At 37.7% G+C, this 72,089-nt stretch overlaps 1 long non-coding RNA gene across 1 annotated transcript; it reads right to left on the reverse strand.

The window, feature by feature from the left end:
- Window positions 1-21,953: 21,953 nt before the first annotated feature.
- On the reverse strand, window positions 21,954-35,494 carry LOC122189793. Its single transcript, XR_006181972.1, has 3 exons — window positions 35,402-35,494; window positions 27,556-27,640; window positions 21,954-24,486 (listed from the first exon to the last, which is right to left on the reverse strand). It is a non-coding gene; the product is annotated as an uncharacterized LOC122189793 (long non-coding RNA).
- Window positions 35,495-72,089: the final 36,595 nt, after the last annotated feature.

Consider the following 72,089-nt stretch of genomic DNA (forward strand, 5'->3'; position numbering starts at 1 on the left):
ATTCAAGTCCTTAAGTCTCAGCTGGTGGTATTTGTTGCTGTTCCTTGTATGTAAATGTATTTTAGAAAGCCAAAATAGCTCTTTCCCTCTTTTCCTGCCTTTTTCCTATAATTCTCCTTCATGTTTAGAATAGTTTCTAGAGGAGAAAAAAAAAATCAATTCAAGGAGAATATATTTTAATTGGAAATTGATTGTAAATCAATTAGATATTACTCCAAATTTACAAATTCTCAGTCAAATTGAACATTTACTTTTTTATTTGAAGAGAATATGAGCTTTGTCTCTTTTCAGTGCTTGTGATGATGACAAAAAACATCAGATATGAAAACAGGAATGAGAAAATGTCATATTTGCAAAGAGGAATGAAAGACAACTGGGTGTAATTATACTTGGTGCCTTGCTGGCAATATTTAATAAGTAGTTTTGTGAAATATTCTCTCATAAATTGGCTATATTTTCTTACTGTGTGTTTCAGCTGTAAACATTTTACATATTCCCCTCCACTAATGAAAAAGACTGCACAAGCAGAGAGGCAGATTTTGGCTGATGCTTGGTGATGAGTGAATAGAAATCAAAAATAAAAATACTGTACTCAACATCTGGATTGGCCTCAGCATAGCTGAAAGGAATCCAAAATGTTTCCAATCTTGTGTGCTGAGTAAAAAATTACATGGAAGTAATCTCGCAAGTGAATACTCTAAGGGGAAAGTATTTTTGGCATTCATATACCTTTGTTTCTTCAACAGAACATTACTTTGAAGCTGTGGAAGATAAGGATTTTTTAGAACTTTCTATCTTCTTCTAATGAATGCTTAATATTTTTAAATACAGTTTTAGGAAAGAAAAAAATGATAAAGGGTATTAAAAATCTCTCAAAATAAATTATTCAAGAGACCTGCCATGAATTATCCATTGGTAAGAACATAAAGAAATATCTATATGTCAGCTGTATAAGCCAGGTGAAAACTGCTAGGCCAGCTACAGAGCATTTCATTTTCCATCCATAACTATGTGAAGTATATTGCCTTCTTTAACTCCACTTGTCTGCATATTTATTGTGCCTCCCTTGTTCTGTGATCATGTTATTTGTTTTGATCGTACAGTGCAATAGCATTGTAACACCGTGTTCATCATAGAATCATAGAGTAATAGAGTCACAGAATCAAAGAATGGCTTGGGTTGGCAGAGACATCGAGGATCATCAAAGTCCAATCCCTGTGCCACAGGCAGGGTCACCAACTACTAGATCAAATACTAGATCAGGTTTCCCAGGGCCCCATCCAATCTGGTTTTGAACACTTCCAGGGAAAGAACATCCACAACTTCTCTGGGTAGCATTTTCCAGCACCTCACCACTTTCTCAGTGAATTGTTCTGATATCTTATCTACATCTTCCATTCTTTAGTTTAAATCAATTCCCCCTTGTCCTATTGCTATCTATCCATCTGAAAGTTGATTTCCCTCATGTTTATAAACTTCCTTTAAATACTGGAAGGCAGTTGTGAAGTCTTCTTGCAGTGTTCAGTTCCTTCAGTCTGTCTCGAGACAGACCTGGACACAACACACCAAGTGGGACCTCATGAGGGCAGAGTGGAAAGAAACAATTGACTTCCTTGCCATGTTGGCCACCCCTCTTCTGATGTAGCTCAGGATACGTTTCAGGCTGCAATAGCATGCTGCTTGGTCATGTTAGGTTTTTCATCTACCGGGACCCCTGAGTTCTTCTCAGTAGTGCTATTCTCAAGGAGCTTTTATCCTGGTCTTTGAGCATACCTGGGATTACTCTGTTTCAAGGGCAAAGCCTTGTACTTTGCTTTGTTGAACCTCATTGTGTTCACATGGGCTCACCCTTCAAGCTTATCAAGGTCCCTCTAGATTGCATCCCTTCCTTCTGCCACATTAATTGCATCATGCAGCTTGGTGTCAACAGCAAACATGCTGAAGGTGCACTCAATCCCACCTTTATATCATTTACAAAGATGTTAAAGAATACAAGTCCTTAGACAGACCCTTGGGGAGTACTGCTCATCACCAGCCTCCACCTGGACATACAGTTATTGACCACAGCTTTCTGGCTGTGACCTTCCAACCAATTTCTTATCCACCAAATAGTCCACCCTTCAAATCCATGTATCTCCAATGGTCCAAGTAGGAGAACCATGTCAAAGGCCTTGCACAAGTCCAGGTAGATTAGATTAATTGCTTTCCCTTCGTCCACTGATGCTGTCACTCCATAATAGAAAGCCACTAGATTGGTTTATTAAGGCAAGTGTTCCATCTGCAAGATATTGACCAAATAAAAGTTACTAATGGAATAATGGAAAAATGGAAATGTTCTTTTTTTTTTCTTTTTTCTTCCTTTTCAGTATGCACCCCTTTTCATTAGTAAGCAATAACTTGAGGGGGATCTAAATCTTCAGTATGGAGTTTGAAACCTGTATAAATTGGGACACCTCTCAAAAGAGCAGAGAAAGGAATAGTACAAAGGCAACTGCTCCTACTCGAGTGCTGTAGTCTTTAACTGAGTTTTCCTTGGTGTTAGAAAGTGCAGGCGCCCTATAATTTACCAAACTGTGTGTCTAGTCACCACCAGTAATGGCAAAAAGTTAAATAAAACTGCCAGCATGCAGTTATCCCACTTTGTTCCCTTGAATGGATGACTTTTGTCTGTGAGTTAAAATTTGGTGAAACAGGTATGCTTAAGGATGCAATATGTAATGCATCTCAGCGTTAATATTTTCCCATGTTTTGATGGCAGTAACAAATAAAATCTTCAGTGCTATTTGGGATTTCTATGTGGAACAATATTTGTATTCACATAAAACTTTACCACTTCTAAGTTTTGGGACAACTGTACTGAAATCTCTGTTTTCTCTGCCTCAGAGGTACTTAAGAATCATAAGCATTATGATAATCTCTTTTCTGGGAGTAGATGAGAGAGACTGACTGAAGTTGAATAAAATGTTAGGGAATTATATGAAGCAAACAGGTGTTGCCACAAATCCAAGAATCAACTGAACGATTTGTGGGGAATCCAAAGATCATAAGCAATACATACCCAACCTCACAAAATGAGTTATATTTGACACAGAAGAATAGGAAAGATTAGAATTTCCTCCTTTTGATCTACTGCCATTACTAAAACCTCTGGTCTTATTTGTGTTTCCCACGGCCAGGACAGGTCCTCCTCTAACCTCTAATAGAAGGTGTTTCTATAGGCACCTATTTATTGACCTGATGCTATTCACACAGGTTACAGACAAAGGAGAGTTTACTCTCTCCATGTCCTTTGTAGAATGTATAGGCTTCAATAGCAGTTGTTTTACTATCACTGTGCAGACTGGGCAGACACCCTTAGGAGATCTTCCCCGTGTTGATTTCATATGGATCCCCTGCAGTCTTGAGTTCAGACAGTAATGTCCTTGTGAAGCCTCATTACTGATTCTTCTCTGTTTGGCTGTCCTCACAAGCAGTCATTGTCTTGATACTCTGGAAAGCACTAGTATAGTAAGGGTAAAAATTAAATGTTATGTTTATCTCACAGTTTGCTCTCTATATTTTGAGGAGTTTTTTTTTTTTCCTTTCCATTTTTCTCTCTCCAAAGTAAGTCCAATAATTATCATCTGCTTTTTATTTGAATCTCGGTACTGAAAAGGATGAGCTGAAGCTAAGGTTGTATGATTAGTATGAGGTAGTAAAAATAAACTGTATCTACTTTAAAAAATTTTTGTTCTTTGAAAGTATTTTGGGGGGAAATTGACTGGAGAGAGAATGAATACGTATTTCCGTATTTACTGTAGCACTGTAACTCTTCAATTTTTTTTAATGTTTGCATCTTTTGAGATGTATAAATATATTTGTATACCCACATTTACTACATACAGACTCATGAACTTTTAACAGTATTGGTTCAGCCAGTGATGAAGTGTGTGGGGGTATGTGAATGTGTGCACATACTGAGATGTGTTGAGGCACTGGGAATGTGCTAGCTGTTCTACTTGCCTGAAGCATGACTGACAGCACTGTTGTTTTTCTCACTGGTAGAAAGGTCAGTGGGCTGCATGACCAAATTAAATATACTTCGTGGGAACTGCAGCAGTTCACTTTGCAGTGAGCTGTGAGCTGAGCAGAATTTGCCCGGAACATCCAAGGCCAGAATATCACCCTTTGTTTTCAAGTACTGCTGGCTGTGTCCTCCTCTTCTCCAGCCCTGAAAATGAAAAACAGTAAAAAAAAAAAAAAACATAATTTGCCCTGCTCTCACTTTATTTCTGTGTATTATGTAGTAAATTGGCTAACTGTGGCACAAAGCTACAGAGCTTGGCTCCCAGTGGAATTGCCTGCTAGAATATACCTTACTGTAACATTTAATTGGAACATCTTCAATATTGGTAAAGCAACAACCATGTATATACATTATGTATACATCTGGTAACATCAGTATTCTGGTGTTAAGTATCTCCTGTCCATTCACAAGCCTCCAGGAAGCTAGACTGAGTAACACCTCAAAACATCCAATGATTCAATGCATTTACTGATTCTCAGTAGAGAACATGGGAAGAAGTTTTTGGAGGTGAGTTTGAAACTTGCAAGTTTTGTCTTGGAGAAAGAACTAATTCAATAAGAGTCAATACAAAATCTCTTGAACTGGATAGGAAGGATCCCTCAAGTTTAGTACTACCTGGTTGCAGTGTCTCTTAAATATCTCCAAAATTATTACAGAGCCTAATTACAAATCTCAAATACTATGATTAAGTTTGTTCTCTTAGGCAGCTGGCAAATTTTAAAGGGTGACCATGCATATGGTTCTATTTATAAATAAAGAGATAAATAAAAAGATTTACTGATCCAAATTACATTTCCCCCCCCCTCCCCTCCCCCTCCCTCCCCGCCTCCCCCCGAATATCTACTTAATCTGTTTTATAAGACTCTGCAAAGGCAAAGTATCAAGATCAGCTGTCTTGATAAGAACAGCAGAGAGGTTGCTTCTATCAGTGTCTTGCAACATTTTAAAACATATAAAAAACTATTCCTTGCAATTTCCAAAGAAGGTACACCTGAGAGTTAAATGTAGCAAACAGTGGCACTTACATCCCTTATGCCTCCATACTTGTTTAATGCTCATTTTCTGACATCTCCTTTCATGGAGAGACTCTGCTTGTAATAACTTTATAAAAGGGTTATCTCTAGAAGCCTTTTATCAGTAATTAAATGACAAATGAAGTGAAAACATGATGAATGCTTTATTTATCAGACTGAAAACACATCTTCAACAAAGACCTCTTCAGTAACAGCAATACAGCTGGCTACTATCAGTGACTATGCTCTGCAAAACATCTGGACAAAGCTTGCTAAAGTTACTTATTGTATTAATTTTCCTTCCAGTTTTGTGTCAGCTGTCCCTCTTTCAGTACTATCGTGGAAGAAAAGCTTGGATACACTCTTCTGACAAGAGCTCAGTCATTTGGTTTTCAGAAGAAACTTCTCTGAATTTACTCATCATGAGATCATTCAGCTAACACCGTAAAGTGATTGCCATCAGTCATTTCTGACACCTTCATCAGAAAGAACTGTCTACCAATGCTGCCTGCATTAATTGATTTTCTTCTTCCTTCAGGTTTCTTCTTGTTAGGAGAGTTGTGAAGCTTACAGTGTGCTTGTGAAGTTTCTTAAGATTAATGGATTAAACAGGCTCTCTATAATAGCATAAAATGTTCTTTCTAGTAAATATTCTGTCATCATTGTCCAGAAGTCTCTATACCACTGTATACTAGGCAAATGAAGCGAGTAACAGGCAGGTGACTTGGGATGATTAGGTACACACTTACATGGAAAAGTATTTTTACACTGTTTATTTATTTAAAACTTTAAGTTTTAACCAATCAAACTTATAAAGATTTTATGCACAAATTACAAATATTTTATTTCCATGTATTTTGGGATGACAGGTGTAGTAGTCAAATCTTAGTTTGAACTACAGGAGAATGCATTTTGAAATCAATAAATAATAGGTGGCTCTGTGCAAGCTCTACATAGCACAGACCCATTGAGCAAGCTGTGAGATATTTGCCTTAGCACACAGAGTCCTTACATAGTCACATGAAAAGAAAATATAGTCAGGCCCATAAAACTAAATGGGAACTAAATGGGAACTCGATGAATCACACCTAAAAGATTGTTCCCAAATTGGCTGCAAGAAATGGCTTAATTTTTTTTTTTTTTTCAGTGTAACTTGTGCTTAATGAATGTGAAACTCCAGCCAGGTCATGTACACATTCCTTGGTTACATGTGCAAATTGTCACTGCACACACATAAGCTTGATAAGATCAGCAATATGGCCACAACAATGCTCAACAATGGGATAGGAGATGAGACAAGTTGACATGGAAGTGTGGGGAAAGTTTCCACAGCTGTTGTACCACTCCTTTAAATAGGGAACATTGGTTTTTGTTTGCACACAGACCTATCAGATTAGAGTGAGTGTGCCTTGAGTGGCAGTGTCTAATACATTATGAATAACAGTTTTCCAATAATATCCAATTTATTGGGATATATCTGATTAGGTATATCACAAAATATGGAAGGATTCCCCCCAAAAACACCCATAAGCATTGTTAAAAAAATAAGAGATATTCCATGAAAGCATGGTTATTATGGCTGTGAAAAAAAATTAAGTTTTTGCATGTGCAAACAGCCTATTTGTGACCTAACTGATCACTTGTCCATGTGGTTATTTCCACACACATCTGTAGCAACTGCATGGAAAAAATTATATTCAGTGTGGTGTCCCATCTTGGTGATTCTGATCTTGAGGCAACAGGAGAAGTCAGAAGTTCAGTAGGCTTCAAAAAACCTTTAGACTTTCTTGTGGATGATGAACTCATTCACACTGACATTAACAAAAATTAAAAAGCCTTTTTAGTGTGGCAGTGTAAGTCCTGCCCTGGGGGCAATAAAACTCTATCACTGTACTGATGAAAAAAAAAATTTTTAAACAATATATCATATTGTTGTACAGTACAGATTTATCTAGACCATTTTTGATCATTCCTTAGAGAAGAAAATACAGACTAAATGGATTCCTGGCCCAAGATTATTGGCAGCTGCATTTAAAGAAAAAAAGACAATTGTTGTACTGTTTCATTAAATAGGGCAATGGTGCACAGTGATTGTGAAATATTCTTCCTTCCTTGCCTTTGGTTAGGCCTCAGGTGGAGCAAAATTTCCCATCTCAAACTTTAAAAAAGACATGGAGTATTCAGAGTCCCTGGAGCAAACAATGATCAGGGAGTTACAAAACTTGACTGTGAGGGAAATTTAAGTATAATAGCTGTGTTCAGTCTAAGAAGAGCTTTTCAAGGACTGAGGAGGAATATACAATAAAGTATAAATAAATGAAAGATGTCAGTGACCTAGAAGACAACTGCAAAATGATGTACAAGACAACTATAGGAACCTCATAATGAGAGTGGTGAAGAGTTAGAATGGGTTACTTAAAGAGGTTATAGAGTTGCAGTTTGTGTATGTATTAGGTAGAGAGAGAAATGAGATAATATTTCTGGTTTTATTTGACCTGCAGCAGATGGAACAGGTGATCATTCAGTGCTCATTTCCTCTCCTGTAATTCTTGGGTTTACCAATATGTTGGCATATATTGCTCTGTCAACTTAGGGCAATGCTGATTTAGGTGACAGATTGAATCATACTTCTAGTAAGAACATTAATTCTTACTTAGTAGAGTAATAGTAATTACTCTACTCAGTAGAGTAAGTAAAAGAACATATGTCTGGTGGTTTTTCCATAAGAAATTGCACCTTAACTAACTTGATAAATAAAGCAAATATGGGAATAGGAAAGCTGATTTTATTTCACTCTTTTATCTCTTTTTTTTTTTTTCCTATAATGCTGATGTTTACTTGTTGATTAGAACAAGAAACATCTTGTTCATATTTTAACATTTTAAGATAACATTATAACAGTATGGTCATGCTCTTACCTACGTGCAAGACAGATTGACCACCAGTCTCTTGGAAAATTGAATGACCACATGAGACAAATTTGAGAACGTGTTTAAGCTGCATTTTATTTTGCATATTCCCACTGCAAAGTCATCATCATCATCCCTAATGGGACTCTTGCTGTCTGAGCCCCTCATCTTCAGCTGTCAGTCTCCATGGCTGTCAGACTTGACATCTGTATCTGAAGAAGGAAGACTAGTGCACAAAATGGTACTGGGACAGGATGACTCCGAGTTCACCTTTAGGAATGTCAGTTGTTTTTACATTCATAGCATTTGGGCATGCTCAGAAGTCAGCAACATTTGCAGAAGTGAGAAAGTGCAATCTGAATAATAAAAAAAAAGAGAGTAGAAGAAAGTGTGGTTATTTTTGCTACTGCTACTGGTAGGCCAACTTTAGCTTTTCACTATAGCCAGGAATGAAACTAACTTCTACTTCACATGTTCCTTTGTCTTTTTAACTGGAGTCAACTTAAGGGAAACTGGAGTTTCGGGTTATCTTCTATGCTCAGTTGTGATGACAATGATTTCAACCTATTCCTTACAAGATTAGCAAATTTTTTACTCATCAAAAGTATTCCCAACAACTGAAAATCACTGGTCACCTTGACACATATAGGTGGGCTTTCCAGAGAGGATACAAGTACCTGGTTTCTTCTTACTCACAAAGCTTGATAAGTTATGTATTGACTTCTCCTTAGTAAGCAGCAATGATAACTTGTACTGAAAATAATAGGACCTCTAATAATTAATATAGCCTTTGAATGCACGTAATTTCACTCTAATAGCTCCTGCAACAAGTCAAGAGAATTCAATGATAGTATATTTCTGTTTCGTATGCTGAAAAATTACTCCATGACAGATAAAGTCCTTTTGTAGCAAATGAGTCAGATGTCACTTTTTTCAAAGAGACAGTCTTGGCAGGTCTTTACCTGATGCCTCAAGGCAGAAAGCTACAAGAAGATTCTTACCATTGCAAGTGTACGCTGTGGGATCAATTCTTTTCAGCAAAATGCTGCTTCCTGATGCCTTATGGTAAGAGTCCTTACTTCATATTTCTTAGTTTCAATATATTAGTTCTCAAAAGAGCATTTTAAAAACTCCACTAGTGCACAGTAATTCCACAGTGAATTCTGACGCTGGTGGGTGTCTGGAGCTTTCTCTAATTGGCCTTAGCACTCTGACAGGAGAGCACACAGGTCTGTCTTTGATTTGAATTGGAACTGAACACTTGTATCAGTGAAAACATTTGACAAGTACAGCTGTCCTTGTTTGGGATTAGGGAACTGTTATGTGACAACAGTAAAAAAAATCATTCAGAGAGTCACTTTTTTTTCCTGACTGTGTGTGATTAGACTTCACAGAAGAATGAAAACATTATCTTAAACTTTAAATTTATTCTATCCTATTCAGTAAAGATCTCATTTGTTAAATGGCCATTCTCCCTAGCTGCCAAATAATAATCCAAACAAACCACAGAAGAATTGCATATTACTACTTTGGATCACAGTTTCCTTGCTGGCAGATATGTTTTTATGGCAGAAAACCTTAAGTAAGTAAAAGAAGACATTTGAAGAATTGGACGTTCAAAAGCTGTTCTGATGTCTCTGGAATATTTTTGCATTTTAGAAACGGTTTGTTTTCAAGTATTAATACTGGAATTCATGGCTAAAATGTAAAGTAGCAAGACATGATGTGTAACTGCCTAGGGACCGATAATAATATCAAAACAGAATTACCTCTGTATAGTAAAATAAACAGTATCATTGCCTTCCTTCTGATCCTGTGTCCCATTGGCCTGTTTTGGCAGCAAACATGTGATTTAATTTTGTTAGTTTCCAAAGTAAGAAAGAGTTTGACTACATGTAACTGCCTACCTGGAATAGTTTGTGTTAACTTCTGGATCACAGGAAGGAATCACTTAGGAGAGTGCTAAGTGATATGGGCAAAAAGTAGGACAGAGACCATTCTCACCATTTAGCAGCATAGGGGATAAGCTTTAGCAAAACAACCCTGAGCTTTGTGATGTATTTATCTAAGTTAAATTTTGAGGGAAATAGACAGAAGAGTGGTATTAGCAGTCTGAATGAAAGAATAGTGATTCCTACCAGCCTATAGCAAAACCCTTCACTTTTTGGTTACACACACTGCAGTACCCAACTTATTCTGAATCCTACTTTTCTCTTTCCTTAGCAATCTGAGGTATCATAGATATTATAGGTAATTAACTTCTACAATATAGGTCTGCAGTGAATGTCATAAAGTAGCAACACCTTTGCTAATGTAGCATAAATTTAATGCTGTGAGGAACTCTCACTGAGACTAGAATTGTATAGACATTCAGGAGTAAGGTCTTCTTTCATCTCTTGTTGTCTGAGCTCATAAAGCTGACACAATATTTGGGCATATAAGAAAAACAGTGCAGTTTTTTCTTTCACAACTGTTTTTAATTTTGGAAGATCATTCCATCTCTGCTTTCCTTTGGAAATTTCATGAAGCAGATTAGCCTCACTTCCAGCTTGTTCCAGACTGACACATAATTATCTCTGCCACAGATTTTCTGTGTGGCATCGAGCTAGTCATATATCATATATCCATAGTCATCCTGACTTTGGTACAGTGTTGTGATGTAGCAGTGCCATTTTTGAGGTGTGCTACTATATCTTTAGGGAGCTGTGCTGCGTAGTGCTTTCAGGGCAAAACCAGCTTATTTGGAGCTAATCTAGGATTTTTAGTGTACACTGTACTATGCAATATTAGCATACCTTTGATTGGTGTGTGTCTCATTTGTTTATTTTTTATTAGGACTTCCCTCCTATTACTTCTTGATTGTAATCTCTGTTTGGATATTAAGGTGTCAGAAAAGTCTAAATTTTCTTATATGGAACTAAGGTCTCCAGCAGTACATTAAAAAACAATGTTAGATAATTAAATATTACCATTAGGATGACTTTGATTGAATTTTAGAGCTGGCATGTCAGTATTAAGATGCCAATTCTATTGTATAGGCATATAGTTTTGCAGAACAATTTACTATCTGCAAATTCAGGATGTAATTTTTCTTTAAAGCAAAATTTAGTATATTGATAGCTTACTGTTCCTAACCTAATTATTTTCCTTCCTTTGTTCATTCATTTGTTTGTTCATTTCTTCCTTTCTTTTTTCTTTCTTTTCTTCCTGATTAGCAACAGATCAGCCTTGCAAACCCTTTTAATTTCTGAATTTCCAAAATGTTCAGGGAAGTAAGGGCTCCTGAAGAAGTTTCTGACATCTAAGTTGTTGTGTGGCACATGAAAAAATCTATTTTTGGACATCACTCATGGACCTTCTTGGAGCATACTATTGATTCCAAAGAACCCATGGGTCAAAACCTGAAAAACATTGACACAGGCAATTACTATAAATGTTGATGGTTGTGATGTCTACATTTTTTGGTGAAAATCAAGTTTTAAGTCTGTGTATGTGTGTATATAAATGTATTACTGTGGTCTGTGAGCTTTATCACTTACATCTGCACTTTCAAAGGATTTCAGCATCTTTAGGATTTTGTTGTAACCCTTTACATCTGGTACATCCAGATATTATTCAGATACTAACTGGATAATTTATAAGAATTTACAAGTCCTTATACAAGAACTGCTTATGGCTTAGATTTTTAATCCCAGTCACTAGATTCAGAGCATGACTTGTTATAAAATAAGTAATAGCAACCTCTGAAAACTTTTCTGATGGATGACTGGGAACTGAAATAAAAACTCTCCTGTTACCAGAACTTTGAGACATCTCACAATGTCATCTTTAACTGTTCTACCTTTAGATGGGAGAGGTGGAAAGAGATTTGATTGAATGACAGTGCAAATCTCATTATCTTCCCACATTATGTCATGTTTTTCCGGTCACTTATCAAATATATCCACTGGTGAAAAAATGCATTTAAATTCCACTTGAAAAAGTCTGGAAGAATTCTGTCAGATGCCTCATCTACTCAGTTAGCACAAATCAAATGGAACTATACAGTATTGTTAAGATCTCCATTTGAAGAAGTCTGTTACAAATGTACTGACTCAAATTACCTCTGGAGTTCCCTTGTTAGGTGAATGTGTAGGTGCTAAACTTTTCTTTCTGTAACCTGAATGAAAACAGTATTTAATATATTTAATTTCTCCCTTTTGTTAGAACAGTAGAGCTGGGGTATAGCTTCTTTGTCTGACCTCTCTTCCATGGGAATAGTAACTATAATGGGTTTAATTAACTATGTGGTATTGACGTAATTAGTTATCCCAGTGATTATGCTTCTTTAATAAAAGTGCTTCATTTGGGATGCATTTCTTTTGCATATGCAGAGCTCTACACATATATTTCATAACTGTCTAGACATCAGAACTATGTGCACATTTTAGCATCAGCCTTAGAGAGAGGTTATCTTGCATGGCTTAAAATAATAGGGAAGTAATGATTTTGCCCCTTGGTTTCAGACTCGCTTGCCTACTGAGAGTAAAGGAGATGGGGGAAGAGAAAGCAACTCAATCTGAGGAAACCAAAACCAGCACAGGGGAAGGGCCGTTAGGAAATCACATGTTCAGGCACTGGGTCTTTTTAACTTTTGGAGACCAGAGATGGTAACCTGTGGGCAAAGAAGATGGACATCTGGTTTATTTAAGTATATTTGTGTGCACAGAACTATTACTGAAGATGTTTATGACATAAACCTGCATCTATTGTGTTATATTTATATATATCAAGACTTCATAATCCTGTTACTTTTATCACAGAGTCAGATTAATTATAAGGATTGTATTTTAGTTGACAATTTGTTTCTTTTTCTTTTTTTGGTGAATTTTTTTGGTTTGTTTGTATGTTTGTTTTCGGTTGTTTGTGTTGTTTTTCTGTGAAGGCACTGTTCATTATGTTTCATCCCTCTGGCTAATCTTGAAGAGCAGCACAAAAAGGAGGAGAGATTACCATATGAAAATGTCATTTTATAACATATGAATTCCTCAAGAAAAAAAAAAAAGAACAAAGGTAAAAGGTCTGAGAGAGATTAACTCACTGCTTATGAATCAATTTACTACAAAGCACCCTACACAAACTCCTTTGGCTTACCTCTCAGTTCATAGCTGGTAGGAGGGATTCCTAGCTGATAAAATATACTAGGACATTAATGTATTTTGTACACAGCCTACTTTACAGGTAGGAGGTTTTATCCCTGTTCCTGTTGTGGTGTTTTATCTAGCATTTTAATGTTCTTTTCCCCTTAACCCCCCCTTTCACCCCCCTCTTTTCCCTATCTTCTCTTCTTCATCAGAACTGTGCCGCAATCCTTTTAGTCTTTCTTTCTTTCCCTGTTGAGAGAGACAGACTGAAATCACTGCAGGCATTTGAATGCTTCATGCAGCACAGTAGTGAACGCTGTGGGTGATTGTAACAGTCAAATATATAAACAAGTTCCCAAGAAATGGGGAAAGCCAACCAAATGGGTAAGGAGTGGTTGTGGGACCTGTGGACATGCTCTCAAAACATAGAGGATGCTCCATTAAAGCCCTCAGCCCTCATTAAATCAATAAAATCAAGCATCCTTTATTTTAATTCTGTGTTTCAAAAGCAAGGAAAGAGTCTGAGGCTTTTCATTTCATTGTTTCTAACTAATCACTGAGAAGATATTGACAAAGGTTGATTCCTCTACCTAAGTGCTAGAGAAAATGTCAGTATGGAGGCAGGTGCTGTGCATTCAGCCACTTTTTTTGAAAAACAAAAAGGAGATCTGTGACAGCCTAGTTGCAAATACTGTAGCTTTCTGAGACATTTTGTTTGGTTTGATGTTGTGATGCAGTGAGGAACGATCTGTTATGTACAGCTGCATGAATCTCTGGATTGAAGTTTTTACAGCCTTAGATCCTCTTTTATACAGTAAAGGAGAGATGAAAGCAAATAACTCACATGCCATGAAACAGAGGTACAATGGGATTCTGAAAGGCTTAGCATTCCTGCTAAGTATTTGATGGAAATTCAGACAGGGGAACTTTGCACTGTCATTTGATGGAGTGACAAACATGGTAAAAATACCTCTAAAATCTTCTTGTTATTTTGTCAGCTTCAACTTGATTGAATTAGCAAAGAATGAGTCACAGTTAAAAAGAGCTGTTCTCCCCTGAAATTTATTAAAGTTTGGGTGGTAAAAAAGCACATGTTTATTTTCTGTGTGAAATGCAGGAAGAATATGTAACAGGCCAAATAAACAGAAGTTCCACTTTCTTATGCAAGGAATGTTCAAAAATTATCTTTTGATGAGTTAATCAAGTGGCTCCAAATTTCAGCATGAATGGGGCTTCTGTTCCCTCCCGATAGTTATCCAGTGTCAGATCTTGTATATCTTTTGTGAAAAAATTGCCTGGGTGAAAATGATGAAAATGGTAAACATGGGCTGTGTCTTTACTGGGCAGTGTTAAATTTCAAGGAGAGTTGTTTTGATTTGAAAAGTATAGTGTGAATTTCTTTTCTGAAAGACACTGCTAACAATATCTCTCAGGTCACTTTAGATAGAATCTAACTAGTGCATGTGCTAGTCATAAAAATGATATAACATGCACTGTTACTTGCAACTTCAAGCACTAACCTATTTAATGGATTACCCTAGTTAACTAGGTTACTGACCTACTCTGTTGTTTACTTACCTTCTAAAAAAGTTAAATGGTGATAAATTTGAAAAGAAAGAGCAAACCTCGCTGAGTGAATCTATGGATCCCTGAGTAATGCTAGATAATAGCATTGACAGCAACAACAAAAATAGTAGGAATAATATAAGAGCCCTTAGAATAATGTGGATCACTCTCACCTTAAAAGAACATAAGCCACCACATATCCTTTCACTTGATCAAAGTGTATTTTGGAGTGGTAAGTTTGGAGTCAATAAGACCCAAGCAAAAATCCTTGAAATATTGTAGATGTATCTATCATGTTCATGACTGCAGGCGTACAGGCACTTTAATAATTAAAAAAAAAAAAAAGTAATATCAAATAGCAGGGTGCCTGGCCCACAGTTTAAATTAGTAATTTTTCTCCAAGAATTGTCTTTAAAAATGTGTTTTAGACTTATTATTTAGGGTAGAATCTAGCTCATTCACTCAAAGCTTAACTGTTGCAGTACTCTGTAGGGCTAATGTGTAGAACATAAGCCCAATTGTTTTACCAGTTGTTAGAACTGATACCTACAGTGCAATCTGTCGCGAGGAGGAGAAATATTTGATGTGGTTTAGAAGGAGCTAGTTTCATCTCTGGACTTCAGAGAATGGGAACAAAGATAAATCAGAATTTCTGCATATCACTGTGGTTTTGTAGTCAGGGCTGGATTTAGGACTTGTTCATAACCTGTACTTTTGTCTGACTCATCTTGGAGTCACTAATATCTAATTCAACTTTTTCAGATAGGAGCATTCATTACATGAGGTCTTACTACCTACCTATTACAAAAGAAATTTTTCTCTGCCAATGGCACATTGAGTTGCATTAGGATCAGCATTGCCAGTAGACTAGGGGAGGTAATTCCTCCCCTTTACTCGACGCAAGTGTGACATAACCTGGAGTGCTGCATCCAGTTAAGGGCTCTGTAGTAAAACAAAGATAAGGACATAAGGGGAAGAGTCCAGTACAGAGTCACAAAGATGATTAAGGGATTGGAGATTCATCCATACGAAGAGAGGCTAAAAAAACAGGAACTGTTCATCTTCTTCTGTCAAGAGAATGGTCAGGAAGATCTTACTAATATGTTTCATGTGAGGTGTAATGGAAATGTTAAGTCAGGACTTGAAACAGTGATTGAATACCTGGTAGGAAGGCAGAGCCAACCGAGGGGAGCTCAGTTGCATGCAACGCGCCCGAGTGACTGAAAGGGGTGGAGCCAGGATCCACCCCTTCCCAGAACTTATTTTCATAAGTTGTCAGTGGAGACAAGAGTGTTTCTCTGGAAACTTCTGTGTACCTGAGGTCTTCTGAAGGTAGGCAGTTTCTTTCTTTTATTACTGTGCTCATTGTGGTGGTGTTTGAGTAAATTCTCACTTGTGTAGCCTGGGATTTTTGTTCCTCTGCTGTCATCCTTGTGCTTTCCATTGCAATACAGGAAGCAATCAACAAGAGGGAGCCAGGTTCTTCTCAGTGGTGCTCTGCCCAAGAATGGATGGTGATGTGCACAAATTAAAACACAAGAAATTTCACCTGGACATAGCAAAACTTTTTTTGCTATTATCATTTTGTGATGTTGGTGGAAGAGCATTACACAGAAGCATATAGTGTATAAACATATGAAGATGGTAAAAAATTAACATCTTAACTATTGGGAGGAACAATGTGTTTATAGTATGCTTACTGATTATGTTTTTTAGCTAAGACTTCATCTAAAGCACTAAGCACCACTTCAGAAAGTAGTCATGAACTCTAGCAGCTGCTTTGCAATACTCTTAGGTAGAGTAGATGAAAATGGAACCATCAAGAGATACTTGTCTTTACAGACTCTAAGAGAGTGTTAGATAACCATACATCAATTTGATGTGGAACTCAGAAATAGGTTTTTTTAAAGGAAGTGGTGTATATTCTGATTTGTCTGAAATGCAAAGAATATTTTAGTCAATGATGGTGAACAATATTTTTCTTTATTTTCCAATTTCCTTCAAAATCCTCTAAGGACTGGAAATGCTCTTCCCCAGAGAGCAACAGAAAATTTTCTATATGCTTGAATCAAGTCCTCTGGCAAATAATTTTAATAAACAAGGCTTTTTTTCTGATGCAAGTGGCACTTTGGCTGTGAAAGATACAGTGGAGTCTGACATGTTTCAGAATGTACAAGAAGTGAATATGAATAATGTGAAAGATGACACAAAACAGGAAAGTTAATACAAGTAATGAAAGACTGTGGGCATTCCTACATAATTCAGTTCTAAAGCATGGATTGACACGGGTATCTACTGGGTCAGGCTTTACCTATTAATAGTCATATATTTAACCTAAGTATAATCTATCTTCCATTGAAGATTCTGGAAGAAGAATATCATAAAACATAACATTGATTAAACTGTGGACTTCATCTGTCCAACACTTTACTAATAACACTCACAGTGATGTGAAAATAAGTACTGCAGTAGGATAGAGATTGGAAATCATTACTATCAACCTCATTTCTTTGCTTTTGGTTAAATGTTATGGGAACACATTCCATTCTGGAAAATTTCAAGAGCTATTTTATAGTTTAAATGCATTTTCCTGTTCTGCCCATCTGAATTTATTATTTCAAATTTACTCAAATTAGTAACATAAACTTGTTTTTTTATTTCCTCATGTTAGCAGTAACAACGCAACTGTGGCTGACTTTTTCCTGCTATCCTTATGAAAAGAAACACTATCACAATTAGAAAGGATTTCATGCAAATGTAAGAGATCAAAACTTTGCTGCAGACTCATACAATATACTGTGAGGCAATGCTCCAAAAGGACAGTCAGAACTATGGCTAAGTTTGGAGACCTGGCTGTTTAAAAACATGTATTTTAGTATCATGAGAAAACAAGTATGACTTGGAAGTTCAGAGGCCTTGATAAAACAGCAACAGATTGCTTATGGTCTAGTATAGATAGAATCATATTTTGAATATTTGAAAATTTTTGAATAATATATTTTAATATGAGGAAATTTGTAATACGGCAAAAAGAGCTCAGTATTTCAACAGATGATGAAGGATTTTATAACCAAGATATCTCATGTCAAATGTCAAAATCTCAAAGCAAACGTGTCTGGAATCATGAAAATAGCAAAAAGGAAAACAAATCCAAAGTAGCCTACAGAATGATGATACTCACACATACTTTGAGAAAATAATTTAATGTTGGAGACCTTCCTCCATATCATCTTTGAAATGCATTAACATCTTTCAACTACCTTCAATATGCTCTCAATTTTAAGTTTGCTGAAGAGCATTAAGAATGTAAAGCAGCATAATTCTAGTCTGTAAATCAGATTTGTTATATCAAGCAGGGAGGACAAATCAACACATACTCAGAATAGACATAGATTCACAGGTCTTAGGGAATGTGGAGATCATTATGTCTTCTAGTTTTATCACAGGCTTTTGAATTTTGCCTTTTACTTTCTGAACTGAGTCTGTGAAACTCAATGTTATCTCTCCCTGACTTGAGCAATTAGCCAGAAAACCAGATTCTGTTAAATCAGAAGGAAAGAGAAACTGATGCTAAAATTTTATTTATTATTAAGAAAAAAAATGTACAAAGGTTTCTTTTCTTCAGTACAACAAATATCAAATGAAGAGAGATGTTATCTTTCCTTGAAGCTCTGAGCTCTTTTCTAATCAGCACTTATCCCAACAGCTCTCTCTTGGCTTGGCTGTGGGCTGTGTTCTCAGCTCTCCTTCTGGCTTTGTCTGCTTCTCTCTAAGTCTGTAGTTGTTTGTTTTTTTTTAAATTTTTTTAAAGACACGTACAAATTAATAGACAACATTCAGCCACACCAAACTATCAGAGATAAATTTAGCCAATTTTAATAATTTATTTTTCCAAGGTTGTATATTTCAGAAAGATTGATAGATGTTACATAAAGGTATATTAATTTGAAAACATTAATAGACTGAGTCCTCTTCTCCCATTGACTGGTTCGTCATATGGCTACTCACCCTACAATCAAATCTCTGTGCTTTATTTCTCATTTGAATTTTCTTGGCATTTTTTGTTTTGAAATTCTGATTTATTTTCTTTTATTTCTCTACTACATATGAAGTCCTTCAGTACTTGGTGATTCCTCCTTATAAAAGTACTTGTATGCTGTGATCAATTAATCCCTTGTACTCTCACGGAAAAATAGAGTGAGGTCTATAACTCTCACTGCAATGTATTTTCTTCAGTCCTCATTTATATGTCTCTATACTGAACCTTTGCAGGATGTCAACACTGTAAAATGTAAGCATCAGAAGTGGAAGATAAACATCAGTCCTGACAGTATCCTATGTTAAATTGAACTACTTGCCTCTGTTCTGCTCTTCTGCTTCACTCTTCTACTTATAGAACAAATAGATGAACTAATTGTTTTGCTGAAGCTTTGGCATTCATATGGAGCTTTTTATCCAGTAGACCTCACAATCACTATCTTCAGGGTTGTAGCCCCAGTTTTAGAGTAGTGAACTTCTAAAAATTGAGTAGCTTACTGAATGATCAAGCAAGTAAAAGTCCCACCAAAAACAAGTCTGACAGTTAGTTTAAATTAGGAGTGGATAAAGGTGCTGCAAATGAGAAAATACACAACTTTGTATTTAAGTTTATTACTACATATTTGCAATGAGACGATATATATTGAAATGCCTGTGATTTGTACTGTATAAAAAACTGGAAAACTTGGCTGCATACAGAAAGACTATGCAAATGCCCATAGCTTTGAATTCTGATCCAGGAAAAAAATTATTCCATTGCAAAGACTTAAAAGAAATCATAGTGAAAAATCATTCTGTCCATTTCCTTGTTAGAGGGGAATATAGGGTCATGACCTAATTTTGAACAAGTATTTTAGACCAGATGAAGAAAAAAGAGGAGACATCTTCAGTGTCACTGATGAAAGTGTACAGCACTTCACAAAAGTGGTCAAGGGATATCTGAAATTAGAAAACTAGAAGGCAGTCCACTAGGACATCAGGACATCTTATTCTTTCTTTTTCTTTTTTTTCTTTTTTTTTTTTTCCTTGTGTGTTTCTGTAGTAAAGAAGAGTTGATTTGTTTCTTTTAAATGTACAGTAAGCATGCAGAAGAGTAGTCAAGTAATGAAAGCTATGATGTTAAAATGGGAGAAGGAAGGTGGGGTCCCAGAGTTTGCGTTACGAAGTCCATTGTGCTAGATGGAAAAATCAAGTCCTCATGTCTGGAAACATGATTTTGCCATTTTAAATAATCTCTTCCACTTTCTTTTCCTTACTTATCTACATGATTTCTTAGTTCATAGAATTACATTGGCTGGACTGTCTCATGTGCAAAAATAGGATCAGATAAATAAACTATGCCAAGATTTGATTTCAAGACAGGATCACTTGGGTAATTTCTATTTTGTCACATTTTTCCATATGTGGTCCAGGACGTGCAACTGGTCCTTTCAGTAGAAAGTCAGGAAAATTCTAATATATTATTAATGAATATTAATTTGAAGAGGAAATCCTCTAGAGGATTGCAAGCTTGACTGTATTGATATTTTAACAGAAGTAATGATTCTGTCTCTGATTCTGTGATGAAATACATGCAAGATCTTTTTTTTTTTTTTCTTCATAGGAATGGATAGGAGATATATATAAAGTTAAGTGCTCTAAACAAAGTTAAGTATATGGTTCTTTGTCAGAGAGCTGCTTTATATATGTTTTCAATCCCAATTTTTATTTCTGACAAAGCCTCTCTGAAATCCATAGCTTTGACAGAATTGAAGGGGACCATTAAAGCTCAGTTTGAGGTACGTATTTGGCCAATCTTTACTTAAAAAAGAAGTGATGCTTGATGTACTACATTTTGTAAAATGTACTTCGGAAAACAAGATGATTTAATATAATTTGAAGTGGAGGTTCATGAGATTTACAGACTACACATACTGATTAATACTTGAGCTTATTTAATGTGATTCCATGGGCTTTGTCAGGATCACTTTGAAAGCAATGTACAATAGTACATAAAGTACTATTATTAATACCTTACATTTCTTTTTGAAAGTACATTAAAATTTAGAACTAGAATTAGAAGTAGAGTTGATCCATCTTGAACTTCAAACAGGTAAATCTATCTTGCCCATAACCAATTTCAGAACCTGAGTGGGGAGGGTAGGATTCAATAAGCTAACATCAAACATAGCAAAGAGAAAATATTAAACTATGATATTAGTATAAATGGGTGAGTTTTTTCCTTTTATTCTTTTGTCATATAACATGGATGTGTGTGTAAAAATATTCTCACATTCTGATAATTCAAAATGTTACTTTGGCTGAAAAATTGTCTAGAAAGGAAAAAAAAAAAAAAAATTACTTTTGAAATGGTTTGATCTTGGTTTCTCTCAACAGGGATGATCCTGACTCCACTGAAGGGCTGATATCCTGGTTTGGCCTTGGCCATACCCATCAACAGGAAGGTGCCTGAGGTCCAGGGCTGGAGCTATCCCAGTGCTCAGGCTGTCCTGTTGCTGGCTGCAAGCCAGATCAGGCAGATCTGTCTTCCAGATCTGGCCCTGCCCAGAGTGAATCCCTGATGCTTCCTGAACCTAGCCACTGGCACTAAGCCACTGGCCATCACGGTGCCTTGACATTGATCAAGAAGAATTTGGTGATGCAATTCTTCAGACAACTGGAAAAGCCTTATGTATGTAAGGCAGTAGTGGCTCATACAGCTTCTCTTGATTTTTAGTGTGGTTTTCAAGATTGTCTCATGTGACACCTCAATTGACTTTTGACAATTTCTCCTATAAGGATCTCATTGAAAAGCAGATGAAGTATGGGCTAGGTAAGTGGTTGGTAAGAAGGACTTAAAGCTTTCTAAGTTGATAGACTCATAGGATTGTGAGCAGCAGCACAAATTCTGCCTATAGGCCAGTTGCTAGCGGTGCATTCCATGAGCAAATATTGTTTTACGTGTTTCATGAATGACCCGGATGATGTTCCACAGTTCACATTCAGTAACTCTGCAGACAATAGGGTGGGTTGATAGTTAAGATGAGCATGCTGCCATTCAAAGGAACACCCACAGACTGCAGAAATGACCCAACAGATTTTATTATAATTTTAATGTGTATTTTTGTGAGGAAGACCATATTTTTACAGAAATATATAATAGAAAATGTTGAAGGATTCTTTTTATAACATACCTTTAAAGTACACAATGATATGGGAGATGGGTAAAATAGAATCTAATACATTTTTCATATTACTTCATAACAAAATTAGCCCTGGACAGCAGACATTCAAATAGAAATATTTAAAATGATTATCGTCATGCTATGGGCCTTAAGGTTTATCTATCTTGCTCTAAACCACTTGCCATGTGCAGGGATGTCTTCCACTAGACCAATGTACTCAAATTCCCAACCAATGTGGCCTCAAACTTCCAAGGATAGGACATCCACATCTTCTCTGGGGCAACCTCACCACCCCCACAGTGAAGTATTTCTTCCTTATATCTAAATTAAATCTGCTTTCTCTCAGTTTAAAGTCAATACCCCTTCTCCTATCATGTGTTCTTATAAAAAGTCCCTCTCCAGCTTTCTTGTAGCTCCCCATTAGGTACTATAATCAAGTCTTCTCAAAGCCTTCTCTTCTCCTGGCTAAACAAAACAGATCCCTCCATCTATCTACTAGTAGATAGAACTATTTCAGCCCCATGATAATCTTTGTGGCTCTCTTCCATTCCAACAGGTCCATGTCCTCTTATATTGGGGGACATAAAGCTGAATGCAGTATTCCAGGTGAGGTCTCACAAGAGCACAGTATACAGGGAGAATCACCTCCCTTCACCTGCTGGCCATGCTGCTTTTGATGTAGTCCAGGATATAATTGGCTTTCTGATCTGTGAAGGAACATTTCTGGGTCAGGCTGAGTTTTTCATCAGCCTGCGTATGTGCTTGGGATTGCCCTGACCCAGATGCAGAACCTTGCACTAGGCCTTGAACTTCATGAGGCTTATGCATATCATCAGGTGAATTTGACAATAGAAAATACTGATGTGCTTTTAATAATAATAATAATATAGTATTTCTTTGCTCTTAGCAAAAATTGACGGTCATTTTTGTAGATGCAGTATAAATCCTTGCTTCAAGATGTGATGGTTATGGTGTGCATGTTCAAGTTATTTTTATTTGAAGAAATTTCTTTCTGTGATTCCTGGAGTAACTGAAGCTCATGCCTTTGTTGCAACATACTATACATTTTTGTCTTAGAGGGTTAACATTGAATGACATTATCTGTGATTCTACAAAATATGCTCATTTCAAAAGAGTGGTCTTTTGTATGTGAATAGTTAGTCTGTACCATGCTCAGAGAACAGATGCTTCTTCACACTTGCACAAAACTACAAGAGTGTGAATATTGCTTGGGATTGTAAAATTGCTTGGCCTTTGTAAAAAATAGTGTTATGTGTTGAAATATATGGATATAATGGTTCTGATTCTCTTCTTGTTCAAATAATTCTTTTTCAGGAGCAGTAGCAGTACCACCACAGTGTTGCTAAGACCCCAAGGGAAAACATTCTGCAATGAGCCTACAGTATAAGAAAGTAAATTGCTAGAGACAAATATAATCATATAAAGAGGCAGTAAGGCAGGTTTACACAAAAAGCAGAGGTTTTATCACACCAGTACATAAATCACCAGCAATTCTTTCTACATACTGAGTGGCAAGAGAGATTACTAAGAAAGGATCTAAGATAGTTTGAAGTGGATTTGTTAACCAGCAACCTCTCTCAAACCAAAGGAAAATGTGGGAGAAAACATAAAGATACTTATCTGAAATTTTAACAAGTGAATAAGAGCTAAGCTAGTATTGGTGGAATGGGAGGCAATGAAAGATGCTACAGAAATAATGTCTTTAGATAATGTTATACTGTCCAAATTCCTATACTGTTTGCAGTATAGGATTACTGTCATGAAAACTCATGTACTTGCTTTACTTGTGTAAGCAGACTTCTGCAGAATAAAACTTGCCCAGGAGTTGTTATTCGTCTAAAATTCACAACATTTGAATTTACCCTGAAGTTGAAGCTTTAAGGAATGTCCTGAGTGGTAGATGAAAGTCCATCGTGTGGATACAGGTAAAATGGTGATCCAGTATGAATGAAAGCAACTGTGCTTGAGTGAACAGAGAATCAGTCTGTTTAATCTAAAGGAGATAGATGTATAGCAAGAAGACAGCTGTGTGAGCTGTGTTTTCAGAGATTAGTAACTGAATGTTTGCTGAAGTGATTACCCTGTCTAGAGGTAGTAGTTGAGTTAATGTTTGCAGACAAGATTACCTAGAAATACAGTAGGTGCAGGAGGTTGGCAGTTCTTCAGTCTAATGTTTTACTTTTGAAAATATTACTTGGTTAAAAATGCAAAGTTTTGTATAACAAATTAATCTATAGTGTCGAGAATTTGTTGTAAGTAAAGATAACGGGAATTCTAATATATATAAACAGAATTTCAGATTACTGAGCAGGATTCTTTTGGAAAATGTGTGTCAATAAATTATATTTCTTCTCTGTTCAATTTTTCAATGAAAAAAAATAGTGAAGATATACCAGCAAAAAGAAATCCTAGTTCTTCCTAAGTGGGACTTTGTGGGCCCTGTGGCAATTAGAAGCTTTTGTATGTGTTGAAAATGGCAGTCCACTCAAGGAAAATAAGGGAGTAGTTGTTGGAACATGAAACAGCTTAGAACAGTATCTTATGAATGTGGCTTCCACTGAGTAGATGTTGTGGTGAATAGCAGACCTAGGAAAAAGACATGGATAGAAAATAAGGTCACATTTCTTGGACAAAATCAGTAGGAGTCTGTGACAACATACAGACAGTGGTTCTGTTCATTCTTTGAAGATCATTTTTAGTTTCCCCTTAAAAAATTAAATATGGTCTCTAGCAATCACATTTGGGTGGATGACTTCCTGTCTATGTTAGGATGCTAGAAAGAAACCTATGCCTACCTCTATTTAGTCTTAACCAGCGAAGCCACCAATGTTGTTTAAATACATAGAGTGTAGGAACTCTTTATGCTATGATCTGCTTGATCTTTTCCGGGGTCTTTGTAGGAGTCCAGGCCGATCCCTGGCTCTGCTGAACTTCAGAGCAGAGCTGGAATGAGATGCCACTTCCTCTCCCTGTTCATTTCTGTGTACAGAGGGGTGGAGTTGAATAAAAAGAGCTGGCAGAAATACCAAAGTTTTTTAAAACACACATATATAAATTCTTACACTATTGACTTTTTCTATCCTACAATCTCAGTATTTTTTAATTTATAAAACCACACATCCAAAATGATGGGAAAAGACTTCTCACATTATATGCTCAATAAACACTGGAGGAATCTTACATGCTATCTGCTCTTCGTTCAGCAGGAGCAAACAAATTTGTCCTAACTCAACTCTTGTAAGCAATCTTCCTTACTGGAAATTGTAATCATATGAGCTGTACAAGATACAATCATGGGAAAACCTTTTGCATGTGTGAACCAGCTGAGTGTGCTCACAAGGGGCAAAATTCAGCTCAGCAATGCTATCCATTTAATAGCTTTATCCATTCAGCTTTATAGCTTGCCATTGGGTGCAGATGTTTTATGACTTGTAACAGTTTAATGTGTCCTGGTGGAATACCCTCCAAGTTTCTCTTCATCAAAGCACTTGCTCCAGGTAACTGGAATGTCAGATTTAAATGAAGTGCAATGTGAGAATGGGGATTGTCAGACTTTAAATGGAGCACACAGTGGTGCTAAGTAAAGTTTTGAGCATGGTATGACATTACCATGGCCCATCTCACAGGATCTCTGTATTTCTCCTTTCATTGTGCAAATTACTGTAGTGATTAAAATAGTCACACACTATATTCCACAACAGCATGCAACCGAGTTAAATTATATCAGAAAAGAGAGAGAGTGTTTCACTTGATTTCAAAGTCAAATATAAGATGGAATGGATGGGAAAAACATCCTTTCATTCCCCATAGGTGAGCAAAACTCTTACGGGCACATTTTTTACCAGCAGAACTGTGGACATTTGCTTCACTCCTCCTTTGCTCCTCTTCCTGTTATCCGAATGTCCCCTAGGGCCCAAGGATTCCACCAGCCCTTTCCATTTCTTTCCAGAGGTTTCTCCATCTTGCCATTCCAAACACTCATCCTCTTCCTTACTGCCTGTCCCCCACTCTCTCTGTTACTTGTCCCCGGCTCTGGCTTAGCCCTGATGGAAAAACTGAACCCTCTGAATACTTCTGTTCCAAAGCAGACCTGAGCGGACAGGGGATCCATGCTGGTAGTCCCCAGGGTCTTCAACTATCATCTTTTTCTCCTTTTGCAGAAATTTACTGGAGCAATAAATCTAGTGCAATGATGGAGAAAAACTAAGGCAGGGGATCTCTGGAGAGAGGAAAAGGGAAAATGAACGCTGCAGTAGCAGTTGTGCTACTTTTGCCTGTCTCATGTCTTACTAGCATGTTTTTCTATAAAGCTTATCTACTGTGAGAGAAGAAGGGAAACAAATCCTGACAGTGGATGCACTGCCACGAAGATCCCACATGGCAGTAAAGTCCAGATTTCTGAACATCTGGAGAGCCAGCATTAAGTAGGTTATCTCATACCTAAAGAGTCACTAAGGTGGAACAGTCAGTGATATCTTTTCCTGAGGCAGACAATGAGGCAAAGATAATCACAGTGCCAAAAAGACAATGCATGTCACACTGAAACAGAGAGTACAAACCTCCAAGACCCGGGAGTGCCTCAGAGAAGGGACTTTCAGCTTCTTTTTGACAGGTTTTGCATGTTTGACTATTATTAACACAACAAAAAGTTGTACATGGTTGTTACTGAGGTGCAACCTCCCCTGGTTCACGTTTTTTGTCTGACTTTCTGGGGGCAATGCAAAGGAGTCGCTTGTTTTCTATCTGCTCTTTGTTTAAAAGATACTGAGATGGCTGGAAAGAAAGGTTTTTAGATTGAAAAAAAAATGTGCTGAGCTAAAAAAGTTCACTGATTTAAAAGGAAACAAAGTTCTTTTAGTTGAAAAACAAGGGGTTTTTAGAGGTTCTCAAAATATTAATCTATATTCTGAACAAGTAATTTGTACAAATATTATGCCTTGGTTTCTATTAATAGAATACCTGTGAACAGAATATTCTATCCTTCTGGCTATTGCTGTCATTTGTATTTTGTAGATAATGAGAACATCTTGGGATCACACTATTGTCCTCCTGTGCTGTTTTTATTTTTTAATTATAATTAATGGACCTAGCCTGAAATGACTCAAGTCAATATTACTTAAGTCAATTATATTGAAACCTCCATGACTAGTGTTGTATTGGGTTCTGCCAATGATAATTCTTCATATATGTGATATTCTTTCTGTTTTCTACAAAAATAACTCACAGCAAAGTTATTCCTGTAACTGCAGAGCTGAGGGAATTTCAGTGTGTAACCTCAAATTCTGCTTCCCCTGAGTATTTCATGCATGTTAGATTGAAAGTGAAGAAGGAAGGACAAAGTGAATGTGACTTTATGTAAATCTGCTGAAAACACGATTTGAGTATTCACAAAAAGGATTTTATGCATTATTTATTCCTCCATAGTTAAATATATGATGTTCACTGGCTGGTAAACGTGAACCTGCAGAAAGGAAACTGGTGAGAATATGATAAAGGTCTTGCTTGGCTGAAGCACAAATTACCACTAGACTTGGGTATAGAAGTTAATCTTGAGATTATGATGATTTGCTTGGAGGAACTATGGTGAGTTTGTAATATGAGTTATAGCAATTTGTATCTACTGCATAAATACAGTTATTTAGATGGAGTACTCACAATAGTTTGCCACAATAGTAAAAAGCAGTGGTAGAGAAAGGGTGTTATTTTTCTTCTGATATGTATCCAACTGCTGCCTAAGACACTGTGGAGAGATAGACAATTGCAGGCAGTGATTCATCTAATTTTTAGATGTCTAAAATAAGGCAGACTGAAGAACCTACTTCTCTCTGTATAGCTTTTAGTCCATATCACATTGCTATGAGCATTTCCCCACAGTTAAAACAATATGAGCACATGTAAGCAGAAACAGTTTGTTGTAGCATCCTGCTACCATACAGCCAAACACACAAACAGATAACTCGACTTTCTAACAAATTCCCTTTCAGCTGCAGCATAAGTAGCTCATCCAATGAATCAGTTATAATCATGCTCAAATACACAGTCAAAGTTACGCAACAGAGAACATAGTATTCCAGCCTGCAAGAAATTAACATGCAGCATTTGTGTGCATCTGTGGAGATCATGTTAACTGAGGAAGTCAGCTGTGGCTGTAAATTCTTTTTTTGTTTGATTGATTTTTTTTTTTCTTCCACTACTGAGATATAGGATTTGATTTTGCAAAGATTTTGCAGAGCATTTTCTGGACAATCCTCGCCTTGACTACTTTCGGAAGAACAGGATGCTGTGAGAACAAGGCCATGCACCAGGAAGAGAATGTCTGTATGTGAGCTACTTCTTTCCTTGGATGTGCAACATTTTGAAATGACTTCTATAACTATCACTTGCCCTCCACTACTGCTTCCAGCTGCCAGCCAGCAAAAAGTGCAGTGTGTAATCTTGGATGATTGACCAGGCTCTATCTATAATTGATGGAGACAAACACTTCTGAAGGAAGATTCATCTAGTCTATGGAGACTGTGAATCACACATTTCCTATCTCCTGGCTATTTGTTGACACTCTTGCCTCACATCATGGCACCTTTCTGCTTGCACTGATATCACTGTTTGTAGCAGTGTCATTACTTAAGTAGTTTAATTTGTCTGGGTTAAAAAAAAAAAAAAAAAGTGTTTCAATCCAATGGATTTCTCTCTGTTAGAGAAATCTTTTCTGTGCCTGCACCTTTGTGTATGTGTTTTAGGTAGGGGGCATTTGTTGAATTTCAACAAAATCAAGTGTTTTTAAAGCAGTGTTAGCTATCTAACAGGGAACAAAACTAAATAAAGAAGTGTGTTTTTGTGGTGACTTTTATGCTTCAGGTCAAGAATTGAAGAAAATAAAGGTGCTTGTTTTTTGTTTTTGTTTGTTTGTTTGTTTTTTGTTAATTATTATTTTAAAAAACCTTCTCTTTTTCTTAACTTTTCCAATTCTTACCCCGCCTGGCTCAGCCCTTCTTGAGCCCTGCAGATCCTGGGGGAGGGTGTATGTACGAAATTCCTTTCAGCCTTGGTAAACATACTTTGCACAATCTAAAATAGGGTAGTGTTACACTGGTTTGTCGGACCATTTTCCTGGAGGAAAAAAAAAAAAGCGCGCACACACACACGAAAAGAAAGAAAGAAAGGAACGAGAAGCAAGCAAGGAAGGGAAGAAGGAAAGAGAGGAAGAAAGAAAAGAAGAAAGTAAGAAAGGAAGGAAGGAAAGAAAGAGAGAAAGAAAAAAAAAAGAAAGAAAGCAGGAAAAGAAGGAAAGCATATTTGACGTATGCTTTTTACTAGAGTAGTTACAAGCACTGTTTGCTATGGAAGAATGAGACAATGCTTGGGGTTTTGAACAGAAAGGAACTGGCTTAAATTTCCGGGCCTCCTCTCTTCCTCCCTCCTAGCCCAAAGGGCTGCTCAACCTGTACATATTCCCACTCAGCAGAGGAGGCAGCTTTTCCCTCAGCCCTGTGCTTAATGTGGGAAGGCTATGTGAGGGAAATTTTACTGCAGATGAGGGACAACTTTTATTTCACATTCTTAGTGCAATTCTCTTGCAAAAGGGCTCAGCATTTTGCACTGTAGTGGTACACGGATCATTTTGTTGCTGATTTTAATTTTGCAGCCTCTCCTTTCTCTGCTAACTGGAAGCTGTTCCACACAGTTGGTTATGATCTGCAATAGCAGTAGTAGTTATAATGAAGAAACTTCATGTTTAAATAAATGCTAGATTTTCAGAGAGAATATTGGATGCTACTTATGACTGGCTTGGTCTTACATTCATTGTAAGAGGGGTCTCTCACAAATGTTAAGCTTTCTTTGAGCCATTCTTCTGACCTCTGACTATTTTAAAAATAAAATATCTTTTTCCTCTGCACTTAGGATATATGATAGCTTTTTTTTTCCCCCTCCCAAACACATTCATTATTGAAATTTCCTGCCAGTGTCTCCTCTCTCATACACAACTGCAAGCAGTTTGCTGCAAGTGTTTTGAATCCAAGCTGCCGTGGTGACAAGCCACAGAAGCGGCTTTGTCTCTGTCCCCTCACCGACCGAATGTAACAAGGGAGAGAGGCTTTGGGAATCCACTAAGAATTTGATTTTCCCTGAGAGAGGTAGCAGATAAACAGGATTAGAGTATTTACACAGTCTTGAAATCTAGGTCGACTAGGTCTTGCCCAAGGCATCCTTCTTATTTAGCTGCAAGATTTGATTGACTGACTGCAGTGTCAACATTTAGTTTTCGATCCTAACCTTACACAAGCTAATCATCTGAATGCGCGTGGCTCCAAACGCAAAAGTTGTGGTCAGCTTTTTCACCTGGTTTGTTAATAGGCTTATTCCCAAGACTCTGGTGGATGATTTGGGAAACACTTGTCTTTGTACTGCATTAAGCAGAATCCCGTCTCTTCTGAAGGTCTTATCTTAATATAGATAGGAATTTATTTCAGTGGTAGATTTTCCTCTGTAAAAGGTCTCATAAGGGTTTGGCACACTTGAGTCATAAAATGACTGTTAAAGCCTGTGGAGAGCAAAGTGACTGCAGCTCAGTTTATGTGCACGATTACGTATTTTTGGGGCATGGGTTGCTTTGGAAACCCTGCTCCCACCAGAGGTAGCTCTTTTCCCTGCTTTTCCCTATCACCCTATTCACCCTTTCCTCCCATCAGGAGTTACTCCTTTTGCTGGTGCAGCTGCACTCTCACCAGGTCTTCCAGCTCATCTACTTCACAAACAAACCTTCTGTTGTCTTTGCAGAAGAAAAAAACACAAAATCATTAAAACCCAATCTTTTGCAGAAGATCCTTTCTCAAATCTGGCTCAAAATATGACCACAAAAACCGTGAAGGTTTCCTCCACAAATGGAGGAGTTGTAGCTGTTTGTGAAAGGAGGTGCATTGTGTAGCAGAACACTATCTTACACTGCTCAAGACTTTTGCTCAAGACTGTGATTTGATGATAAAATACAAGTAATGGCAGTTTTGTCCTCAGCAGTTGATTTTCCCTCTCTGTTTTCATGCTCCCATCTCTATTGTTTTATTGCTTTCTTTCTTTTTTTTCTAACTGAATTTGTTTCCTAATGAGTTTCATGGTGCAACCCTGAAATGGTTGAGATCATGCAAACAGGAGCAAGCAGCTCACAGGAAGGGGGCAGGGACAGTTTCAGCCAGGGCTGCTCTGTACATTTGGTGCCATTGAGCACAACCTCTGTGTTTCCCAGGATAGAAGAACTGTGTCTCCTCATCCAGTGACATTTCACAGGTTATCTTAATTCTAGTTAAATAGGCTTATCTCTATATTTATTTTGATCTCTATTGAAATTACTGGAGCAAGTTAAAAAAAAGATACCAGATTCAATTGTTTTATGCTGCTATCATCAGCTTAAAGAGAAGACTGTCTTATTCAGTGTTTCTGGGCAATTTCATGAGCTAATTCCCAGAAAACTAGAACTAGGTTGCAAGGAAGAGAGTAAGACACTTAGCTTTGTATGACCTGTGTGGACTACTTACCTGGGTACAGGAATGAAAAAGTAAACCACAGTTTATCACAGAAGATCTTTGGCTTGCTGCAGCAGTATAAATGATATAGTAAAAACGTATTGATTCTCTGGGTGACTGATAAAACAACAGCACTGGAAGGACTCCTTGCTGTAAAACCGAGTTTAGTTTTTCCATACAAATGTCTTGAATAACGCAGCCTTCATTTGCTGGTCACCTCCATGCAGCACTCTTTGGGATGATAACAGCGCTGTTTACCCAGGGTAGGATCCCAAATTGTTGTGCATCATCACAGTTCCCATTAGTTTCTTGTGGAAAGAGCGCTGTATCACACAGTTCATATCATTATCTGAGAACTTGCCCGTTGCACAACAATAGAAAGGCTCTGCATTCTTTTTTTTTTTTTTCCTTTTTTTTTTTTTTTTTCTTTCTTTTCTCTTTTTCTTTTTCCTCTCTTTCTTTTGGCTGTTATTCTCAGCCTACTGGAATTGCTGCAGGATTTCCAACAAATCAGCACGCTTGCATGTGCACGATACATTCACATGCACTTTAGATTCCCTGGCAATTTGAACTCATTGTATACTCAATATGTTTTCATTGTGGCACAGACCTCTTACCCAAGGCAACCATGAAATAAATTACACCAAAAGATTTCTCTTATGTGGTTATTTGTTCACGTGTGCATACATGTAACTGTATGTGCAGATATACAGAACGGAAAGCGTTAGGTGCTTGCTCTAAAGAGCTGTCTCAGTGTATCTCTGCTTGTATTGTATCATATCCCCCAGCCCTGCCTCCCCCCTTCTGCTGTGCGGGATAATGATGTGGTGGAAACCGTGTGTCTGTGGGGGGAAGGGTTTAAAAAGCATCATACTGAGGCTGGGCTTTCTGCCAGGGGGAAGGGACAGAAGTGAAGTGCTCTTGGAGGTTTTCTTTTTTTAGACAGTGATTACTGAAGGGGAAAGAAGGCCAGTCATCACAGGAGTACAAAAAGGGGGGAAAAAAAAAAAAAAAAAAAAAAAAAAAAGGTATTTACTGTGGGCTATTGGCAAGTACTTAACTCTCACTTTAAGCAAAAATTCCTCCTTATCGGAGGAAGAAAAAAGGTACAAAATGGTTGTGCTTAAAGAAGGCAAGTCTCACCAGCTGTTTTAAAACCAGTGATTAAAATGAATGATATCTCCATCATTTCCTTTCTTCCCTCCTAAATAGGCACAGTGTATTTGCACTCGTACATTGCGAAGGTCCTAAAGACTTGAGGAAAAGGAAGGTGTGAAGAGAGAGTTCTTGGAAGTGAGTGATCTATTTTTACTTAAAACTGAAAATTCAGTGCATGCAGGTCTCCTCTGCCAGATAAAATAACGAAGTTACAGAACTCCGGTTTGCCCTTAGCTCTCTACCGAGCCGTTCAGCTTCTTGTTGCAATGAAATGTGGAATATTTTTGCAACTCACAACCGCTGGCATCACAGAAAAAAAGTGTCATGCCTCATTGGCCATGTGGGATAGTGAAAAACCCGATATTTGTGGGTTTTTTTTTTTTTGGGGGGGGGGGGGGTGAGGGGTGTAAGCGGATTGGGAAGGGCAGCTCCCCACCTTCTGTATGAAGCCTCTTATGTTAGCACTTGTGGACGAGAATATCTGGAAGATTGCAGAGACTTTTCTGCATCTAAAGAAATTCATAAGTATGAGCTTTGAATTCACATTCTCTGTTAGATGACAGCATGTTTAGGAAGCTTATGTCCCCGTTAAGCTTCTGACTTTTGAAATTAAATTAGGCATGGCAGAGGGAAGGCTTGGGGGATGAGGGAATATTTTTTGGCAAGTGAATGCAAAACTGAAAAGCCAGATTTGCCAAGCATTTTTCCAGGGATGTATGCATGATTTGCATGTCCCCACTCAGCCTCGTAACACACCCTCAGTGTGAAACTGATGGGGAGTTGTAGGGAAGTGGTAATGATAACCGAGAAATTAAGGGCAACATGAAAATTATTTAGGTTTCCTTGATACAAACTAAGTGATGCTGGTTAATCAGTGGGTTTATTATTTCCCCTCCCCTCAGAGAAAATTATCTTTTTAATAAATGCTTAAAACTGAAACTGTGATCTTTGCATTAGCAGTACTTGGAGAGCCTCGGAAAGAGGCATCAAAAATTTTTGAAGCTGATCCAAAAGCACAACAAAGCCTTTCAGTGTAGAAATCAGGCTAAAAATCTTTCAAGCTCAAATTCTCTTGTGAGATTTCCACTTTTATATGTGCAGAAAGTATCAAGAGACTGTTCTTGCATATAGTATTATTACAGTAACTCTCACTGCAGGAATTGCAGGTATGAGTGAATATTAAAACAATTAAATACATAGCAGAGCTAAAATATTTGAGTTCATTTCATGTTTTAGGTAATGGCTGTCTATTGTTGATGCAGTTTCCAAACTCTATCTTTTGTCCTTGGGCTCTGTTTTAGCAAAACACTTTAAAGTACACTCCATTTTAGGCATCTGGATTTTCCTATCAAAATCACTATTTTCTTCACATATTTAAGACAAAGCAGGTGTTTGAGATTTTTTTCTAGATAATTGATTCATAGGAATGTTTTGAAAAAGAGTCGGAGCTGCCTACAGAGCAAGCAGCAGACTGCCCCTGTTTCTCTCTGTTTACTGAGCTCTAGGAAATCCTACTGTTGTGCCCCTAAATTCAGTGTCACATGGGGAAGAGGCCCAGTCTCAAGACTGAGAAGAGTTAGTAAGGATTTCCCCTTAAATAGTAAGTTGTTCTTATATGGCAACAACTTATGGAAGATAAGGAAACAAATATCAAAATCAGTGCTGTGACCCTTGGGGAAAACATTACCATTGTAACTCAGAATGCTTGCGGATTACTAGAATGAATAATAAGAATTTTTATACTTTGGAGACATAGGGAAGAATAGAATTTCTGAGTTTTGGGGGAGTAGTAGATGTCATAGCTCTTTGTTGAAAAGCAGCAGTCTTTTGTGCTATTTGATTTTATTCAGAGACCCTATAGAACTTTTGGCATGGATGAGGGCATACATAAAATCATGCACTGTTTCCTGGAAACCTCATAGTGTCAGTCAAAATGCATATAAATCAAAGAAGATGGATCATGAAGAGACAAGAAGAATTGGTTTATGACAGAAGATTAAAAGAATGTAATTTATGTAGCTTGTCTGAATTAAGTTAAATCTCAAATCATGATGAATAAACACTTCAAGACTGTGAACAGCAAGGGCAGACACATTGTTTAGGATTTTTCATACAATTATCACTTACAATAACAAGACGAAAGTAAGCAGTAGAAGATACTGGCTAGATATAAGTAGAAATGCTTAGAACAGGTTCACAAAAAAAAAAAAAAAAAGAAAACTAGGTCAAATTATTAAAAATGATTGGACAAAACATTGGAAAACTATCAAACTTTTAAAATATTTTAATATCACATTCATCGTTATGATGATCGCTTTCCCTTTCAGAGATGAAAATTTCACTTAAACAAGAATGTGTCAGTGGCCCATTTCTCTAATTTCTGTTTTCTTTTCTGTCCCTACTCTATATTTCTTGCTGAGGAGCATATATTGGTTTGCTGTCTACAACTCAGTTCATAAGCAATCCTCTCCAGACCTGGAACTGGAGCAGTATTGCTTTTCTCCAGTCTTGCAATATATCTTCACTATCTGTCCTTTAAAGTCAAGCAGTTTGAGCAGTTGATTTTGCTATTCTAGTCACTGCTGAAAACAAAACACAGTTCCTCACTGAGCTGGTCATAAAAATGCCCAACTGAGATGTGAACAGAAGCCATCAGCCTATGCAAATAGCTTAAAATTTTTTCCTGCACTGTCATTCTGCTTCTATTAAAACTAAATCACCAATAGTTTGCTCAATTTCATAACTCTTTTAGTTCCTTTTAAATTTTTATCTGTTTTTCATGTGAAAGAAGGAATTTAGCTATGAAAAGTGAAATCAATGTATTTTACCTTTGTCCCAAATTCAGTGTGCTCTCACAGGTGCATATTTACTAGTGCTGCACTTCTGTTCCATTAGATGAAAGGATCTTGCAGAAGCATCTGTTCCCTTGCCCCAACTGTCTTGCGTACTACAGTGGAGACCTCCAAAGCAGCAGGACTTCAGGGAAGGCAGCCAAACTTCACTGATAATCCTGGCAGCCACAGGCAAATCCCAAATCAACTGCATGTGAAGTAAAAAAGTCTTGACTACACAGTTTAAATGCACTAGCACTGTGCACGTTTATATTTATTTATAAAAAGGAGTTAGAGAAAGAAGATAAATGACTGCTGTTGAGGGTGACAGGTGTAACTGGGAATGCTGTTGCTAGCTGTGGCAGTGTGATTTTCAAAGAATCATAGAGTCATTAAGGTTGGGAAGACCAATAAGACCATCTAGTCCAACCATCCACCCATGCTTGTGACACTCTAAACCATGTCACTCTGTGCAACATCTACACTTTTCTTGAAAACCTCCAGGAATGATGACTCCACCACCTTCCTGAGAAGCCTATTCCATTCTCTTTCTGAGAAGCAATTCTTCCTAATATCCAATCTGAACCATTTATGGCATTACGTAGCATACAAGTCTGAATAGCATTGTTTTCCCTCAGTCACCTTAGGCTTAAGCAAATTAAGCAATTTGGTATCTCAGTACATTTGGTATGTGAAAAATTTTGTGTATTTGGCAGATACAAATATATCAAATCCTCATTTCTATACCTCTGTCCCAATGCTTCTCTTAGAGGCGTGTTTGGCAGAATCTGTGGTAAAATCAGCTGCACTGAGTCCTGCAGGTTCCAGGTGGCCAGAGATGTCATGGTGGTGAGCTCACTACAAAATCAAGGATTTTTACTGGAATCTTGTCTGTATAAGAATGATAAATTTTACAGTGATTTTCATGGAACCCTGAATATGAAGCTTTGCCATATGTCACCATTTTACCATGTCACCATTGTCACCATGTCAATGTCACCATTGAGTAAAGTCTCAAACATTTGGCATGGTAGAGGTACATGCAGTCATCTACTGGTACAAAATCAGTAAGAAAAGGATGGGGGTGAAATTTTAAAAGAGAATGTGAAGGATGGCCATTGTTAGAATGAAAATAAGTCTTCCTGCCTTTGCGTTTAAGACTCATAAGAACAAAGATTAGTTTATTACAAAGACAACCTTCATTTTTGAAATTAGAGGATGTAACAGTCAAAAACCAACTCTGCATTTGCTACTTCAGGAAAATACCTTTACTCTTGTCTGAGTACATATGGCTAGCAAATGCATACCATTATTTTTGCTGGTATCTGAAATGTGGAAATTACAGCCTTTATAGGGAAAAATTTTCTTCACTATGTAAGTTATGAATAGTCGGTGACTTTCTACAGCTCACTGTACTTCATTCTGAATCTAGTAACAGACCTCTTTCATGGAAAGGTTGTTGGTTTAGTTTTTGGCTGTAGCACTTTTGAAACAAATGGTTTAGCTGCAATTTATCCAAGTCTATAATTATTCAAATTGCTCAAAGGGCTCTGTAGGTTCCATCCCAGCTGGAATTCTTCCTGTATTTATTTATTTAAAATAAGGAAAAAAACTACATGAAAAGTTTTAAACAAAATACACTTTATTTTTACTTCAGCAGCCTTTGTTAGAGAAAGATTTTTTAAACTTTTTCTCCTTTCTGTTCTTTCTCTCTTATTTTTCCCACCCCTTAACCCCATCCCCACCTCCATACCCAAGGTCAACAACTGACCTACAGGAGTCCACGCACAGTTTAAACTTGGGAAACATGTTAATTTGGAAAGTTGGCTGCAATTCTGTAAATGCTAATGGGTTAATACTTATCATTTTCACCTAATTTCTTGAGATTTTGACTAGGAATTTTGAAAAGGAAATAAACAGCTAGTCATAAAATAAAATGAAACAAAAACCCCAGCACTTTGCTATTTTAAAGGACAATGTAACGGGTTTCTGTATTCTTGGATGCTGGTTGCATCCAAGTCTTTTTTATGGAATTATTATAGCTGCTGGAAGATTTATACTTAACTGTTTTGGAAAGCTTAGAATCATTGTCTGCTATAATAACAACTTATTTTTCTATCATTCTTACTCACAGTGTGATTCTTTAGGAGAAGAGTAACAAAATGCAACATGCAATGACAGAAAGCTCTTAAGTAGCTCCCATGGAAATACTGACTAGCCCAGAATTTTTGGCAGATGAGAAGTATCCTGGAGTTCTTGGTGAAGGGATTGTATATTTGACTATTCTAAGTAACTGCTGACCATTTATAGCGTTATATCTTGTAAACTACCAGAAATACAAGCTAGTATTATGATTTGTGGGAAGGCCTGGGAAATTCGTGTTATTTGGGGACTATGGCATTACTTCGACCATTACCTTTGGTGTTTCATGAGGTATCTGGTCTGGAATTGTATCATTAATGTTGTCATTTAGCCTTTCGCATTCACATTTTATTTCATTTTATTCTTTTTCCATTACAGCTATGAGAGCTAGAACAGGTTTTATATATTATTTGAAGCTTCATTTTTTTTCAGAAATCAAACTATACAAAGTGTTAATATCCAACTAGCTTTCATGTAGCTTGTAAAATGCATGCTGGATGCAAGTGAATGTAGAAGAAATGATCAATTCAGTCTTATTTAGGATCTCAGGCATCATCTAACTTGTCAGATCAGAAGAAAAAGGAAGCTTGTCTTTTTTATCCACTTGGAAGGAAGACATACGGATCCATCCTGAGGATCTCCTGTCCCTGTAACTCTTTTCTGACATGAATCTGTAGGTAGGTGTCTGCTGACAGATTCACTTACGGGAGAACTTCTGGAATGACTAGGGGCTACTGGTTTGATACTGGAAGATTCTTACTTGGGCCCTCTTCATCCTGCTTTCATAAAGTGATATGAAATAAGCCATCTCAGACTGTAAGACTTGTTTAAAAACGAATCTTTATTGCAAAAGTTTTTGAAAAACATACAGCATTAGGAATTGAAAAGCTAGAATCCCTTGTCCTTTCCATTTTTGATTTCCGTCTGAAATAAAATACCTTTTGAAGCTGGGATTCAGTCATCACTGAAGCCTGATCTAGTCTGGCAGCTTAACTAACACATTACACTTGACGTCTGCAGTGGACTGGGAACTCAGTCTTTGTCAGTCATCATGTCCCTGCCAAGTAGTGCTGAGCTGAGCAGCTTCCATCTTACAGCGAAAGGCATCAAAACAGAATCAGTTGTGATCAGTGAAGTGTAACTGTTAGCTGTGTATATCCTATGTTGTGTTTCTGGAATAGTTATGTCTATAAGAAGGGTAAAAATATGTATGGGGATGTGCAGCAACGTTACACCAGAAAACTTCACCATACCAAGGTAGATGCAATTAATTTTGTCTATAGTTTCTACATAATTATGACTGTTAAAATATCTGCTGATATCTGACATGCTGATGTATCTGATGTCTGAAACAGCTTCATAAATTATTTTATGACAATATTTTCAAACTTAGACTTGTGCATCTTTCAAGTTACTCTACCCAAGAGAGGAAACTGAGATAAAGAAATCAAAATATGCAACAATTTTGTGTAAGCCTTGAAACAGCTACAATACAAAACAAAAATGCTCCACAAATTTGTCCTCAGACGTACAGTCAGTGTAGCTATGAGAGGAACCAGAAAAATGCCTATTATCCATTTTAAGTGCATAAAAACACATAGACCAATTTCAAATAGGTTTTATATAAAGTGAGTTGTATTCAATAAAATTGTTTTCATTTACAATAGTACAGGCAGAAGAAAAACTAGGACTGTTTTCCCTTCTCTGAATATTTTAAATAATTTAGTAAAACTAATATGTCTATATTACTTCACCACACTTGTGAAGTAGGAATGAAATTCTCTCAGCAGTGTCCCTGCTGGAAGGGCTGCTCCCATTTTACTGCCAGGCAGCTGAGACATGTAGGTCAACAGCCTAATCCAAAGCCCAATTCTTAGCACTGTTATGAAAGACTCTCAATTATCTCAATGTGAATTGAAGATAGGATTGCCTACTTCTAAGCTGGAACACATTCTGTAATTTGCCTGCAAGGCAGCTGTGCCACAGTAAACGTCCCAAGGATATGTGTAAAAAAGTCTTAGTCTTAAGTTTCAGTCTTGCTGATCTTTTATTGTATTGTAGTGACCCTTACAGCCTATTTACAAACTGGTGCACTGAAACCAGTAGCAACATGGAGGCCAATTTCTTAAGTCACCAGTAGGGCTAGCTCAGGATGGGTTTTGGGTTGTACCATATGGAGAGAGAAGTTGGTGACTCCCACCTTCTAGCTTTCTCAAAGTTCTGAGAGCAGCAGGAGCTTCTGCCTCATACAGATGCAATTAATGATGTTAGAAAATGGTAGGATATTGTTTCTGTAAGAGGCAGTCTCTCATGGATCCAACAACATTCTTACCAGCATGTTTAACTCTAATCTGGGAAAGAAAAATACCATCTGCTATGCACCAACCTTGAAAGTTTGCTGTCCTCTGCCTTATTGCGTACCTGGAGGGCTGATATAAGTGCTGCACTGAGCTACTCACGCTGAATGAACTTACTTGGACCCCTTTGCTGCTTGGAAGAAGCAAAGAAACATTAATGTGATGCACTGTCTGAGTTAACATAGCTGACTTTGCAGCAGAGCTAATGAACTGGTGCAGAATGCCGTATTTGCCTGGCTGTGCTGCTTCCAATAGCAGAGCATCTTAGAGCTTGCCTAGGTATCTCTGCCCAGAACTTCACTGGGCCATGCTGGCACATCCTTAAAGTCTTAACATTTAATGAGGAACATTTTTCTTCCTTGATTTGATTTATTTCATCACAAAAAAAATATCTCACTTCTTGTCCTAAAGAATCCGTGCTTCCTTACTTGCTTATTTATGCAGTGTTAATCTTATTTTCTGGCAGGAATGAGAACTTGCTGTTAAGCTCTGACAACCCTGACTCACAATACCTGTTAGGTTTAACATATCACCTCTGCAGTCTGTGCCTTACCACTGTGTGGTCTGTGCAGCAAAAGGGATAGGATGGGCTGTACGTCCACTCTTCAATCATCTGGCCTATTGATTTAAATCACCAACAGTTTTGATATGCATTATTAGATAAACTGGAGTGTGCTGGCAGCAAACATGTTGCTTTGTTTCTAAGCCATGTGGATTCTCCTTCTGTAGGCAACACAATGACCGGAGCTGTATCAGAGTCATCATCATCATATTGATGCCAAACATGGTACGAAACTTGACTGGCCCAGCATGTTGCAGCCTCATAGCGCATGGACACCTGCCTGCCTCCTATGCAGCTGGGATTACAGGCATGGGCCACCACACCCATTTTTAAGAGACTGGTGAAAATTGCTAGTGCTGACTGTTTCTAGTCATGAGGAAAGAATATTGAGAACAGTTTTTACTGTGCAAATATAATGCCTTGGATTGATCTTGCAGGTGTAATCACTGTTGCTGCACAAGCACACAGTTCTTTCTGCTTTCTCTGTGAAAAGGATGAGGTGAGACTTACAGGTGTGACCTCATGAGTGACTGCTGAGCATGTGAATCAGAACCCCAGGCCCACCGGTGACATCTATCCAGTGCACAGAAAAAAATCTTTCTCACTCAGTTCTCCAGTTCTTTAATAATAAAGTGTTCCTTCTGAGACAAATTAAAAATGTGAAATAGACAGAAGTTTCAAAAATGAAGCTGTGCTACTGGCATTTATGTGCATAGGATCATAACTAAATCACTGCTACTTTGCTGTGTTTGGAAATTTCTGTCCTATTACTGCTTTCATTCCTTCAGCAGGTTACAAATAGAGCTATTGTAGTTTAAAAAGATTCCTCGTATAAGTGATGAAATGTGCTTATTTCATTTTTTAAAAGTGCCTGTAAAGTAGCTTGAAAATGATTGTTCCTGATATTTAATTAGGTAGTGTTTGAAAAGCACTTTGAGAATGAAAAATGCAGTAGAAGTGCTAAATACTCTTGCCTAAGATTGATTAATTATGGACAATAAATCTTACATTAGCCCATGCCATAAATGTAATCTAGTAGACTGCATGGTCTACTAAAGGAAACTAAGGCATATACGTATACCCCTCTGCATATGGATCTAGGGTGGATAACCTGGAGACTGGAGAATTATGTCTTTGTAGCTTCTCATCCCCTTTTCATTCAATGCAACTGAAGACTTTAGCAGAGAATTTAGAATCAGACTTTTCAGAGCTAGCAAAGAGGAGATCTGGGGCATGGGAGCCAGCTGTCTCCCTTAGAAGCTTTCTCTTTCAGCTTCACAGGAAGTCGTTAGACAGTGAGGGTACACATCCCTATTAGTAAATCAAACGTGTCCAGCTCTCTGCTCCTGAAGTCACCTGGCACTGAACTGCCCACATCCACAGACTGGGTGATTGAACACTTTATCCTGTAAGAACAAGGTGTTTGCAGCCCTGCTTGAGTTGGGAAGAGCCCTTGGCCTGTGCCAACTCAGGGAGACTTCCTGGAAGCTTTTTTGGGTGGGTGCAAGTTGTCCAATGTCAAGACAGTTCTAGAAATTTAACAGAGGAGTTGAAGGAGATTCAGTGCATAAGCCAGCCCAGCACCTGCTAAGTTTACTGGTACAGGTGTAACTGAGTAGCTGTGGCCTCCCTCTCTAGTACTTACCTACAGTCTTCAGGGCATCTCCAGCTGATAGACGGGAACCAAGCTGCTTTTATACAGGCCTGGTCGTTTCACATGATGTTTATATCTTTCCTACTTCTCCCAGCTTTTGCTGTTCTTGGGCAGCAGTATTAATTCGTGTTCTTAAAGGGCTGATGGAAATAACCAATCATCTTCACTTGCACTGACGAATAGATGATAGACTGCAGAACTACTTGGTGTCTTTGACAAGTTTTAAGTGGGGCTAATGTATAAAGAGCAAATGTTCTTATCACACCTAGACCAAATATGTGAGAGGTCTGTGTTAGTTTTTGCAAACATGATAAGTGCATGAATAAACTGACAATCGCTTACCTCAGATAAAAAGTCTGGAGAAGCCTATAGTATGAAAGCAGAAGAGGAAGAAGGAGCTGAGTATACAGCTCCTGCATGAGAGTCTGCGAAAAATGGAGCAAGCATCTGTCTTGCTTTTTTTTTTTTTTCATATGTGAGAGTTTGCTTGTACTCTGTGACCTTCTAAGACTGGAGGAGTAGATTTCCTCCTTGGAAGTGAGGAATCAGTTTAGTTGTTGACATTGGTGTGTTGGGGTGAGCATGAAGGACTGATCAGGATTTGTTGGTTTAAGAGAGAAATATTTTGAGGTGTACTGCAAGACCAGTGACTAGTCATGAGGCAGCACGTATGAAAACATCATAACAGCAGGATTGTCAATAAGGTCTTTGCTGAAGAAAATAGAGGGACAGCTGGAATTGTGGCAGTTTGGTCTGAAAATAAAATATGGAAGACTCACTTTTCCATTCCACTTTATGGATTCTAAAAGGCATAAATCAGGCCTGTTTGGAAAAAAACAAAAGTGTTAATATGTCTCTGAAAATGACTATTAGCTGCAGAGCTTCAAAGAGATAAAGTCCGTGACAAAGCTTTGGTTCTTTAAAACTGAATGCACTGAAGAGACACCAAGTGCTGAAAGTCAGATCTAGGCATAAAAGATTTAAAATAAAAAGCAGAACTTTGGACATTTATTATCTTTTCAGCCCCCTGGAGTTTCCCTTCCTGCACATCTATTATCCAGCGCCACCTTGGAGAGAACTCTGAGAAATGGTTCTGTGAGCCTACGTAGTCTGCAAGTGCAGGGGAAAGTCTTAGATTATGAAGGCTGTGCTGGGAATGGGGATCTGCTGGATTGACTCAGGTGTCTTGCTGAAAAGGTACATGCTTGCTTCTTCCCTTAAGCCTGTCCTCTCACATTACTTTCCCATGTCTTAACATTCCTGTTAATGCTAGAGTAGCGATGTGATGCTTTTGGACAAGAAAATTCAGTGAGACGGTTCCACAGAGCTCTTCAAAACATCTCTGAGGAGATAGTGAGATAATTTACAAGATGCTGGTGAAATGGGAAGTCACCTGATGGGTGAGAAACTAGAATGTGTGGTGTTCATTAGAAGGAAGCAGTGGGAGAAAGGTTCAGAAGAGAGAGGCAATGACTGGAGAGACAGAGGTTTGGAGGGCAGGATCCTTTTAATGTTGGAAAAAAATATCCATAGAATATGCATCTTTACCAGTTTTTGGATGCATAATGACTTCTGAAATCTAGTTAATTAAAGGCATGCTTTTTATCACCTCACTTTTGATTGATCTTTCTCTCAAGAATGTGTGAATGAGATGCCGAGGTGTAAACAAGAACCATGAGATATACATCTATGGTGAGCTACATGTACTCATTCTATTAGCATAATTCACTCATGTCAGGTGTTTTATGCAGCATTTTACTTATTTTGGCAAGTTTGTCAGTTGCAAGAGCTTCAAAACTCATTGTCAACAAAATTGAAATGTTTGGCTTATTATTCACCAGGAATTCTTGGAGATATAGTATGTGATGGTATCTGCTTCACAGTACTATGCAACTCAGTCACAAGCTATCACAAGTGACCTATAAAACAGATTTATTTGACACTAAATTCAAGCTGAAAACAACTTCCCCAAATCCCTAGAAAAGGCAGTGAAACTCTATATTCTCACTCCAAGGAGGCAAGCACACGCACTCACATATGCATACTTTTATGCACTGATATCATCATGTATCATATTCTTGCTGACCATCTGTTTGCTCTGAGATGATTCAGTCACTATGCCTTTGGGAAAAACACTGGGGAAGACCTGCATGCAAATGTGCAAGGACACATTTGGGGATATGCTTACTGCTGTGTGCTCGGACCTGACATGCTATGCCTGGCTTCATCTATCTTATCAGCCCTTTTGGTTGGACAGTCAGGATGGATCAGATTCTCTCCGGGGATTCATCACCAAGCTTTGGTAGGGAGGACACTTCAAAAAGCAAATGAGAGTTTGCTGTGTAGACAGTACGAATCCTAAGGTTAGGTTGGGTATGGTTCAGACAAGTGGTTTTTGGTGCCACTTAGCTCAGATAAAAGCAGGTACAGCTGTTATACCTTGTGGAACACTACAGACGCATGCAAAAACAGGAGTTATATATAGATAACTCTGAAAGGAGTACCTCCCATTTATTTCCATTGAAACTACAATAGATACTAAGAGCAGAATAACACTATTTTATAGAACAAATACTCAGTTACAAAATACTAACTCTCAACACAGTCACCACCATTAGCTATGCATTTTTGCTTGTGATAAGCAAAAGCCTGCATGCTATGCACATAAAAATCTGCAGCAGCAGAGGTGACCTATTGTTGCTGTTGCCACTGCTGAAATGCACCACTCTGCTCATACACACTCTTCAATATCTATAAATGCTCAGCAGGTGTTAATGAATGTCTATAAATACATTTTTTTCCACATGGAGGAATTGAATGGCACACCTGCGCTTCATACGCACTTCCATGTCAGATGCCATTCTGTCAGACTGCTTCTCTGCTGCTGTCTGTCACATGACAACAACATGTAATGGATTATTAGTGTGAAGGTTCAACAACTACTACCATACCACCAATGTCTGCCTCTGATGTCAAGAACCAAAATAATAAAATAGGAGGCATTATTTTCAGAGCAGCCTGTGTGCTTAGATGGGAATCATCAATGAAAAAATAAATTGCCCTTTAAAAATGTGAGGGAGATATCTAATCCAAAGTACACAATAAGTATAACAACTCTGTCTTCGCAACTGTTCGTCTGTTGAAATCTTGGTATTGGAAATGGATCTTCGTCTAAGGCAGATCTCCCTGTGTGCAAAGGACAGTCTGTAATGTGTGCAATATTCCATTAACAATGCTTCTACACTTATTTGCTGTATAGCATAGGTGTACATTTCAGATAGGTCTGAAAAGATCCTTCAGATAGAAGCCAAGAAGCTCTTTATTTATGTTTCCTCAAATCCATGTTTCCTTTCACATTTCCTATATCTTTTTCACTGCACAATACATCACTCTTAGCTGTTTTAACTGAAACTATATCACTATCCCAAAGATCTATTTTGCTTTATGTATGAGGGATTTTATTTCTGGCCTAATTTAGGAAAGTTCAGAAATGTTGTCCTGCACTGGGAGTTAGAACCCTCTGCTTTTCAGAGGTGATCTGTTAGGCTTTTGTTAAAACATGTTAGAATTGGGATGCTTGACACAGTAGAAGGAAGGGATGCCATTCAGAGGGACCTCGAGAGGCTGGAAAGGTGGGCCCGGGTGAACCTGATGAGGTTCAACACGGCAAAGTGCAGAGTTTTGCACTTGCACCGAAGGAATCCCAGGCACCCATACATGTGGAGAAGGACCTGGGGGTCTTGACAGATGAAAAACTGAACATGAGCCAGCAGTGTGCCCTTGCAGCTCGGAAGGCAAATGGTATCCTGGGCTCCATCAAAAGACTGGTGGCCAGCAGGGACAGGGAGGTGATTGTCCCCCTCCACTCTGCTCTTGTGAGGCCCCATCTGGAATACTGTGTCCAAGTGTGGAGCCCCCAGTACAAAAAAGACAGGGAGCTGTTGGAGAGGGTCCAGAGGGGAACCACAAAGATGATCAGGGGACTGGAGCACCTCCCCTACAAAGACAGGCTGAGGGAGCTGGGCTTGTTCAGCCTGAAGAAAAGAAGGCTATAGGGTAACCTCATTGCAGCCTTTCAGTACTTAAAGGGAGCCTACAGACAGGAGGGGAATCAACTCTTTGAAAGTGTAGATAACAGCAGGACGAGGGGAAATGGTTTTAAGTTGAGGGAGGGGAGATTTAGGTTGGATGTAAGGAGGAAATTCTTTACAGAGAGAGTGGTGAGGTGCTGGAACAGGCTGCCCAGAGAGGTTGTGGATGTCCCATCCTTGGAAGTGTTCAAAGCCAGACTGGATGGGGCCCTGGGCAGCCTGGTGTAGTATTAAATGTGGAGGTTGGTGGCCCTGCCTGTGGCAAGGGGGATGGACATTCATGATCCTTGAGGTCCCTTCCAACCCTGTGATTATGTGATTCTGTGCTTGTAAGAAACATATCCACTGTTTTCTCTTCCTCAGAGAGCTCAACACAGGCAGACTCCTACAACTGCATGAAATCACATGCAGCATCAGGGCCTAGTAGTTTTGTGTGTTGTTTTTTGTTGTTGTTTTTTCCTTTGTTAAGTCAATTCACAGTTGCAGGCGATTAAGATTTTATATTTTTATATGGGATTTTCCTTGTTTTCCTCTTTTAGAATTGGTGATGAAGAAAGCTGTCTGATTCGCCTTTGTATCTTTTGTCCCAATGAAGGAGAGCTTCCTATGGCATTTTCCGTGCTCCAGAGCTATTCATCACTAACACTGTGTTGATAATGTGATGACAGTTGTTGCCAAAACTTTCCTGTTCACCCTAAATCTGTGTTTTTTTTGGTATGAAAATAGAGATATTAAACTCAACAGAAAGAGCACTCTGTGGTAAGAAAGCTCAAGGGGACTGTGACAGAGTAATTATCTAAGGACAAGCCCTGGTGTCGACAGCATTTTCCAGATTCCAGAGGGAGCAGGGGAAAAGGAGAAGAGGGATGTGAAGCTAAAGGGTTGAGAGGGTGGGGAGTACTGGGGAGGGGGAGATTGCTCCGCTTTTAAAGGAAAATGAGCAACCAGCAAAAACTATATGTGTCTCACCATGGGGTGAGGGTGGAGATCCCACCAACTGCTGAGACAGTCAATAGGCTGATTATTCATCACACATTGCTAGGAGATTAATGGAGCAAATGTTCTGACAAAACTGGTTAAAGCCTTTATCCCATACAGGGGAACAAAGAGAGACCAAGATATTACACCCTAGCCAAATGTGAGATGATAACTCTAACTAAATGTGAGATGTAGTGGAAACATGAAGTACAGAGATTTTAATTTTTTTCCCCTCAAGTTAGGATGGCTCTCTCTTCCTTTTATCACTACAGTAATCGCAAATTAGAGTGTATAGAGTATTAGAGTAAATACAGCTACCTACTGAACATTTCAAAAGCTAGATTCCTGTGATGATAAAGGAACACCCCCTTAGTGTGCTTCTCTTAAAATGTTATCTTAGAGTGTTATCATGTCCAGAGACTTCTCTCTGAAGTGCATTCCTTTCCAGTACTATCACCACTGTTTATAATTGTAGATGTTTAAAATGAACAAATACTTGACTTCTCTTTACACTAAAGTTTGGATAGTACCCCTCAGCCACGTGTTAAGTTTGAATATGAGCACTTCCACTGTCAGTGCTTACTCAGTTGCCAGAATTGGGAACGGGAGAATGAACAAGATTTTTTATTGTGTTCACTTATTACCACAGTTTCTAGCCGTGCCATCTCCTAAAACAAGAGAAATGGTATTAATAAAACTAAATCACTTAATCACAAAGTTCTGCAGACTGGGAAAATCATGAAAAAGATACTGAGAATGTCTCTTTCCAGACACCTCCAGTTGTTTTCTCTTGGCAATCAAAAATTGAATAAGTCATAGAGATGATCACACCAAGACCGTCAAATGTCTACTAACTGCAACAAGTGCTCACTAACAAGAGTTTATAACCTGAAGCACTGACAAAGCTTACTGTAGGAAGGTAAACACTGAGCTCAGCACTGGTTTAGATATACCTACGTATGTTCATGGTATCTCTGCACATAAAATCAGATGCTTTTGGAAAGTAGAGTTGTTGACTGTCGGGAAATTGAGATATGAAATTAGGCAGCACAGCTCCCAGGGAAGTGAGCAGTAGTATGTAGATGATACTCCTGGAAGCTCTTCTCGCTCAACACCCCTGATTCTCAGGGTAAGTACATTACAGCTAATCACATCTTTGAACTGTGCTGACATGCATAAACTGTTGGAGGTTAACTGTCATGCCTCTTAATGTCATAAAGCCTCATTTTCAGAGAATTGAAGACTTATTACACAACGTTCTATGAAATCATTCCCTCATGCTGAGTTAGATCCTATAAACCGATCTAAGAAAATTGTGTTTTGGAAACAATTAGACTGTCCTTAGTAGTGCTCAAGTAATATTTTATTATAAACGTTTTTTTTTTTTTTCCCCAAATTTCAGAAAAATGATTGTCAAATATGTGGCAGCTTTTGAAACCATTGTCACCTAAAGAAATAACACAAATATTTCTGAATGTTAAGAAGAACATTAGCATGTTTAGAAGTGCTCCAAGACTGTTAAGTAATCTTTCATTTGTTACCTCATGGGGACTTTTGTTTAATGATTTGCAATATTAACCTGAATTTGCCTAAGCTGTGGTTATCAGTGCCATCTCTTTATCATCAACAAAAAGAGAGAACAAATAAGAAAAAAAAATATTTTTTAACTCTGCAAACCTAGATATTGGGTTAAGAAACAAATTCAAATGTTATAGAAACAGAACTGATAGGAGTAATAATAAACCCAGTAAAATACTATAGGTAAGACAATACAGAAGTTTATATACAGGAATAATTTTTAAATATAATATGAACTGTTACATACGTGAATGTTTTATGGATCCTGTTGATGTGCTGAGATGGAGCAGTGGAAAATTAAGAAATCCCTGGAGAACTGAAGATTTATCTTACATAGTTTATAGCTGATTTTTCCCTGAACAATTAAATAGCTTAATCTTGCAACATGTTGAATGTACATCAGTATTTCATAGACAACATAAATCCACAAAGATACTCTCATCTGTATTGTGCTTTTTTCTTTTTTTATTTGTTTTGTTTTTAATATGATGGCTTTTTCATCACTAAAATGTTTTTCCCAGTTTTGAGATCATCCCTCTCATTATATCATCTTTGAAAATGCAAATGTGTACATCCAGATTGCTCTGGCAAGGCAAGGAGCATTTTGAAATGGAGAAAACATATTCTTTTTTTAAGAATCTTTTCTACTTTTGTAAGACCAATAAAATATATATCAAACATAGATTATATTGGCTGCTCTTTACAGTTACTATTAAGAGTTATGAGTCCTGAAGTTAAATATTGACTTTAGCGTCACCTTGATCAATATTTTTCTCTCAGATCAATGCATCATAATATTGACTACGACTGAAGTCACCATGTTCCCTGATGTTACCTCTGAATGATTGATATCAATGTATTTTTCTCTCTCCTCAATTTTTTTTTTACTTTTCTGTATTGCAGCTTAATGGAGCTGGAAGATCTTTTTGGATCACTAAACATTTTTTTTTTTTTTGCACAGAGCATTGTTCTTCCATTGTGAGGTTGTTTTAATTCTTTCCTTACAGCTTTGAAAGTTCTACTTTAACTACACAAACCATCTTAGCGTGAAAGGATTTTTCTGAGTGCCTAAGCAAATGTATATCTTCTTAGTGTTACCCTAGAATTTGTGCTGTTTCATTTCCACTATGATATCACGTATTAGAAGTTATGATAATCATAATCATCCTAACAGATATTAGTGTTTTTTCTTATTGCCCTTAAACATCTATTTCAACATTTACTTTCATGAGTCGCAATATTATCCTTCAAATACAGGAGTTATTTTGCAACACAGCTGAAAATTGTAGTTTATTTAAAATTCAATTATTTAGTCCCTTCTAGTAAATTTGTTAGCAAGATTTTTAATTATTTTTATTTCCCCAGCACAGTTCAGTTCATGAAGTTAAATACATGATTGATCACAACTAGGTTTCTATATATGTAGATTGCTCAGAAAGTAGTGCCTCCTATTTATTTTCATGGAAAATACAACAGATACAGAATGGACAATAACACTATTTGACAGAAGAAATTTTCATCTACAAAATACTATTTTTCTACATAGTCACAACATTAGTTGATTTGTGCAGATGGGCTGATTGAGATGTCCTTCATTTAGTGATATAAGAGCTGTGCATGGCTGTCTGGATTGTGGCTTGTCTTTCATGTCCATGTCACTGTTGCTGAAATGCACCCCTCACTGCCTCACTAGCAAATGGTGCTAACAACCACTATATGGTCTCCATGAATGCTCAGCAAGCATCAGTGAATGTCAGTGAATTTCAGTTTTGTACCTCTGCATTGTATGCACTTTCATGTAAGATGCCATTTTGTCAGACTGCCCCTCTGCTGCCAGCTGTTACACAGCAAGAACATGTAGTGGAATATTGATGGGAAAGTTGGAAGGTTGATCCTCTACTGCCATTCCACCAACATCTTCTAAAACTGTGGGCTCACATAACAAAATTGGAGGCATTACTTTTGGAGCAGGCTGCATATCAATAATTATAACACTGAAATTTTTTTGTTAGCAGGACCTTTGAGGCTGATTGAACTAAGCTACTGTACTGAGTCCAATTAAAAAATGAAGTTCCTAGAGCATTCTTTTGAATGTGATACATAGAACATAATTAGAGCAAAATCAATTGCTGGCTGCTATCATTGTATTATTCTAACTCAAAGCTACAGAAAGATTCAGAAACAAACTCTCTTTACCTAAAAGGTGTGTGTGTGTGTGTATGTAATTTCCTAAGCTGTAGTTTCATCAACAAAATTGAAACCAGCATGTATTACTGAAATCTACTAGCTCTTTGTAGATCTTTCTGTGTCTAAAAGACCCCCTTCCTTTTATTCCTCTGAGTGAAATGCTGCCTGTGCTCTGCCCATGTTGTGCCAGCAGCAACCCTGACATTCCACTGCCCTGCAGTCCCATTCGAGGGGCTCTGTGGGGACAGCATCAGCCTCAGCACTCCATGCTATGCTATGAATCAGCGTTGTCCATCTGAATGGATCAGTGTTGCTCTTTTTCTACTGCTCCAAGCACTATGACAGCTTAATTAACGAACAGTAACTTAAGCAGTCCATGCATCCATTTCAACTCCAAGAATAGGTTTTTGAACACAAATTTTTTTTTTTCCCTCCATAGTGTATTTTTTCGAATGCTTGAGACTATAAAATGTCTGTATGAGTAGTGCTCACACTTGAACAAAGGGGAAGTAGGAGTTTCAATAGTCTAAATTTTATTCTTGCCACTGTGAAAAGCTAGAAGAATGCTAGTGTTAAATAACAAAACGAAGAATACTGCCAAATCTTCAGCTAAGCCCTTTATTTGTTACTGTTGCATTCCCATGTGAGGACTGCATCCTACAGAATAAAATAGCTCTCTTCTACTGAGAGTGTCATGGAAAATTTGCCAAGGAGAAACAAAGGCCCTTCTTCCACTTCCGCCTTTTGACATAAACAGCTGTACTGCTGTTTGTGATAAATTATCTGAATGGATAACAGTCTTCTTTTCCTTTGCTGTTTTCTTTAAAATGAGATCAGAGTGCTTGGAGGCGCACAGCCTCTCTCCCTATTTGCAAAACAGAGTGAAAATGGCTTCTGATGACCTTCTACATTATTTGGGCAGCTCAGCTAATAAAGGACACAGCAGAACTCCCTTGTGACTTGCCCTATCATGATCTTTCCCAACTAACACAGTTCAAGCTCTGAATGCACCAGCAAAGAGCTGCTTCAGGATATTCCTTGTGGTCTAAGAGAAGAAACAATTTTTCCTCTGGAAAATTGAATGGCTAGAGAAAAAATAATTTAATTAGTACACATATGGACAGGGAGTGAAACTGAGCTAGAGTTTGGAGCTGAAATGCAAGGGTTTGTATGACTTACTCCTTATCATTTATTAAAGTCCAATATTCTCTCCAGCAGCAACATTTTCTTTGCTTCCATTCAATAATTTCCTTTACTTCCTGCTTTAAACTACTGCAGTGTTGATGTGCACAGCTACAAATCTGTTGTACTCTAGCCCATGAGAACTCATTTTTCCCTGGATGGACAACAGACCATCCTTGTTTCTTGTGGACTTCTAAGAGTCCCATCAGCTGCACCAGGAATGCTTTAAAATGTCAGTACCAAGCAGTTCATATATAACAGTTTATTAGCTTTATTTCATGTCATTAACATCAGTGCTATTGCCATTAATGATAACAATGACACTGGGGTGTAGAAATGGGAGGAAAATGAGGTGTGAATATCCTGTACAGTAAAGAATCTTCAACTGTTAAGAGGCGACTTGTGAAGATCAGTGAAATGTCACACAACACTTTAAAGAAAGCAACACAGAAATATTCCCTACAAGCTGGAATAGTGATGTCTCTAACATCATTGCTTAGTATGATTAACTGCTTCCCTCTAATAGACCTGTATGAAAACAGGATTGAAAATATTAGTCCCTTTGCAGAACCTTCTAAAGCAAGACACAAATCTTGTTATGCCATTGAAATAATGGTTGCTGATGAGGACAGCAATGCTAATGTGGAATGCAGATGCATGTCTCCTTCCATGCATGCATTCCTTCATCCTCTGATGCAGTCCTCTGTGTTAAAAACAACCAACTCCTAATCTAACTGAAGCTGAATGAGGCTGAAGATAGTGGTAAGACCCTTGAAAATAATGTGAGGAGAAACTCTCTGTCAGTTGTATGTACAAACTGGATTTCTTGTTATCATAGAATCTATGATATCACAGAATCCTTAGAGTTGGAAGGGACATTTAAAGGTTATCTAGTCAAACTCCACAACAATGAAAAGAGATATACACAGCCAGGTGAGGCTGCTCAGACACTCATCCAGCCTGGCTTTGAATGTTTCCAGGAATAGGTCTTTCACCATATCTCTGGGCAATCTGTTCCAGCGCCTCACTACCCTTACTGTAAAAGAGTTTTTTTTGTTACATCCAACCTAAATCTCCCCTCTTTTAGTTTGAAGCCATTTTCCCTTGTTCTATCATCACAGACTCCGCTAAAGAGGCTGTCTCCTTCTTTCCTGTAGCTCTCCTTTAGATACTGAAAGGCAGCTAACAGGTCACTTCACAACCTTTCCTTCTCCAGGCTGAAGAGCTCCAACTTTGTCGTCCTGTCCTATAGGATGAGGTGTTCAATCTCTTGAATCATGTTTGTGGCCCTCCTCTGGATGTGCTCAAACAGGTCTATGTCTCTCTTGTACTGAGGAATCCACATCTGGATGCAGTACTCCAGGTGAGGACACACTACTGCAGAGTAGAGAGGGAGAGTCACTTTCCTCAACCTCCTGATCACACTTCTTTCGATGCAGGCCAGAATATGCTTGGCTTTCTGGGCTGTGAGGACATATTTCTGGCTCATGTCTAACTTGCTGTCCATCAGTACCTCCCCATCCTTTTTGGCAGGGTGTGCTCAGTCTTTTTATCCCCCTGCTTGTATTGATAGTGGGGGTTGCTGCAACTCAGGTGCGACACCTTGCAGTTAGCTTTGTTCGGCCTCATGAGGCTTTCCTGGGCCCACTGTACAAGTCAGCAAAGCTTTGTGTCATCTACAAACTTTCTGAGGGTGCACTTGATCCCGCTGTTGATGTAATTGATGAACACATTAATAAGTATCTGTCCCAGCACTCTCCTCCAGGGGACACCATTCATCCCTGATCTCCTTCCAGACATTGAGCCATTGGCCACCACTCTCTGAATTTGATCCTGCAGCCAGTTCTTCATTCATCAAAGAGTCCATCCATTAAATCCATATATTTCCAATTTGAAGAGAAGGATGTTATGGGGTACTGTGTCAAAGGCTTTACTAACGTTCAGGTAGATGACATCACTGGCTCTTCCATCATTCACTGATGCAGTTACACCACCAAAGAAAGCTACTAGATTGGTCAAGAGACATTTGCCCTGCCTTCCATGTGCCTTATTGTTGCTTCCAGGAGGATCTGCTTCATGATCTTTCCCGGCACATAAGTGAGACTGACATATTAGTTCCCTGTAGTTCCCCAGGTCATCCTTTTTACCCTTCTTAAAAATGGGTGTGATGTTGCTTTTTTTTTCAGCCACCGGGGTTGTCACCTGACTGTCATGAGTTTTCAAATATAATTGAGAGTGTCTTGGCAACTAAATCAGCCAATTCTGTCAGGACTATGGGACCCATTTCTTTGGGACCCGTAGACTTATGGATGTTCAAGTTCCTCAGATAGTGACAAACCTGATCCTAGCTCACGTGGGGGCTGGGGGAGGCAGCGTTTTCCCAATCCCCTCAATCTGAACTAAACATTTGAGAATGTGTGACAAGAAGTTATGAGAGCAGACCAAGGCAAGTAAGTTGTTGAGTTCCTCAGACTTCTTCTTGTCTGTTGTTCCTCAAGTCCACTCAACAGTGAGGAGGAAATTCCTTGTTTTGGTACTACTAACAAGCAGATCAAATTTGCAGACACTTATCAGCGTTTAAACAGAGGTGACAAGCTTTCAAGTCTTTCTGTTGATGTCAAAAGGGTCTTAGCAAATACTAAGATGTTGTGACTATCAAATAAGTCTGTGAGGCAGTAAGGACAGATCTGAGAACCCATTAAAACAATCAGATACTTCGGCCTGGATAAACAACAGTAATGGTTTTGGAATGCAAAACAACTGACAAATTTGGAAAAAGCTGTAAACATCAGCAAAAGCAATGGCATAACTCTGAAGGTTCAAGTAGATTCAAATAAGACAGAGGACTTGTTTACACCAAGAAATTCACTGACATAATTATGCAGTATAATTATACACTATAATTGTTATTATCCTGGAATTATTCTGAAGGAAGAATGTCCACATGGGGAGTTATGCTGATATAAAGATACTGTTAAATTTCCCTGTGTAGACAGGCATTATAAAAAAAAAGATAGAATTGTTCTGGTGTAAAACCCCTCTGTGTGCTGCTGTTACTAGTATCACAGTGCAATACAAAAAAAGAGAATGTAAATTACAGCCACTGCTTTTAGTTGATTTAATCTATCTATTCCAAATCCTGTCCCCAGAGGGAGGCCAGAGAAAGGCCCTCTACCAGCACTGGCTTGTGTGACACATATTCCCACTTCATATGAACAGTCTTTGTACTTTTAAGTCTCCTTTTTTGTCCTTCTCCCTAGTTTAGCTCAGCTAAGAAGCTTGCATGACAATAGCTTGCTCTTTGCTCCTGTGGCACTATTATCCACAGAGGTAAGGTGCTTGTGATGATTTACCTCATCCTAATGTTGTGTCATTATCTAATAAGGATTGTTTTTGTGTGTGTTTTTTTTTTTTTTTTCTTGTCATACTTGTCTCAATTTTAGCAAACAAACTTTCTATTTCCTTTGGTAACTATCGTATATCTAGGGCTTTCTATGCAAAGCATTTTGGTACTGGAAGAGTCAAAGTGATGCATTCCCTTCCATATAAGTTATGAATGCTTACATAAAACCAAGTTTATAAATTATTTACGTGACTTTGTCCTCTGTAGCCATTTCAGTGTACTAGAAAACAAGATTAAATGTGTTTGCCCTCAGTAAACAAAATCTGTCTCTCCCAAGTTACACCACAAGCAATGCTGCACTGCCTGAGGAGGGATAATGAGGCTTCAGGACAGTTGGAAAATGCAGTGTAGAGTCATAGAGTCATAGAATATCCTGAGTTAGATATTCTATGGATACAATGGATACAATGATCATCAAGTCCAACTCGTGGCTTCACATATGTAAAAACACTGTAAAACACACACTAGGTGTATTTCTGTGGTTTGTTTAAGATATCATACTGAGCCATCCAGAAGTGGTTAAATATTTGAAGGAAGGTTCAGAAAGCAAACAGTACTTCAAGGAATTGCTGTGATAATTAGTTTGAATAATAACATTGCTACTCTCGTTTAGCACTCTTTTTCAGTCTTTTTGACAGAGGATATCATTTTGGTAATCCTCACTTTATAGATGAACACTTTAAAGAGGAGATATGGCTTTCTCTAAGTCCAGTACCAGTTCCTGTGAAAAGCAAAATGATATGCTAGATTCTTGAACGGAAACTGATCGTGGTCAGACACTAAGAACAATTTAGATCCATATATTTTAAACATTTAAAAAAAATATTTGTGGTTGCATGTGTAGTGCCCATTCCTAACTAAAAGAGGAGGTTGGTAATAGATAATTTAATTGATACAATTTTGAAATGCAATTAGCAGGGAGATGGGTGAGATAGGTAATTCCAGAACTGTATTATTTTGTGGGTAAGCCAGGTTAATACATACAGATTTGCAAACCTGAGTGTTCTCCTTGCACGCTGCTTGATCTTTGGTCCTTTATGACTACAGCTGTGTCTTACACATTTATTTACATCTAAAACAAATAATCTTATTTTCTTTTTGTCGTAGGCTTGTCACTATTTTTTTCTTTCAATTTCAATTGCGCCAATATTAACTAAGAAAAACACACAAAAAAGAGCTTTTTATCCACCTGTAATGTCCAAGTTGCCACATACCTCATATCCATATGGCCATTTGAAATTTGGGAATGACCCTGGTATCACCATTTACTTTCCTACACTCCATGTTTTTTCACATTTTTCCTTTCAGCTCTGGTTATATTGCTCCTCTCCCAGTTTTGGGAATTCTGGTTAGAGTCATAAAATGACTTAGGCATTATTTGGAAAGCATTGTGTCATGTGTGACCTCAAAGCCTTAACTTACCATGAACAATCCATGGGGAACTGGCTATAAATGAGATTCAAAAAGTCCAGTGAGATGATCTGTTGAATATAGCTCCAGGGAAAATCTTGGGAGAGTGGTAGACTCTCTTTTGCACTGTTGGAGATCATAGTATTTCTGTGTGGGGTTTGCTGAGAACTGCATGTCCAAACAGATGAAGTGAAAGGAATGGCAAAGTTTTTGCTTTTATCTAGTATTTCAGTGAACAGAACATTCCCTTAGGATGCAAGAAATCCAGTGCTGTCTTTGTTTCTTCCTTAAGAATCAGGACAATCTCTTTCACCTCCCAAAATAGTATCATCTGCACAGTGTTAACAGGAGTCTTCCTCTGATAAGGTGTATACTTTTATTACCCTTATTACTTCCCTAGTCACCCAACTGTTTAAAATTACTTTATATACCTCTGCAAAGCACATCTCCAGGACGAAGCTTCTCCCATATTAAGGAACAACTGAATGGGTTTCAGAATTCTCTTCATATAGACAGTTAATCAGTTTTGTAGATTTATCCATTTCGTTAGAACTACTTGCTTTGTCTTTAATTCCAACATTATCACTAATATGTGGTTCCAGCAATTTCTAGGTCATGCTGCAGAATTGCCATTTTTCTGAGCCATTCCATTATTCTCACTTTTAAAGTATATAAATAAAGTATTCTGACTTTTAAAGACACTTTGGCTTTTTTGTTGTTAAGACAAGTTAAAGACTTCACTGTTTTATTCAAACTAGCATACACCTTCCAGAATTCAAATAAAGAAAATGAAATCTTTACACTGAGTAGGCATTTAAAACTGTAAGCACCTCTGAACAGCACAGATCAAGGACAGCATCTCCTATATTATGTGCTTCTGTACATTCACAAAAAAATAGCCAAACACACACATGCACCTTCATCCAGAAATGCAAATAATTTGTTCTTCCAGAAAATATCAAATCTGTAGGATCACAGAATTAGATAATAACCTGTTAGAAGAGACCTGAAATACAGGGAATACCTGGAATATCTGGTGCAGGGAAATCTTCCACTAGAAAGTTTGCCCAAATTCCATCCTACCTACCAGTCCCTGAACTCCTCCATGGATAGAGCATCCACAGCTTCTCTGGGCAACCTGATCCAACACCTCACCACTCACACAGGGAAAAGTTTCATCTAATGTAAAGCTACCCTCTTTTAGTTTAAAATCATTACCTTTTCTCCTGTCACTACACAGCCTTGTAAAAATTCTCTCACCAGCTTTCCTGTAGGCATGTTGTAGTTACTGGAAGGCTGCCTTATATTCTCCAGGCTGAATAGCCTCAGCTCCCTCAGCTTGTCCCCGTAGGAGAGGTTCTCCAGTCCTACGATCATCCTTATGGATCTTCTCTGGACTCACTCCAACAGGGCTCTGTCCTTCTTAAGTTGGGGGGCACAAACAGAGTACTTGAAGTTGAGTCTCTGTACAAAGGGATAATCAGCTCCCTTGACCTGCTTGCCCCCCCCCTTTTGATGCAGACTGGGATACAGTTGGCTTTCTAGGACGCAAGCACACATTACCGAGTCTTGTTGAGCTTCCAATCAACAAACATCTTCAAATCCTTCTCCTCAAGTCTGCTCTGAATTCTCCACCCACCTTGTGTTTGTGACTGGAATTGTCAAAGACCCAGGTACAGCATCTTGCACTTGGCCTTGTAGAACTTCACGATGTTTGCAGGGTCCCATCTCTCAAGCTTGTCCCTTGGGCTGGTATCTCTTCCCTCCAGTGTGTTGAACACATCACACAGCTTGGCGTCAGCAGCAAATTCGCTGAGAGTGCACTCAATTTCACTGTCCCTGTCATTGTCAAACACTGTTGAACAGTTCCAATGAGATTTTGGTGTTTAGAACTACTCTCTATATCAAACTTTTCAGTATCTAAAAAGTACATGCTTTGGAAATGTTATCCTATCTTCTAGAACACTTTGGCAATAGGTTGTGAAAAAAGATTTCAAGTCATTGCTGCCTAATTTTAGTAGTAATAGATTTTTCTGTGGAGAAGAATTTGTCAAGTCAAATTTCCTGTCCTAAAGCTAGTTATTGTTGTCTTTGTTTCAAAGAAATTCTGTTATGAGACTAGGCAGCTTCATTTAGTTAATTTTTTTCAGAAAAATTCAACTCCAATCACATTTAAAAATAGATGTTAAGTAGCACAGTAAAGAACTGTACAGTAGCACACCTACGAGTAGCACACCAGTAGCTACATTTACTGTTCCAGATTTATAAACAATTTTTATATTTCTATTGTCTGCCTTTTAAAAGGAAATATTTTGTAAATGGAAGCTGTTAATTTGACTGCTCTAAGGAATGAACTCCACTTTAGTGAATGAGATGTAATGCATTCTTTCTGATATGAAATAAAAATCATTGTTTATAAAACTCTGAAAATGTGATCTGGTGTAGGTTTTTTTTTTTGTTATTTTTTTTTTTAATATATTTTATTTTTCCTAGTGAGTCAACCAGTGAGAAGACCTGGTTATAAATTGATAGTAATCTTGACCTTACATGAAAAAATGCAATGTAAGTTTATGCAGCAGTTATCTCCCATCCCCCTTGGGCAATTTTAACATTCTTCAAAAGTTTTAATTTTGTCTTGGTCTGAGATGTTCCCCTCAAACCCTAAGCATGCATCCACTTGATTAATATCTTGTATAAAGAAAGGCTTTCTCTTACTAGAACAGAACGGAATGGAATAGAACAGAATAGGGATGCTCAAAGACCATCCTATTTAACTGCTCAGCTACTCAGGGCTAATCAAGATTTAAAGCATATTAATTAAGGCATTGTCCAAATGCCTCTTGAACACTGACATACCTGGGGCATCAATCATATCCAGGAATCCTGTACCAGCATTTGACCACAGTCACATTACAGAGCTTTCCCTAATGTTCTGTACTTTCTCCCCTGTACCTCAATAATTAGATTAAGGGAAATACTTAAAAGAATGAGTACTTCCTCATTCCTGGGCATTTAAAGCTAGGCACCATTTGTACCACCATATGCTGTGTGTTATAATGAAATCTAAACAGACCATAGCTCTAGTATTAGTATTAATCAAATGGTACATGTATCAATTAGCTGTGCTATTTTACTGCTTCTGAGGCATCAACTGCCATCAACTTGTTGGTAGTTTAGGCACATGCTCTGTGTCCACTCTTTGTGAAGTAATATATTCTTTATTTCAGTCATGATGAGTTTAAGTTAATCTGCATTATCATACATGCCAATGCTTAGCTGATGGGAGGCAGCATGTTGTGCAGCCATAAATTCACTGCATATCTAAACCTCAATTTTCAGTTTATCTCTTCTTTGACTCTTGTAGATCAGAGATAGATTTATTGGCGGAGAGTTATTTAGGGTTTTGTAGGCCTGGCTAGATAAAATTATAGAAATCATCGAGACACTTTATTTAGCTCCTCATCAGCTATCACTAACACTTGTATTCATCAATAACCTGAGCTAGAATTTTAAACTTTGTGGTAGGGATTATCACTTTACTTAATTACTATAGTGTACAATAATCAGCCCCTTTGGATACCATCAAAGCATAACTGCTGTTCTATGCTATGCAAATTTTCTCACAGTAATATCATTAATCTCCTAAAATATGTAGAATCTAAATTTCTTTTGTCTGTCCACATCACTAGCTATTTATGAAGAAACGTTTATGTATGTGGACCATATGTTGAACTTCACTTTTCAACCAACTTGATTGAAGAATATCAATCTGAACTGTGTTTAATATCTATCCATTTCCCTCCCTCAACATCAATCCAAAACCACATGACTCAAATTAGTTCCTATCTCAAACAGTTTATTGGCAGCTATCTGTTCTTAGTATTGCCAAAATTATTGTTAGTATTGCCATAAAACTGTTGCAAGTCCCATGATTTTTCATGGTTTTCTTTATAATTCAAAATTCAGATGAATACCTTAACATTACAGTGAGATGAAAAAAATTGAAATTTACCTTTCAACTCAGAGAAACAAAACAAACCAAAGCTTGGATCTAATTAACATTTACGAAAAAATAAATCTCTGAGAATGAAAATCTCTCCAACTCAGTGTGGCCAAATGAAAGCCCTCTGAAGTCCTAACAAAATTCTTGAAATGGAATTTAACTGGTACTGCTGCTCAGGCTGATACTGATGCTCTGCATGGAGATTAATTCTATCCTCTAAAAGGAGGCTTCCTTCCAGATACACACACTCTATATTATTTATGTTTTAAGTCCAAAGAATCCTGGACTCTGCTTGCTCTCCTGTATCTCAATGGGCTTACTGTAATGCCCACATATTGCCTGGGCATTTACTGACAGTCTGTGTTCCAAAACTTTTGTAGGGCAAAGATTTCTGTTCATTCTTCACTCCTCAGTCTGTAAATTTTTTGGATTTAGATAAAGTTACTACTGAAGTTGTCTGGAAATTATAGTCAGCTTCTCCCAAGGGAGCTAATAAGAAAGACAATATAAGCAAGTCCCCAGAGATGACTTGATGTCTTTAAATCATATCCCAGAGATGTGCTCTGATGGCTTTCATCAGTAACAAGAATGAAGATTAGGGGCAGGATTTTTAGATCCTCTTTAGGCAACCAGAGCATCAGATTACATCTCATTTTTTTTAACACAGAATCTGTTCCAACAGAGAAAAACTGCCATTTATAAGTATGTTAAATTGACTCCTCTGGTGACTGAAAGACTTTGGGGAATGAGAGAATAATAACAAGGTTAACAAATCAGGTAATATTTGATATAACATTACTAACTCCTGATCCTCTGCAAACATATGGACAACATAATGCTGAGGTTGTATAAGGGTAGATAGCAAAGGAATATAGAAACATTTCCCAGTGGTTCAGACAGTTTCATGAGCAAAATTCAATGCTGTGATCAGAACTGCAGTATCTGCAGACAAAATCTACGTCAAAGGTGCCTGAGAGGCAAAGAGGTCTTGCAAACTGAGACCCTGAGCAATAACCTCTTGTTGAAAGCTATAGGTGCTTCATTAGCTTCAATACCGTTTTTGCCTGTGTGACTGCTTTGCTAAATCCAACAGCTGGATGAGTATCTTCATTTGCTGTATGCCCTCAGCATCACTTCAGGTATCAAAAATTTAAGATTCCCTACAGACTTAAGCCAAACATCCAGTTATGTTTCAAAAAGAAACAGATTCGCACGGTGTGAGAGAAGTTTGCAAAACCTCTCATTATCACTACCTCTGCCACTAATTTGCACCATATTTTGAGTACTACATGCTTTACCATTGGGTTCCTTGGTACTTCCATGAGTGATGAGAAGAATAAGATGAGATAATCATTACATACCACTTTGATTTGGGATTGCTGAAAGCTGAACAGACAATACAGAATAACTGCAGAATGATTATTGTTCTAAGCAATAACTTCAGACAAAGGCTTCAAGGTCATCCAGCGAGAGTAGTGTAAATTGTAATGCCTTAAAAAGTGTCTTTTCTCTCTTCAACTAGGCCAGATGGCCGTTTCTTTTAAAAGCATCATGTATGCACAAAAATAAAATAATTATAGCATCAGAAGTCTCAAAACTGGATCTGGACACTGGTTACAACAGTGGGGTTGCGTAGCCACTGATTTCTGTATCTCTTGTGGAAGACTGCTGACTCACTCCTGATTTGGCTCTGACACTGACACTCATGTCTTTTGAGACAATTCAATTCAGTAACCTCCCCAGAAGTAATCGTTTTTTGATTAGTGTTCTCACACATTACTGAGCTGCCTTACATAGGAGTATAGCAAACTCATGTGCATTTGCGCATATTAGGTGCAAGAGTAGGAACCTATGGGTGAAGAAACACTTTCTCCTTTTAGCCACAGCCACACTGGGCTGTTGGGTTTGTTTACTCTGTCTTGTGTAACTTAACTCTTTCTGGCAGCTGAGTGTACTGAGAAAAATTCATGATTGTTGAAAAGGTCCATCAACTCAATCAATTTGCATATATTGTATGGAGGATGTCTTTGGTGAAACTGATTTTGGAAAGAGGTACTGTTTTGTATTTTCAAGATCCACTTGGATTTCTGCTACAGTGCCTTTCTACAGAGTTACCAAAATGAGTGATTCAGCCCCAGCCTTACATGTTTTACATGATTACCACTTATTTATTTTCTAAAGTGGCCTTTGAGGGGAAAAAATAACTGTATGAAAACTGTTTTAGAGTGGAAAATATACAAATATTCTCCAAGTCAGAAAAAAAAAAAAAAAAAAAAAAAAAAAAAAACCAACAAAAAAAGCAGTTGCAGACTCTCAATGAAGTGTTATTCTGCAGAGACATCTACAATTTTATACGATGCAATTTCACAGTTCAGGCTTGGTTTGCCATGCGTGGAGAGCAGACTGATTGAATCAGGTGGTGGAGTATTATCAAGTCATTGTTAACTCATTGCCACAGTGGACATAAATGGCTTTCCCCACAGCAGTCAGTAATACTGACTGAGTCAACTGGTTTGGCCAGTCTGATTTGGGTGGAGAGAGTGTTCTCCAAGCTGAAATCTGAAATAGCTGGAATGAAAAATATAGATTTTTTTCCTGAATGAGATCTTAGGATTTTTGCAGCAATTACATGCTTTACAGTTTAGCAATGATGACTCTTTTCTGTCCTTTCCAGCTGTGAGGCATTTGCTGCCTTACCACTCAAAGTACTTCACTGTTTCTTTTCAAACAGCTTATAAATTATGTTTTTAACTTCCATCTTTCTAAATATCTATTGGTTAGGTCACTGGCAAACTCTGACTTTTCTTTTTGCTAACTATCAGTTCCATTAATTCCTTCTATTCTGAATACGTTCTTAGCAGTACCATTTTTTTATTCTGTATTTTTACAGTATCTTGCATCTATTTTGGTCCATAAATCTGATGAGCTGGACTAATGTAAGTAGTAAACAAATCTAGTAGTAAGCCAAATGTACCAGTCTGAAATGTTGTCTTTGTGCTATTCAAATATAGATATTGACATATAGACTACTATAATGAATCATCACATTTTGAAAAACTAGATAGAACAAAATATAGCAGCTGAATCTTAGGAGATGAATATTATGTTTTGAAGGTTATTTTACTAACCTTCTATATGACAAGAATTAACTATTGGCTGATACCAAAACAATTTGCCAAAGCCAAGGCTCAACCCTTAGGTTTTTCATGGAAATGAGACATTACTATTTTTGGAAGAATTTTTTAACATACATGGGATAGTATTTACTTGTGCTAATATTATTGGTTTATTTCTATGCATTTGCTCCCTGTTTTCCTTTCTGTAGCCTATCAACATGCCTAGCATGTATGTATATATTTAGCATAATATTGTAATAATCAATAGCTTCCAGTTCTCAAAGTAGTGTTCAAAGTTTCTAAACTTTGGTGCTCCAAACATTTTCTGTTCAACTTGTCATTGGCTTGGGGCAAAAGGTTTTCCCTGTGATTCCCTGTGTGCCAGATAAAACAGTAATGCTCTGTAGCACTCTTCTGTCCCTAGAGAAACAGAGATGGGTAGCTGTTGTGCTGCACTAAACATCTGGCAGCTGAGTGTACAAAACATCACAAAACATCAGAGAGACAAAGAAACAAAATTAAGTCGATTGGCTTATAAATGAAATGCTGAGTATAAGATCACAGACAGGGAGACAGACCATTTGTAAAAGTGGCATGGGATATATAGTAGAGCAGATGACAGAAGGTATTTGTAGAGGCCAGATACCTGATATTAATAAGAACATAAATTATTATGTTGTCAGAAGATTGGCTAAGGTAAACCAACTTGGATGGACTAAGCAGTCTACTTGGGGAATTACTGTTTCTAAGGAAACAATTCCTTAGACAAATATAGGCAGTGGTATCAAAGTTCTTGCAAAACACAGAAACCTGATTGTGTTCTGTAACTGCTCTAATTTGGAAATAATTCTAAAGAAAGTTACTGTGGCAACCCCGATAGGGTTTTCAGCAAACAAATGGCTACCCACTGCTCAGTCTTTCTGACAGTAGGATGCCACTGGGAATAGATGGAAACAGGGTATGTCAGGATGTGACATACCCTAAAGGAATGACGAAGGAATCAAGTCAGAAGATAACAGTAGCCTCAGTAGGCTGGGCTAAAGGTTCACCTAAAGTGCTCACTGGCAGTGGCCAAAAGTGGTAACCAAATTTTGTATGAGTAACAGACACTTCTATGGTCATAGTTTCTGAACTTCCAGCAATATGCAGTTCATATATTTCTCTACCCATCAATATTATATCTGTACTTAACAGATATTAATGACTAGATTCTTTATTTAATCATGTTTGGAAAATGTGAATGATATTGTACATGATAATTTGCATCTACAAGAGGCAAAATTGAAATGTACTTTGAGAGAAAAACTCAAAAAACAAAAATCTCATTTTGTTTAACACACATCCATAAATTTTAATTTGATATTCTCTAATTCTTAATATACATGTCTGTGCCAGTTCTATAATCTCCAGTTGTATCTTCGCTGTGGGCTTTCAACTATGCTGTCACATAGCTAACATGATTTCACTGTGAAGGCTTGGCAGAATATTATTTTTCTCAGTACTGGTAAACAGAGGAGGCTCCAGAGTCCTTGGCTGTGATGCATTTTAATCACCATCAGACAGCATCAGTAGAACAGCAATTCCACTTCTGAGCATCAGGGGACAAGGACAGATCAGCACAAGTTAGGGGCTGACCTACTGGACAGGAGCTCTGCAGAGAAGGATGAGGGTGTCTTGGTGGACAAATAGGTTGACCATGAACCAGCAGTGTGCTCTTGTGTCCAAGAAGGCCAATGGTATCATGGGGTTCAATAAAAAGGATGTGGCCAGCAGGTTAAGAGAAGTTCTTACCCTCTCTTCTGCCCTGGTGGGGCCACACCTGGAGTTCTGGGTTCAGTTCTGTACTTTCCAGTTCAAGAAAGACAGGGAACTGATGGAGAGAGTCTAGTGGAGGACCACAGGGGTGTTTAGGAGCCTGGAGCATCTCCTTTATGAGGGAAAGCTGAGATATCTGGGACTTCTCAGCCTGAAGAAGAAAAGTCCAAAGGGGAATCTTATCAATGCTTATAAAGATATGTTGGGTCGGAGTCAAGTAGATGGAGCCAGGCTCTTTTCTTTAGTGACCAGCAAAAATTAAATTTTTTAGTGGACTGGGATACTGTTAACATTTCTACACTTGAGAAAAATTATGACGGGAAAAATCATGGTAGGAAATGACTACAATTAATTTGGAAGGAATTCCATTTTAGTTCTCAGTTATGGCTACAGGTAAGTACTTAATTCAATCTGTCCTAAAGTTTAGAAAATATCTAATGGAGTTCACATTGCTATACTTTCTGGACAGATTTTCAGACACAATCTTATGCAGTTAAAAGGAAACATTTCTGCTGTAGAACACTGAGGTAGATGGTTGAACTTGGGTTTCTCAGAATTGTGTTGTTTATGTGGCTTGTGTTATTCAGCAAGTGTTCTTGTATTGAGGGAAATACAAAGTACATTCAGTTCCTATTCACCCTTTTCATGCCATTGATTTTATAGACTTCTGTCATGTCCTCCCTCAGGCATTCTTTTTTCAAGCTGAAAAGCCCTAGTCTGATTATTTGTGCCCTGTATGAGAACTATTCCACACATTTGATCTCTCCTATTTTCCCACTTTGATTTTTTCCTGTTCTCATATTTTGAGATGGGAGCCCAAGACAGAGCAGTCAACATCTGTCATCATACGTTTATGTTTAACAATGGAATACTAACATTTTACGTTTTGTTCTCTATCTTTTCTAACAGCTTCCAACATATAGAACACTCTTACTAGACCTCCTGATCAGGAAATTACTATTTTTATCTGCCATTATTTGACTAGTATCTATGATCTCAGTTATCTGTGATGTACATGGAAACTCAGATCTTTCATTCATCACTCTTGTGAGCAATATGTGGGACTTGGGTTGCATTATACAGATGTATATGATGTCTAAGAGGAATCATATCTTTTGTTAAGTGAGAACTGCTTTGTCAGATGCACTTACTATATGAAATACTGGAGACATCTCATAGCTTTTTGTCTAATCGCCATATCTTCTCCTGGAGACGTAAAACTCAGTCTGATCTTTGCTCATGAAGACATGCCTCTTCTTTTAATGTTTTGTATCATTAAAGACCATATTTAGTCCTAACTGAAACTGCTTTAAGATTTTCAGTTGAAATACTCTCAATTCTAGGTGAGTTTCCTGTGAAGAATGATTCCAAGTGAAGCTTGCTCAGAAGTTTAAAAATCATTTCGATCTGAAGTTCCCAGTGAGACTGAAAAGGGTAAAATTGAAATCATGTCAACTGAAATAAAGAAAAAGCATACAGATAACCTCTCTATAAGTGCAATCTCTTGAGTTTCATTGAAATCTAGTGACAATAAGCTCAGGTAGTTTCTAAGCCCTTTACCTGTAGCAGTACTTGCAGCACCAACTCTATTTTTGTTCTTCCCTCAACTTGGTTTTCATGGTTCATTGTACAAGAATGAGCAGTGATTTCGTCAGGCATCCAAGTAAAAATTATTTTGTTTATTATTCAATACAAATTTTTTCTCTGCTACAACTTAAGATATTGGCATGTAAGTCTTTACTGCTCGATTTACCTCTCACAGTTTGAAAACATGATTATGGTACATGCTGATATGGTAGAGAATGAGAAAATGGTAAATTGGGGAAGTGTAGGTTTCACTAAAGAGAGCGTGGAGTAGTTCTCATTTTTTTTCTAGTTCAAAGTGTTAAATTCAGAACTCCATTACTTTAGAAGAGGACTGTGGAATAATGCCATATTAGCACTAAATATACAAAAAACATGATTTTCTAAAGTGTTCTTGAGAAATAGGAGCCTAAAGCCTATTGACTCAAGATCATTTGAACTTGAAGGTCCTAATATAGGGCGGAAAAGGGTACAGTTGAAGCTATGTGGATGGAACACAGAACATAACACTTTAGTGAAGAATAATCTCTGAACTGCTATTGAGTCTAAAAAGCTAACTTGTGGAATTTAGGAACACAGTCGCCTTAAGTTTTCTCTTAAGCCACCGAACACCTAAGTTTCGGAATTACTCTTTATCATTATTGTGGACAAGTGGAAGACCTGAGGATGATGAATTTAGGATATACTGTTACAGTGATGTGGCCCTTTGACTTTGAGCAGGCTCTGAGAATATAACATTTGTGAAATAAATGCAGATAAAAAGGAAAGTATTGCTATAAACCCCTCTAAGTCATAGTTGAACCATTTTTATGATGAGACCTCAATGAAAGATTAATGCTTCCCAGAAAGAGAAATCCATCTGAGCCAAAGCAGCTTAAAAATTAGCTGGATCGCGATCCAGTTATGTATCAGGAGAAGATATTTTTCAGTCTGAGTTGTAAGAGAAAGAAGGAAGAAACTGGTCCTATTTTCAAGAGTCGTTTATATATTTTGCATTAAACTGTTCTTGAAGAATGGTCCTAAAGCCAGGACTTCCTGAGTTAAATCTCCCATTGCTAAGCTATAGAATAAATGCTTTCTCTTCTCTAATTTGAATATGGCTGATGCGGTTTTAAGCTTTTTTTCCTGACAGTGAGACAGCTTCATCAGGAAAAGGAGATGTTATATTTTTATCTGGTCAGTAACTTGATGACCAAATAATTTGAACTGCTCTGGAGTTGCAGAGAGGATCAAATCCATTTTCAGCAAAGAACTCACTATAAGCAAGTGGACTCTCACTTTGTTTTGTGTATTTTCCATCACAGTCCGAATATCAACTGGAAAACCATTATTTATTCCAGTGTTAATTCAACTTTAAGCCACAGATATCATTTTTGAACACTGGTGACAATTTGTATTCGGATCCAAAAACCCTTATTACTGGAGGCTGATTATTTCAAAGCAGACTGGAATTTTCCTATTGTTGCATCTCTTCATAGCAACTTCTACTTCTGTGTCCTCAGGCACGTTCACAAATAGATGCCACCTGAATGATTCTTGGTTTCAGAGTCAGCAATTTGTGGAATCAGAGGATGCTAAAATGCTAAAATGCTACCTAATGTTTGTTATTTAAGTAGAGTACCACATCACTTGAAATTTATAAGATAAAGGAATGCCGCTGTTGAACTGAAATTTGCTCCTGTCTGCATTTCCAGTTAATTAGGTAAGCAGACTTTTCTGAGCTGGCAGGAACAGAGAAGTTGGTCTAGCATACCTAAAGGTGTATTTTAGCAGAAATACATAATCCAGGCCTTTATTATAAATAATCAGTAAAATTCAGGAGTTTTGGTCTGATTTTACTGGTTTTACTGATTTTACTGAAACAACGCTGTAAAGACATCAAGATACTACACAGGCTTTGTTAAAAAAACTGAAGATATTCAACTGAAACAGATGTGTTGATTTCAGTTTGGCTTGAAACACACACAAGAAACCAATGTTTGCCAAGTGGTAAAGGAGAAAAATTAGTTGATAAAATGTTATTTTCATGCATCTCAGATGATTAGAGCCAGTGGGCAGTGAAACAAAATTAAAACTTATAAAGAATAAGCTGGCAGCAGATGCTTCAGAGTGTTGTAAAATCCTTGTCAGTAAACAGAACTAGGAGATGGAAATATGTAGGTTGCTCTGAAAGTAATACCACCTATTTTTTCTGTAGAAACTATAGTATAACAAAGACCACAACAATAATATTTGATAGAGCAAATTTTCACTTACAAAACACTGCTTTTCAACCTAGTCACCACAATTAGCTGATTTACTTGGATAAGCTGATTGAAACAGTATTCATTTTGTGGCATGACAACTGTGCATGGCTATCTGAAATGCAGCTTATTTTTCAGGTTGATGTTACCACTGCTGAAAGGCACCACTCACTGCCTCACTGTGCTCACATCCACTGTTTGGTGTACATAAACATTCAGCAAGTGTCAAGGAACGTCAATGGGTAAAATTTTTTTCTGCATGGAGAAATTAAATTCCACACCATTGCATCATAAGCACTTCCATGTCAGATGCCATTTTGTCAGATTGCCCCTTGGCTGCCGTCTCTCATATGTCAACAGTATATAATGGAATATGATCAGGAAGGTTCAAATTCTACTGCCATATCACCAGCATCTGCCTCTGACGTCATAGGCCAACATAATAAAATAGGAAACATTACTTTCAGAGCAGCCCTTACGTATAAGGAAAAATTACACCGTGTGTACTTCATGACACAAGATTTAATACTCACTTATGATGATTTTCATGTCTATAGAAGATATTAATGATCATAACACTAGCCTCCTTTTCAAAATGTATCTTAGTATTTCACTTAACAACCTTGTGAAAACATGTAAGTAAATACTACACATGGTAGTTGGAATTTAGTGCCTTTTAATTTCCTCGCCTATGTAGTTACATGACGGGAATAGTTTAGTAAAAGCAGAGACTGATCAGTTTATTACTACACCAGTTAGAATTTTGTTTACATCTATCAAGTCTTCTGTTACTCTTGTCCTGTCTAGGTTAATCTCCCATCCAATATAAAATCCTACTGTACCTCTGCTCTGCTCTGGACTTCATCAGTCTCTGCTTTATCTTTCTTGATAGTGAGTCAAATGCAACTGAGTTCAATATTACAAGTGAGAATTGATCATTTTTATATGATGTTATAAATCTTTTATGTTGTTTCTATCAATTTCAAAATGCAGTCTTAAAATTTGATAATTCTGTTATAGGCAAGAAGTCTTTACACTTTCAGCATGGACAAAGGTACATGCAAATTGAATTTTTACTTGGCCCTTTCAACATTTTTTTTAATAGCTTTCCTCAAGAGCTGTAAACTAATGAGCTCAGTCAAATTGGATAACACTGTGTCTAGGAAACCATTAAAGGAAATGCTGATTAGCCAGTGAGCCAAAACCACAGCTACAATTTGCTGTTGATTGTCCAAGGCGGACAGTTATTGAGTTTATCTACAAGATAACTCTTAAATAGAATGTATTTAGCTAGTTAGATTCAATAACAATGAATCACATTCATTCAATTGAGAGGGCAGAATTATACTGAGTGATGGTCTAGAGAAAGTAATACAGTGGGTGCTACTGTTCTTAGTTTAGAAGTAGTTATTTTTCTGAGTGAGTTCTCAGCATACTAACAGGGAAATGGAGGCAAATCAGTTATTTAAATAGATCTTAAAAGCATATACATCTGACATTCTCATGGAAAACAATAGAAGATATGTTAAGAAAAATTCAGCAGTGACCTATCTGCATCTTAAAGTGAATAGGTATGGCCTTGTTGTATAGAGTTCAACCTTTCTTCAGTATGCCCTTAGTTTGGAGAATAGTAAAAAATACAGATCTATATGGTGAGTGAAATTCCCTCAGTGTCTTTTATAGATCTCACATATAAGCGTTTAACCTACACATACTAAATAAAGTTAATGCTAGATTCTACTTTGCTCATTAGGAGCTAAATAATACAAGACTGCCTCAGGATGTACCACTGCTCAGGAGCTCATGACTGAAAAACACTGAATGGCAAGTGATTATCCAAATGTGGTTAGCATTGTATAAAATATGTTTCTTGTTTCTTGTTTCTTTTTCTTTGCTTTCTTTTTCTTAGTCTTCTGACTCTGATGGCTTGTTCTAGACACCTTCCTGAAGCATTTGAAGGCTTTAGGAGCTTTGTGATGGATATCCTCCAATCAGAGACATTTACATGAATGTGAAAAGCTATAGAATCACAGAATGGCCCGGGTTGGAAGGGACCTCAAGGATCATGAGTCTCCAATCCCCTGCCAGAGGCAGGGCCACCAACCTCCACATTTAATACTACACCAGGCTACCCAGGGCCCCATCCAATCTGGCCTTGAACACCTCCAGGGAGGGGGCATTCACAACCTCTCTGGGCAGCCTGTTCCAGCACCTCACCACTCTCTCTGTAAAGAATTTCCCCTTTCCATCCAACCTAAATCTTCCCTCCCTCAACTTAAAACCATTTCCCCTTGTCCTACTGTTATCTGCCCTTTAAAAGAGTTGATTCCCCTCCTGTTTGTAGGCTCCCATTAGGTACTGAAAGGCTGCAATGAGGTCA

The sequence above is a fragment of the Lagopus leucura genome, unplaced genomic scaffold (assembly GCF_019238085.1).
Source record: "Lagopus leucura isolate 7727_CA_CO unplaced genomic scaffold, USGS_WTPT01 Super-Scaffold_73, whole genome shotgun sequence".
NCBI lineage: Eukaryota > Metazoa > Chordata > Aves > Galliformes > Phasianidae > Lagopus > Lagopus leucura.